This window comes from Salmo trutta, chromosome 19, assembly GCF_901001165.1.
Source record: "Salmo trutta chromosome 19, fSalTru1.1, whole genome shotgun sequence".
Classification (NCBI taxonomy): domain Eukaryota; kingdom Metazoa; phylum Chordata; class Actinopteri; order Salmoniformes; family Salmonidae; genus Salmo; species Salmo trutta.
The window spans coordinates 34,949,240-35,021,328 of record NC_042975.1 but is presented as its reverse complement, the minus strand read 5'-3'; the positions used below and the strand labels follow the sequence as shown (position 1 = coordinate 35,021,328).

General features: G+C 43.9%; 2 protein-coding genes across 5 annotated transcripts; one reads left to right on the top strand and one right to left on the bottom strand.

The window, feature by feature from the left end:
* Positions 1-5,309: 5,309 nt before the first annotated feature.
* LOC115154431 (diacylglycerol O-acyltransferase 2) lies at positions 5,310-10,455 on the bottom strand. Of its 4 annotated transcripts, none has more exons than XM_029700630.1 (9): positions 9,824-10,148; positions 9,709-9,759; positions 9,212-9,302; positions 8,734-8,841; positions 8,496-8,566; positions 8,169-8,373; positions 7,756-7,930; positions 7,387-7,571; positions 5,310-7,015 (listed from the first exon to the last, which is right to left on the bottom strand). In XM_029700630.1, the coding sequence occupies exons 2-9, from the start codon at positions 9,718-9,720 to the stop codon at positions 6,861-6,863; spliced, it is 1,002 nt and encodes a 333-aa protein (XP_029556490.1). In that variant the 5' UTR covers positions 9,721-9,759; positions 9,824-10,148; the 3' UTR covers positions 5,310-6,860. The 4 variants fall into 4 exon arrangements, with proteins under 4 accessions (XP_029556490.1, XP_029556488.1, XP_029556491.1 ...); XM_029700628.1 differs by having other exon boundaries at positions 9,709-9,768; positions 9,833-10,148; XM_029700631.1 differs by lacking the exons at positions 9,709-9,759; positions 9,824-10,148 and adding an exon at positions 10,355-10,455.
* Positions 10,456-23,704: 13,249 nt separating this feature from the next.
* Positions 23,705-67,492, top strand: LOC115153746 (neuronal tyrosine-phosphorylated phosphoinositide-3-kinase adapter 1). Its single transcript, XM_029699331.1, has 8 exons — positions 23,705-24,244; positions 57,658-57,908; positions 60,845-61,227; positions 61,354-62,595; positions 62,884-63,150; positions 63,335-63,580; positions 64,013-64,119; positions 67,067-67,492. The coding sequence occupies exons 2-8, from the start codon at positions 57,718-57,720 to the stop codon at positions 67,490-67,492; spliced, it is 2,862 nt and encodes a 953-aa protein (XP_029555191.1). The 5' UTR covers positions 23,705-24,244; positions 57,658-57,717.
* Positions 67,493-72,089: the final 4,597 nt, after the last annotated feature.

Genomic DNA, 72,089 nt, shown 5'->3' with positions numbered 1-72,089 from the left:
TTTACACCACTTATGTACGTCTACGTGAGGATGTGCATATTTTATATTAGTATTATTATTTATATTGTTACTTCATCAGATCTCTAGTAACCCATTATAAAAATATTATGTTACTTTATCTCTAGTAACCCATTATACATTTGTGCTACATCACAAATTCCTCCTCTACACTCGTGTTCTATTTAACATGATATTCTGAAATATATTCTGCATATTCTCCTTTCATATCTCCATACAGAATCATTTTATAACGTTATAGGGCTTCTCCTGTCTGTGCTCACTACCTGTAGATCGATGGGCAGTGGTGGACAGAACCCCATGATAACGTTATAGATCTGAAAACTCAGCTCACACAGAATCAGTAATCCTCTTTCCCAGTGGAGCTAGTCCCCTGACAGCGCTCATTCACTCTGCACAGTCAGCTTAATATCCACATTTCAATCAGCTTATTATCCACATTTCAATCAATCATCTTATTATCCACATTTCAATCAGCTTAACATCCAAATTTCAATCAATCATCTTATTATCCAAATTCCAATCAGCTTAACACCCAAATTTCAATCAATCAGCTTATTATCCAAATTTCAATCAGCTTAACACGTCCTTTCCTCACTAACACAACCACACACAACTTTCACATCCACATTCACTTAGTACAATTCCCAAACACACTCTGTAATCTCCCTTATTTCTCCATGAGCATCTTCAACGATTCTCTGTCGTTATCTCCTATGCACCATATGTATCTTCACTATACATATAAAATAGCACAGAGTGCACCTTATGCTACTCTCTACCAGTGGCTGCAGACCACGTGCGCATTTCTCTTATAAATGCCTACAGACAGCTGTCAGCGGAGCGTGATACCGTTACTTGCCCTTGCTCTAGTCTTCTCTCTAGGACTAGGTCTAGCCTTCTTCCATGTCATATGTATCTTCTGCAGTTCCTCTATAGTCTCTACAGTCACCATAGTCTCTACAGTATCCATGGTCCCTGAGCATCTATAGTCCCTCAGCATCTACAGTCCCTCAGCATCCATTGTGTCAATAGTTGATATAGTCATAAATTGCTATGGTCTCTATAGGTTCTATAGTCTTGCCACTTCCCATACATGTAAATAACACCTGGTATTCAAAAACATATTGTGTTATCTTGTAGGTTAGTGGTACCATCCTTCTACATCTTTATGTTTAGTTTCATTGGTTTTATAATTTAAATGTAATTTTTATACAAATTCCTTTAAATTGACTTACTGAAATCAGTTGCCATCCCTCAATTGTTTGCAGATGATGTGTCTCCTCCTGCGCAGCTCACAGTAAGGGTCTGATCTGGGCGGGTTCTTGTCCTCTTTTGGTCAGATGGGAATTTCCCTCACGCTTCATAAAATGCGCAACCGGTTTTCCTCGCAGACCCCTACTGGGAAAACTCCGCAGGTAGAATCAACTATGTTGTTTGTGACGCCAAATTGTCGTGGAAGTTCACTACCATGTTGTGGAAATTACCACCAGAGACACTCAAAGTCAATCTTAAATGAATCATCCTTTATTATCAGCACGCTGGAGAGGTTCCAAACAACTCAAAGCACCATAGTACACTTGTCAATCAGGAGCTCTGCTGGGGCAGTCCCAGCAGTTGTCTTAAATAGGGCTATACGCAGACAAGTTATATTTCCATGATTTAGCATAATTAATTAATCATTACCGTTTTGTTTCATTCATGTGACTGACCAATACTGGCTCATAACATGTGACAGACCAATACCTCACGAGGCTTCTTCACTCTCAGCTGAGATCTTGAAACAGATATCTTTCATTCTCAAAACAAAGGTTTGGATGTACTGTCAAAATGCAGCTACTGATTTGTTCAGTCAGTCACTTGCATGAACACAGAAAACAGTTATTAGAAAAGCACAAACATTAAAAAAATTCCAGTACAATTCTAAATACATTTTCAAGACTGGCCACCTCTAATTACATGGCACCATCTGCACCTTTGTTTAAGAAATTCAATATGTTGTCTATTTACGACATGAATGTATGCCAATTATGCACTTCTATCTACAAATATTTATACAGCCCAGACAGTTTACTTAAACCCTTCAATGGATTCTTCCATATTAATTCTGAAATCCATCTATATAACACAAGACCTCTCATTGCCAGGTCACTGTCAGATATGGAGGTACCATACCCTGGAATTCTTATCTTCACATTGCCAAAACATCATCATCCCTCAGTAACTTCAAGCAAAGACTTGGGGTCAGCCTGATGAACCAAACTACTCTGTAATCTCCTCCATATGCTGTCAATACTCTCACATGTACACACCCATTTAAAAAAAACATTTTTTTTTTCATGATTACAATTGATTTATACATTTATAATTATTAAGTTTTGTTATCTGTTTTATCTTTTTTGTTTTTGTACTTACAGTGGGGGGGGGAAAGTATTTGATCCCCTGCTGATTTTGTACGTTTGCCCACTTACAAAGAAATGATCAGTCTATCATTTTAATAGTAGGTTCATTTGAACAGTGAGAGACAGAATAACAACAAAAAAATCCAGAAAAACACATGTCAAAAATGTTATAAAACAATTTGCATTTTAATGAGGGAAATAAGTATTTGACCCCTCTGCAAAACATGACTTAGTACTTGGTGGCAAAACCCTTGTTGGCAATCACAGAGGTCAGACGTTTCTTGTAGTTGGCCACCAGGTTTGCACACATCTCAGGAGGGATTTTGTCCCACTCCTCTTTGCAGATCTTCTCCAAGTCATTAAGGTTTCGAGGCTGATGTTTGGCAACTCGAACCTTCAACTCCCTCCACAGATTTTCAATGGGATTAAGGTCTGGAGACTGGCTAGGCCACTCCAGGACCTTAATGTGCTTCTTCTTGAGCAACTCCTTTGTTGCCTTGGCAGTGTGGAATACCCATCCACGACCCATTTTCAATGCCCTGGCTGAGGGAAGGAGGTTCTCACCCAAGATTTGACAGTACATGGCCCCGTCAAATGATGCGGTGAAGTTGTCCTGTCCCCTTAGCAGAAAAACACCCCCAAAGCATAATGTTTCCACCTCCATGTTTGACGGTGGAGATGGTGTTCTTGGAGTCATAGGCAGCATTCCTCCTCCTCCAAACACGGCGAGTTGAGTTGATGTCAAAGAGCTCCATTTTGGTCTCATCTGAACACAACACTTTCACTAGTTGTCCTCTGAGTCATTCAGATGTTCATTGGCAAACTTCAGATGAGCATGTATATGTATTCTTGAGCAGGGGGACCTTGCGGGTGCTGCAGGATTTCAGTCCTTCTCGGCGTAGTGTGTTACCAATTGTTTTCTTGGTGACTATGGTCCCAGCTGCCTTGAGATCATTGACAAGATCCTCCCGTGTAGTTCTGGGCTGATTCCTCACCGTTCTCATGATCATTGCAACTCCACGAGATGAGATCTTGCATGGAGCCCCAGGCCGAGAGATATTGACAGTTCTTTTGTGTTTCTTCCATTTGCGAATAATCACACCAAATGTTGTCACCTTCTCACCAAGCTGCTTGGCGATGGTCTTGTAGCCCATTCCAGCCTTGTGTAGGTCTACAATCTTGTCCCTGACATCCTTGGAGAGCTCTTTGGTCTTGGCCATGGTGGAGAGTTTGGAATCTGATTGATTGATTGCTTCTGTGGACAGGTGTCTTTTATACAGGTAACAAGCTGAGATTAGGAGCACTCCCTTTAAGAGTGTGCTCCTAATCTCAGCTCGTTACCTGTATAAAAGACACCTGGGAGCCAGAAATCTTTCTGATTGAGAGGGGGTCAAATACTTATTTCCCTCATTAAAATGCAAATCAATTCATAACATTTTTGACATGCGTTTTTCTGGATTTTTTTGTTGTTATTCTGTCTCTCACTGTTCAAATACACCTACCATTAAAATTATAGACTGATCCTTTTTTTGTCAGTGGGCAAACGTACATAATCAGCAGGGGATCAAATACTTTTTTCCTCCACTGTATGTATATATTTTTTTTGTGGTGACGTTTTCATATAACCCCTTGTGGTTCCAACCAGACATGTACAGTTTTTTGTTGTTGTTTTAATTTGTTTTTATCTGTATTGTCATCTATCACTTAGTTTTCCTTGTTGCAAATAACTTAAGTAATATTCAAAAAATAAGTGAGTATGTGTTTATACAGGAAGTACCGCCCCCATGGGACCAAATACCTAACTTCTTACTACTTTAATACACATAAGTGAACTTGTCCCAATACTTTTGTTCCCCTAAAATGGGGGGACTATGTACCAAAAGTGCTGTAATTTCTATACGGTTCACCCAATATGGATGAAGATAATTAAAGTTGATTTCAATTCCAAACTTTTGGAGTATAGAGTCAAAAGAAGACAAAATGCTTCAACCAATCATGTCAATGTGAAGCTATACGGAGCCCGCCGCATTGTTACAACATTTGAGAGGTGCATGGAGCTTGATTTGGCCTCTGCATGCTTCCAGAGGCTCCACAATGCGCCAGAACCTCCATACGAAGCCTCCGACCACATTTTCGGATCAAGCATAAATTGGCTTTTAACCAGACAGCTAAAGACACTTGGAAAAGGACAATTGATGATCCTCATTCCAGCCTAAACCAGCTGACCAAGAGGCTCCCCCAGTTCGAGGACAGTCATGAGTCTAAAGCAAACATAATCAGATACCTAATACACAAGTTTTGCAATGACTGATCTGTCCATTCCTGGCTCACTCCACTTATGTCCTCAGGCAAGAATAGGAAGACACGAGGAGAGCATTTCAAATTGAGATTTCAGAAAAATGTCCTGGCTCTACTGGAGGAAGAGGTGAGGTCCAAAAGTCTGGCCCTGCGGCTCTGCTTTCCTCCCCTCTCTTTAATCATCTGCTCATTCTCTTCACAATCCTTCTGTTTCCTTTCATCTCCAGCTGCTCGCTATAGGAACTGAGTCGGAATGAGGGACCCGACTGCCTGTGCAGAGCCCTCCAAACTGCCCCAGCATCACTTTTGTGCCATGTGTGGCTTCCGGTCTCCCTGCACCTGCAATTCATGTGGGGCGCGCTACTGTGTCCGCTGCCTGGGAACGCAACATGAAACCAGGTTCACCACTGGCACTGCAGAGGGTGTACCTGGTCTCTTCTCTTTTGGTTGAATGTTGTTAGTGTTGTGATGGGTAGAACTTGTGAGTTTCTCCACTCATAATTTAACAATGACTCCCTCTCTCACAGGTGTCTGATATTTATGTCTCTAACTTTCTCCCTCATCATTATTCACGATTCATTCAGGACTACCTGTAATCATGGTAGCATCCACATTCATGTAGAAGTGTATGCACAGTATTTCCTTATAAATCCTAAATCACACAATCAATCTCTGTTATGCAATGGAGAGTATCTTAAAGGCGTCAGCATGCTTCCCTGCCGAAACTGTTCAGTGGAGTTCGTGCATTAATTACGACAACATTTTGTGACGTTTTTGTTCGTTATGGACTTCGGTGAGGTTTTTTTTCGGCTGTTCGGGAACACAAATGTTTTTCTGGAGGCGAGCCGAAGTTCGGAGCAGAAGTCTACGCCCCTTCGTCGGTGATTGGTCAACAGTAGGGATTCTTTAATGTCTATGTTGGCATTTAATGAGAGACGACTCATTTTCATGCACATTTTTTCATTAACTAAGATGTTTGGTGCATTCTTTTTCAGATGTAAAATTGTGTGACTAAGATCCCTCTGGCAAAAACGTCAACATTAATGGAAGAATTCTTCAGTTATCTTAGATGAATTCGGACTATGATAAAGTGTATACTGGCTACGGCGTCTCAAAATGGACAAACAGTACTATTGCCACTTTTTCTCATTTTTCAAACAATGGAGTATGCGAGCACACTCGTTCAGTTCGGCTAGCTGCCACCCAAACTGAAGCATAATGACGCCTTTAGAGGGCACCATGCTGTCAGGCTTATGGAGGTTAAACTCAGCCTTGGGTGACTCAACTCCTGCAGGGCATTCCACTCGTCCATACATCTCCATGGCAACCTGTACCTGTACCTGTACCACCACCTCCTCCTCTGATGGTCTGTGATGGATAGGATGGATATATAATACACACATTACAACTACTAAAAATATAATTATCTACCTGTTGCACTGCGCATCTTGCCAGTATCAATCAATATTATTATCCCCAAAAGTTGTTGAGTTGTGGTGTGTGTTGTACTTAACAGCTTTTGGGGGTAATAACATTGAGATGTGGGATGTTGGACAAGTGGAAGGCGTCAGTATGCTTCAGTTCGGCTGGTTGGCTAGCCAAAGTCGTAGCCAGTATACACTTTCTCAAAATAGTCAGAATTAATATAAGATGACTCAAGAAATTTGTCATTAATTTTGACGTTTTTGCCGAGGAGATCTTACATTTAAGATGTTTGGTGCAGTATTTCGCAATTAAAAAATGTGCATGAAAATGAGTCGCCTCTTGCTGAATGACAACAAAGATTTGACTGAAGAATTCTACGGTTGACTACCGACAAAGGGGCTACCGACTTCGGCTTGCCTCAAGAATTTTTTTTGTGTACCTGAACAACTGAAAAAACCCTTACCAAATTGGTTAAATTATTGGTACATTAAAGCACATGCACTGTTCCCTTACAGTAAATACAGTCAAAAGTTATTAGCCAGGCAGCTTAGTGGATCCAGGGATCAATGATTGGAACATCGCTGGATCCTGAGTTGGAATATGTTCATTCAAGTAGTCTCACTGTGGAGATCGGTTGGCTACAGTATCTGACAGAAAGACACCATGACAAATCACGTCATTCACATAGTCCTTGTGGGAGCAGTCTAAATGATTGGCCTATATGATACGCAGCTCGTGGCTGTCTGAGAGTCCACAGCTGGCCTTGTGTCCATGGAAGAGCTTGGCCAGGGCCTCCATGTAGAGGCTATGGTAGTGATCCACTTCCTCCTGAGTGGGGGAAGGCCGCTTTGGCACTGGGATAGGACTACCCACTGGAGAGGAATACACAAAAATGGGTGGAGCAGAGTGAGATACTTAACACTATGTTGCTGTGCATACCGTATCACAAAGAGAGAGAGCATTTGTTCAAAGCTACACAAGCTGCGTTCTATAATCAGAGTCACTCAAAGTGGTTTTCTAATCTAGTGAATTACTAAAGTGACTTTAAAACTCACTAAAAGTTACTAAAACACTTCTGAAGCCACTACTTTTGCAAACTACTGTGTAACAGAAAAAAGCTATACCTCAGTAACAAATGGCGACTCTGGAAGAGATTGTAGATCATAAGACAACGCTGTGCATTTTCAAAATGACAAGTTAATCAGTAAATTAAGCAAGGCATTTCGTTGACATAGTGACTGACCGACAGTGGTGACAGGGCAGTGGTAAGGCATCCAGAACCAGCATTCACCCACGAACAGACAGGGGGCAAAGCCCATGAGCTTCTTAAAGAGTTGCTGCAACCTCCAGCCCACACTGTCCTCTGTGAAGATCACCTGGCGGAAGATATTGTTCTCCCCATACGAGTAGACGGGCACGAGGTCAGCCCTGAGGAACAATGAGAGAGATGAGAACTGACCCACTGGGTTGTTATCTAATAAATGTACAACAAAGTCATTCTTAAACACAGCCAAAAGCAGTTAGCCAGTCAGTTCAGTGGATCCAGGGATCAATGATGTAGCTATGTGATGTATGGTTGTATTTTTTTATAACTACAAGATAGATAACTCACCCAAACTCCAGGGCCACCCGGACGAAGCCTTTCCTCTGCTTCATATACACAGTATTGACCCCAGGCAGACTCAGCAGAGACTCAGCAGCGCCCCCTATCACAATCACTACCGCATTGCCTTTCCCACTTTTAGACAGAAGGTGCTCTAGACTGGGCTTGCTGACTGGATAACAACCTGATGAGAGGAATAACAGACAGACAGACAGAGAGACAGAGAGACAGACAGAGTAATTTATTGAACAGAGGCGAGTAGAAGGATATTGTGTTACATTAAGGGGGGAATTCATGGTGATTGATTGGCAACAACACAACATCCCTTTTCCTCACAGAAAACATTTACATCTCCTTACAATATCCACTACTACAGTTTCCAGAGAGCTGTAGTAGTAAACTTCCCTGGAAGCCATATATACCTGTGGCCATGGCATATTCCCTGTAGAGGGGGACCTTGAAGATGCCACCTAGTATGCAGAGGCAGGAGCGCACCCCAGGGAAGAGGTCCATAAAGCCACAGGCCTCAGTGCTGAAAGAGGTAAAGGCTCCCATACTCATGACACCATGAGGATGACACCCTAAGATGTAGTTCTTGTTTGGGTTCAACTCCGCTGTCTTCACCAACTGAACAAAGGCAGGGAGAGAGATACAGATTGGGGGAAAGAAGCAGGGAGTTTAAAATGATTAAGACAAAAAATAAAAAAATAATTCCGGTCAATTTACAAAGCTTGTCATCATCAACATACCTTCATTGGGAAGTAGTCCCTTACGTGTTTCCACATTTTCCAGTTTCTCACAAATGCAGTTCTCCTGCCCCCTGGTGGTGACAGAGCAGAACTTTCACACAAACAAATTAAGTTGCACACATTCAGGAATTCAATTTTTTGTTTACTTGAGAGTTAAAAGAGACCTTAAAAGAGATTAGTATCACTTGAAAAATGCACAACATTGAAGAATTCAGGGCAACATTCAGTATGCCAGTACCTCTTTCAGGTGTGTGCCAGTCCTTCAACTGCCATATGAAGTAGAGAGTAGGCAGTGGCCACAGAGAGGTAAACATAAGGTACACCATCAACCCAATACAAGCCAGACCTGAGGAATAGGGAATGGTGAGCGGGTCCACAGGGAGGGATGCAAAATATGACACATACATTTTGCTCAATGCCAGTCAGCATAAGGGCTCCCGAGTGGCGCAGTGGCCTAAGGCACTGCATCTCAGTGCTAGAGGCGTCACTACAGACCCGGGTTGATTCCAGGCTGTATCACATCCGGCCGTGATTCGTGATTGGGAGTCCATAGGGCGGTGCACAATTGTTAGGGTTTGGCCGGTGTAGGCAGTCATTGTAAATAAGAATGTGTTCTTAACTGACTTGCCTAGTTAAATAAAAGGTTAAATACATTTTATTAAAAAGCATGTTTCTCTCTCAGACAAGCACAGATACATGCAAATATGGGGTCTCACCTAATAAGAGGAAGGTCAGTATCCATTGCAGTACACTGATATTCTCTAGGAAATCCTTCAATTTAGTCTTTTTCTGCTTCATCCCTTCAACCTAAAGAGCAAAAAGAGATATAGTTCAATATGATCAGGCATTCCCATCTCTGTCAGCAATTTGTGTTTCAAATTAGGTTGTTTTTGGGACGTGTAGGCCTTTAGGCTAGGCTACTACACTTGTTGGAGACTTGAGATGACAAATCAAATGCAGTGGTATTGTCTACATCACTAATCTAAATTAAATTTTACTTGTGACCTTAGCATTGGCGATAGCACTAATGTCTGTGCATCAATATATCATTATGTCTAGCCTATGGAATATCAATCAAAAGATCAGGGCAATGTTTTAAATGTAAAATCGATAATCCACCAAAAAGTTTACTTGACAATCTAGACAAACTAGAATGCATTTAGGCAAACTGGTTAAATTACATTTAATCGGAAAAGGATTTGATTTTTGTTACCTTTTCTGTCATTTCCCCTAAATTGTTCACAGAGCAACTGTCCGGAGAAGCCTAGCAGACCTAACGTTATACCCTGCATGGACGAAGAATACTTCGATCGACTGTCGGGAGTAGCCTAGCAGACCTAACGTTATACCCTGCATGGACGAAGAATACTTCGATCGACTGTCGGGAGTAGCCTAGCAGACCTAACGTTATACCCTGCATGGACGAGCCTACTTCGATCACAGTTCAAGTTGCATATATGGCAAATAACGATCACTTCCACTCCCCCAACACTTTGACACACTAACGAGCTATTGTTAGTGTGTCTAATATGTTGAACCATTGACAGTAGAACAAGTTACTATATTAACAATACTATTATCTTTAATAGTAACTCAAGATCATCAATGTACTAGAACAAATCTCGGAGCGGAAGAGTACGTCCTCGGTGAGTTTCCGGATCAACAGTCAACCCGCTTGTCTAGAACAATGAGACGATATTCCACTGGATGTATAAATATGAAGCATCCGCTTGGCGTTTCTACTCATTATCAAATATGGTAGTGATGACGTTAAATTGATTGTGTCCAACATTCTGCAGAATCTTTCCAAACACTATATTCTGCTACGAACAGAGCGAACAAAGTTTTTTAGACTTTACCTTTTGTCAAAGATTTAAAAAATTGCGTTGTTTAGAAGGAGTGCAAAGGCGAATTGGGTTATTGCACCCGCGCACTTCACGGAGCAGGCGTTCCCTAACGGAAATGTGCAAATATCTGTTAGAACGCGCCAATAGGACCTCGCTAGCTCGTGTTTGGCTCTGCCCACCTCCTTGCTTGTTCTGCCCACTATGATTCATTTGTTCCCAATAGAAACGACGGGCTGTGGTCTATCTTGGTTTAGCTATAAAAAAGATTTGGTCAAACGATAGACCGCAGCCTGGCTTCTTCTTCATCTTCTTCTTCTTCTTCTTCTTCTGTGTGGTTTAACGGCGTTTGGCGTTCCATATGTTGCATTACCGCCCCCAATTGGAATATAGTATAATTCCATTATACTTTGTGATACAAAATGGCAAAAAAGGAAAATAAAAAAACACCCAACTAACCCTAACGCTACCCCTTTCCACTACTTTGACCCTATCTGCTCCTGCACCATGCCAACGGCCTGGGAGGACAGAACACCACCACTCAACACACCCTGTATCTCTTACACTCAAGTGCGTCTCTGCAGCTGCCACCACAACATCTATTTTCTGTGATTTTAAGTTCCATTTCAGCGGTACGGTTGATAACCATTGCTATGATTGATAAGAAGCCAACCTTACTGAAGCATATATCTGCTCCTTTTATTTTATTTGTCCCCAACGCACTAGACGACCAGTTCTTATAGCCTTTAGCCGTACCCTTCCCGACTCCTCCTCTGTTCCACTGGTGATGTAGAGGTTAACCCAGGGCCTGTAGCCCCTAGTTCCACTCCTATTCCCCAGGTGCTATCCTTTGTTGACTTCTGTAACTGCAAAAGCCTTGGTTCATGCATGTTAACATCAGAAGCCTCCTCCCTAAGTTTGTTTTACTCACTGCTTTAGCACACTCTGCCAACCCTGATGTCCTAGCCGTGTCTGAATCCTGGTTTAGGAAGGCCACCAAAAATTCAGAAATTTCCATCCCCAACTACAACATTTTCCGTCAAGATAGAACTGCCAAAGGGGGTGGAGTTGCAATCAACTGCATAGTTAGCCTGCAGAGTTCTGTCATGCTATCCAGGTCTGTACCCAAACAGTTCGAGCTTCTACTTTTAAAAATCCACTTTCCAGAAATAAGTCTCTCACTGTTGCCACTTGTCATAGACCCCCCTCAGCCCCCAGTTGTGCCCTGGACACCATATTTGAATTAATTGCCCCCATTTATCTTCAGAGTTTGTACTTTTAGGTGACCTAAACCGGGATATGCTTAACACCCCGACCGTCCTACAATCTAAGCTAGATGCCCTCAATCTCACACAAATTATCATGGAACCCACTAGATACAACCCTAAATCTGTAAACACGGGCACCCTCATAGATATCATCCTGACCAATCTGCCCTTTAAATACACATCTGCTGTCTTCAACCAGGATCTCAGCGATCACTGCCTCGTTGCCTGCATCCGTAATGGGTCCGCGGTCAAACGACCACCACTCATCACTGTCAAACGCTCCCTGAAACACTTCAGCGAGCAGGCCTTTATAATCGACCTGCCCCGGGTATCCTGGAAGGATATTGACCTCATTCCGTAAGAAGAGGATGCCTGGTTATTCTTTAAAAATGCTTTCCTCACCATCTTAAATAACCATGCCCCATTCAAAAAATGTAGAACCAGGAACAGATATAGCCCTTGGTTCACTCCAGACCTGACTGCCCTTGACCAGCACAAAAACATCCTGTGGCGTACCGCATTAGCATCGAATAGCCCCCGCGATATGCCACTTTCAGGGAAGTTAGGAACCAATATACACAGGCAGTTAGGAAAGCTAAGGCTAGCTTTTTCAAACAGAAATTTGCATCCTGTAGCACTAATTCCAAAAAGTTCTGGGACACTGTAAAGTCCATGGAGAATAAGAGTACCTCCTCCCAGCTGCCCACTGCACTGAGGCTAGGAAACACTGTCACCACCAATAAATCTACAATAATCAAGAATTTCAATAAGCATTTTTTTTTACGGCTGGTCATGCTTTCCACCTGGCTACCCCTACCCCGGTCAACAGCTTTGCATCCCCCCACAGCAACTTGCCCAAGCCTCCCCATTTCTCCTTCACCCAAATCCAGATAGCTGATGTTCTGAAAGAGCTTCAAAATATGGTCCCCTACAAATCAGCTGGGCTAGACAATCTGGACCCTCTCTTACTAAAATGATCTGCCGAAATTGTTGCAACCCCTGTTACTAGCCTGTTCAACCTCTCTTTCATATCGTCTGAGATCTCTAAAGATTGGAAAGCTGCCGCAGTCATCCCCCTCTTCAAAGGGGGTGACATTCTAGAGCCAAACTGCTACAGACCTATATCTATCCTACCCTGCCTTTCTAAAGTCTTCGAAAGCCAAGTTAACAAACAGATCACGACCATTTCGAATCCCACTGTACCTTCTCCGCTATGCAATCTGGTTTCAGAGATAGTCATCGGTGCACCTCAGCCACGCTCAAGGTCCTAAACGATATCATAACCGCCATCGATAAAAGACAATAGTGTGCAGCTGTATTCATCGACCTGGCCAAGGCTTTCGACTCAATCACCGCATTCTTATTGGCAGACACAAAAGCCTTGGTTTTTCAAATGACTGCCTCGCCTGGTTCACCAACTACTTCTCAGATAGAGTTTAGTGTGTCAAATTGGAGGATATGTTGTCTGGACCTCTGGCAGTCTCTATGGGACTGCCACAGGGTTCAATTCGGGGGCCGACTCTTTTCTCTGTATACATCAATGATGCCGCTCTTGTTGCTGGTGATTCTCTGATCCACCTCTACGCAGACGAGACCATTCTGTATACTTCTGGCCCATCTTTGGACACTGTGTTAACAAACCTCCAGACGAGCTTCAATGCCATACAACACTCCTTCCGTGGCCTCCAACTGCTCTTAAATGCAAGCAAAACTAAATGCATGCACCCACCCGCCCGTCCAGCATCACTACTCTGGATGGTTCTGACTTAGAATATGTGGACAACTACAAATACCTAGGTGTCTGGCTAGACTGTAAACTCTCCTTCCAGACTCACATTAAGCATCTCCAATCCAAAATTAAATCTAGAATTGGCTTCCTATTTTGCAACAAGCATCCTTCACTCATGCTGCCAAACATACCCTCGTAAAACTGACTATACTACCGATCCTTGACTTCGGCGATGTAATTTACAAAATAGCCTCCAACACTCTACTCAGCAAATTGGATGTCGTCTATCACAGTGCCATCCATTTTGTCACCAAAGCCCCATATACTACCTACCACTGCAACCTGTATGCTCTCATTGGCTGGCCCTCGCTTCATATTCGTTGCCAAACCCACTGGCTCCAGGTCATCCATAAGTCTTTGCTCGGTAAAGCCCCGCCTTATCTCAGCTCACTGGTCACCATAGCAGCACCCACCCGTAGCACGCACTCCAGCAGGTATATTTCACTGGTCACCCCCAAAGCCAACTCCTCCTTTGGCTGCCTTTGCTTCCAGTTCTCTGCTGCCAATGACTGGAACGAATTACAAAAATTACTGAAGCTGGAGACTTATATCTCCCTCACTAACTTTAAGCATCAGCTGTCAGAGCAGCTTACCGATCATTGCACCTGTACATAGCCCATTTGTAAACAGCCCACGAACTACCTCATCCCCGTGTTGTTATTTTTTTTCTTCTCCTCTGCACCCCAGTATCTCTACTTGCACATTCATCTTCTGCACATCTACCACTCCAGTGTTTAATTGCTAATATGTAATTATTTCGCCACTATGGCCTATTTATTGCCTTACCTCCTTAATCTTACTACATTTGCACACACTGTATATAGACTTTTCTATTGTGTTATTGACTGTACGTTTGTTTATCCCATGTGTAACTCTGTGTTGTTTGTGTCGCACTGCTTTGCTCTATCTTGGCCAGGTCGCAGTTGTAAATGAGAACTTGTCTCAACTGGCCTACCTGGTTAAATAAAGGTGAAATAAAATAATAAATAAATAAATATATCACTCGTTTGCCTATCCCTCGGTGCTGGCACAGATCTACTACTCACAGGGATCCTCTCAGGATTCCTCACTCTTGACCCATCCTCCTCTACTTTCTTCACTGCCTCAGCATTAGACACCTTCTGCACTACTCTGACTCTGGCCACCTCAACCTGCCTCTCTCGCAGGTTCCCAGCAACTCTTCTGATCCCCAGCAACATAGGCAGCCCTACAGTTGACACAGACAACTCTTTCCACCAAAACAACATAATCCTCTGTACCATGTGCTCCTGCACACTTCCCACATCTTGGAATCTCCCTACTACACACTGCTGCGACATGACCATAAGCATTGCACCTAAAACACCACAGTGGATTCGGCACAAAAGCTCTAACAGGATTACTGATATATCATAACATGACTTTGATTCAAAACGCAAAAGGACAGACTGTGACAACTCTGCTTCACCACACTCCCCACTGGGTCTGCGTCGCACCAAACGACGGGCGTCACAAACACCAGGGATGTTCAACTTCAATTGCTCCACCTCCACACTAAACGGTACCCCAGAAATAAATTATTTCAATGGTGCCCTGTTCCTAAGAGCAAATTAAGAAACGGTACTTGACCCGAGTTGCGTGGCACTGAGTGCCCGTTCCCTTTTGGCAGAAGAAACACAGACAAACATTACAAGTCCACTTTGGGTTACCTTCACTGATTTAACAGTACTCAACATCTTTTCCACCCAACCTGATACCACATATGGATCAGCCAAAAGGCCTGAATCTCACTCCCACTGGGCCAAACTCAACTTTATTATAACCATGTCCATCGATGCAAGACTCACCGCGCCTTTCATCTCACTTAAATCTCCCTCATTCACTTCCATTTCACCTCCAGAACTCAGTCTGGCAGACATCTCACTCTGTTTGTACTTGACCCCAGTCTTCTTCGACAGACCATCTCCCTTTTAATCGCTATCTTCATCAAATTCAGATTTAACCTCAGCTTTCCTCATTCCCTTTGACCTCTTCTTTCTCTTTTCCCTCCTTCATTCCTCCTCCGAAATCCACCTTTCCGTGTTCCTGTCCCAATATTCCTCTTCTCCCGGCTTTGCTAGCGGCCTGGTGGCATCCCGACATAACTCCATCTCTTGATCATCCTGCTCACCTCTGAAACGTGTATTCTCCGGGTGCCAACATTTTGAGCGCATAAGAAGGGTCACAACTCCTTCATCCACCAACCTCAGTCAACGACAGCCCCAAAACCAGAGCCTGTCATTTTCAATGAGAGCAAAATAATCATAGTGGGCAGAACAAGCAAGGAGGTGGGCAGAGCCATGCATGAGCTAGCAAGATCCTATTGGTGTGTTTGAGCATTTATTTGTATATTTCCATTAGGGAATGCCTACTTCGGGAAGTGCACGTTTGCAATAACTCAATTCGCCCTTGCACTCCTTCTAATTTTCAGAAACTTTGGCAAACGGTAAAATCTACAAAACTTAGTCCACTCTGTTCGTAACAGATTCTAGTTTTAGGAACAGAAAACTATATTGAGATCAAAGGTTTCATCAATGAGAAAATTAGCAGAATATTGGCCGAAATCCATCTCACTCAATCTTCTCCCACTGCCGGCCACTGGGCTTTCTCTCATCACCATATTTGGCTCAGATGTATACATCTGGTGAAACATCTGGCTCATTGTTCTATCTGTGTCTATACTACTCGGTCTAAACTCTAGAGTCTAGACCACAGGTGTCAGACTCATTCCACGGAGGGCCGAGTGTGGGTTTTCACTCTCCCCTTGTACATGATTAATAAATTAAGGTCACTAATTAGTAAGGAATTCCCCACACCTGGTTGTCTAGGGCTTAATTGAAAGGAAAAACCAAAAACCTGCAGACAATAGGTCCACCGTGGAATGAGTTTGACACCCCTGGTCTAGACTGTCAAATGACAGCAAAGTTGGTGGGTAACTAAAGATAGTTCACTCAGGCCATTTACCATTGGAAAAAATGATAAGTTCCAGTCTACTTAACTGGGTGTCTCCCATAGACACCAATGCAATAGCAGGTCAGCCTGGTCTTCTTGTTTCATTGACTTTCATTGAACCAGAAAACAAAACAAAAAAACAGCGAGTGGCACTTCCTCTTCCATCTCTGATGACAGCCATTGGTGTCAGCTCATAACAGGCAGACAATGCATGGAGTGCTTGGAAAGTTTCGGGAAATCATGTCAATCGCAATGTACCAGCTTGGACGCACATTTACATCTTACATGAATGCATGCATTCTAGATACACATTCTGTGCAAGCCTGCTCATATTAGAAGATAATTATATGATATTCATGTGGTTCATGAGATATAAAAGCTTATCCAGGCATTGAAAGCAGTGGGGGCTGCTGAGAGGACGGCTCATAACAATGGTTGGAACGGCGCGAATGGAATGGCATGATGTATTTGATACCATTCCACTGATTCCGCTCCAGCCATTACCATGAGCCCATCCTCCCTAACTAAAGTGCCTCCAACCTCCTGTGTTGAAAAGATCCGATGTTCTACGCACGCCTGCCCAGAATTTGTGTATCTGATACGCTCCTTATATGTCTTCTGACTATGGCTGTGTTCGAAGAGGATCAAAACTGTAATGTATCATGGGTAAATTGTGACTGACTGATCTACAAAAAGTAATGAGTAGTTATTTATGATGCAATGTTCTTTGTAGATCAGTCAGTCTGTAGTTGCCTGCACTGTTGGCTGCAATGTCAAACAAGCCCATTGTCTTTTGACTTCCGAGACCGTGGGAGGAGGCCTGTAGGTCTACATACTGTAGAGATGGAAGGGCCCTTCCGAAAGTGTGTGTTGATTACCACATCTGGCTATTCAGGGGCTGTGAAATATGAAAAGCAAGGTGTGGACTTGTCTCCAAATATTAATAAATATTTAAAGGGACTCACCATAAGCTACATTATCTTGGATATGAGTCTTATTAAGTTCATTATTCATTATATCTCTGGCACATTTCTTAAGTAGGCTACACTCTCAGAAAAAAATATGTTATCTAGAACCTAAAATGGGACTTTCCCCATCAGAGGACCCTTTGAAGAACCTGTTTTGGTTCTAGATAGAACCCTTTTGATTCAAGGTATAACCATTTAGGGTTCCAAGAAGAACCCTTTCCACAGAGTGTTCTACATGGAATCCAAAAGGTTTCTACCTAGAACCAAAAAGGGTTGTACCTCTAAGCAAAAATATTTATCCTATTGGGACAGACGAAGAACCCTTTTGGAACACTTTTTTCTAAAAGTGTAGATCTACTGGTGCTCAACATGCCTAGCGTCACCTGTTTCCCTTCAAAGGCCACAAACTGTCATGGTCCAAACACTCCAAGGCAGTTGTGAAGAAGGCATGACAACACCTTTTCCCCCTCAGGAGACTGAAAAGATTTGGCATGAGTCCCAAGATCCTCAAAAGGTTCTACAGCTGCACCATCGAGAGCATCCTGACCGGTTGCATTACCACCTGGTATGGCAACTGCTTGGAATTTGACAGTAAAGGCGCTACAAAGGGTAATGCATATGGCCCAGTACATCACAGGGGCCAAGCATCCTGACATCTAGGACCTAAACTCAGGAAAAAAAGAAATGTCCCTTTTTCAGGACCCTGTCTTTCAAAGATAATTCGTAAAAATCTAAATAACTTCACAGATCTTCATTGTAAAGGGTTTAAACCCTTTTTCCCATGCTTGTTTAATGAACCATAAACAATTAATGAACATGCACCTGTTGAACGGTCATTAAGACACTAACAGCTTATAGACGGTAGGCAACTAAGGTCACAGTTATGAAAACTTAGGACACGAAAGAGGCCTTTCTATTGACTCTGAAAAACACCAAAAGAAAGATGCCCAGGGTCCCTGCTCATCTGTGTGAACGTGCCTTAGGCATGCTGCAAGGAGGCATGAGAACTGCAGATGTGGCCAGGGCAATAAATTGCAATGTCTGTACCGTGAGACGCCTAAAACAGCGCTACAGGGAGACAGGATGGAAAGCTGATTGTCCTCTCAGTGCCAGACCACGTGTAACACCACCTGCACAGGATCAGTACATCCGAACATCACACCTGCGGGACAGGTACAGGATGGCAACAACAACTGCCCAAGTTACATCAGGAAAGCATAATCCCTCCATCACTGCTCAGACTGTCACCAATAGGCTGAGAGAGACTGGACTGAGGGCTTGTAGGCCTGTTGTAAGGCAGGTCCTCACCAGACATCACCGGTAACAACGTTGCCTATGGGCACAAACCCACCGTCGCTGGGCCAGACAGGACTGGCAAAAAGTGCTCTTCACTGACGAGTCGTGGTTTTGTCTCACCAGGGATGATGGTCGGATTTGTGTTTATCGTCAAAGGAATGAGCGTTACACTGAGACCTGTACTCTGGAGCGGGATCGATTTGGAGGTGGAGGGTCCATCATGGTCTGGGGCGGTGTGTCACAGCATCATCAGACTGAGCTTGTTGTCATTGCAGGCAATCTCAACGCTGTGTGTTACAGGGAAGACATCCTCCTCCCTCATGTGGTACCCTTCCTGCAGGCTCATCCTGAGATGACCCTCCAGCATGACAATGCCACCAGCCATACTGCTTGTTCTGTGTGTGATTTCCTGCAAGACAGGAATGTCAGTGTTCTGCCATGGCCAGCAAAGAGCCCGGATCTCAATCCCATTGAGCACGTCTGGGACCTGTTGGATCGGAGGGTGAGGGCTAGGGCCATTCCCCCCAGAAATGTCCTGGAACTTGCAGGTGCCTGGTGGAAGAGTGGGGTAACATCTCACAGCAAGAACTGGCAAATCTGGTGCAGTTCATGAGGAGGAGATGCACTGCAGTACTTAATGCAGCTGGTGGCCACACCAGATACTGACTGTTACTTTTGATTTTGACCCCCCCCCCCTTTGTTCAGGGACACATTATTTCATTTCTGTTAGTCACATGTCTCAGTTGTTGAATCTTGTTATGTTCATACAAATATTTACACATGTTAAGTTTGCTGAAAATAAACGTAGTTGACAGTGAGAGGACGTTTCTTTTTTTTTTGATGAGTTTATGTACTAGGTGGTGTCAGAGGAAGGCCCCAAAAATTGTCAAAGACTCAAGTCACCCAATTCATAGACTGTTGTCTCTGCTACTGCATGGCAAGTGGTACCAGAGCACCAAGTCTAGGACCAAAAGGCTCCTTAACAGCTTCTACCCCCAAGCCATAAGACTGTTGAAAAATTAATCAAATGGCCACAGGGACTATTTACATTGTCCCCCACCCCCCCCCCCCCCCCCCCCTTTTTTTTACAGTGCTGCTACATGCTGTTTATTATCTATGAATAGTCACTTGACAAATTACCTCGACTAACCTGTACCACGCACATTGACTTAATATTGGTACCCCCTGTATATAGCCTCGTTATTGTTATGTAATTTTGTTGTGTTACTTATTTGTATTTGTAATTTTTTTTTTTTACTTTATTTAGTAAATATTTTCTTGACTCTATTTCTTGAACTGCATTGTTGGTTAACGCTTGTAAGTAAGCATTTCATGGTAAGGTGCTGTTGTATTCAGCCCATGTGATGAATATCATTTGATTTTATTTGATTTGAAAGGGTATAAAGCACAAAAGTAGGCCTTTAACTAATGGTAAAATTAAGTTAAGAGTATGAGTCGAATAGAGACTACATAAAAAATGTCAGTTATTTATCTAGAAAGGGTATTACACATATGCCCTCAGCTATTTTCGATTAAGGCAGCACCCCGCATCTCTCTGATTCAGAGGGGTTGGGTTAAATGCCTAAGACACATTTCAGTTGAAGGAATTCAGTTGTACAACTGACTAGGTATCCCCCTTTCCCTTTATTTTCTCTCATTTCTTCCATCTCCCTGGTTTGGAGCTTAGGCCTACACAGTAGCCTAATGGATATGATTCTTTCTACTGTAGCGATATTTGCATACAGTTGAATTCGGAAGTTTACATACACCTTAACCAAATACATTTAAACTCAGTTTTTTTGCAATTCCTGACATTTAATCCTAGTAAAAATTCCCTGTCTTAGTTCAGTTAGGATCCCCACTTTATTTTAAGAATGTGAAATGTCAGAATAATAGTAGAGAGAATGATTTATTTCAGCTTTTATTTCTTTCATCACATTCCCAGTGGGTCAGAAGTTTATATACACTCAATTAGTATTTGTAGCATTGCCTTTAAATTGTTTAACTTGGGTCAAATGTTTCAGGTAGCCTTCCACAAGCTTCCCACAATAAGATGTGTGAATTTTGGCCCATTCCTCCTGACAGAGCTGGTGTAACTGAATCAGGTTTGTAGGCCTCCTTGCTCGCACATGCTTTTTCAGTTCTGCCCACAAATTTTCTGTGGGATTGAGGTCAGGGCTTTGTGATGGCCACTCCAATACTTTGACTTTGTTGTCCTTAAGCCATTTTGCCACAACTTTGGAAGTATGCTTGGGGTGATTGTCCATTTGGAAGACCCATTTGCGACCAAGCTTTAACTTCCTGACTGATGTCTTGAGATGTTGTTTCAATAAATCCACATAATTTTCATTCCTTATGATGCCATCTATTTTATGAAGTGCACCACTCCCTCCTGCAGCAAAGCACCCCCACAACATGATGCTGCCACCCCGTGCTTCACGGTTGGGATGGTGTTCTTCGGCTTGCAAGCTCCCCCTTTTTCCTCCAAACATAACGATGGTCATTATGGCCAAACACTTTTATTTTTGTTTCATCAGACCAGAGGACATTTCTCCAAAAAGTATGATTTTTGTCTACATGTGCAGTTGCAAACCGTAGTCTGTCTTTTTTTATGGCGGTTTTGGAGCAGTGGCTTCTTCCTTGCTGAGCGGCCTTTCAGGTTATGTCGATATAGGATTCGTTTTACTGTGGATATAGATACTTTTGTACCTGTTTCCTCCAGCATCTTCACAAGGTCCTTTGCTGTTGTTCTGGGATTGATTCGCACCAAAGTACGTTCATCTCTAGGAGACAGAATGCGTCTCCTTCCTGAGCGGTATGACAGCTGCGTGGCCCCATGATGTTTATACTTGCGTACTATTGTTTGTACAGATGAACGTGGTACCTTCAGGCGTTTGGAAATTGCTCCCTAGGATGAACCAGACTTGTGGAGGTCTACACATTTTTTCTGAGGTCTTGGCTGATTTCTTTTGATTTTCCCATGATGCCAAGCAAAGAGGCACTGAGTTTGAAGGTAGGTCTTGAAATACATCCACAGGTACACCTCCAATTGACTCAAATGATGTCAATTAGCCTATCGGAAGCTTCTAAAGCCATGACATAATTTTCTGGAATTTTCCAAGCTGTTTAAAGGCACAGTCAACTTAGTGTATGTAAACCTCTGACCCAATGCAATTGTGATACAGTGAATTATAAGTGAAATAATCTGTAAACAATTGTTGGAAAAATTACTTGTGTCATGCACAAAGTAGATGTCCTAACCGACTTGCCAAAACTTTAGCTTTAACAAAAAATTTGTGGAGTGGTTGAAAAACGAGTTTTAATGACTCCAACCTAAGTGTATGTAAACTTCCGACTTTAACTGTATAATCACGGAGAGCTTATGGCTACATACAGGCAATGAATACACTTATACGAACACTTCTCAGGAGGAACCAGGTAATGTACACATTTTTAAACTACCTGTAACAAAGCATGTAATGGACTGTTGACTGCATGACTGAGACCCCAAGCATTGGACCCCTCCCTGCGTTGTAACTGACATTGTAGAAGCCGCAAGTACAATGAAAATATCTCTAGCCTGCAGGAATCCATTGATATGCCTCATCGCCTCACAAACATTCAGCAACATGGGCAGTTACGAGTTCAGCTCAAAGTAAATAGAAACGTTAGCACCACTGTTCAACTGAACAGCAATGCGCTCAGGCCCACACACATTTTAGCACCGTGGACAGTACCGCGACCAGCATGAAGTAGGCTAGCCTAAACAGAAGACTGACAGCTGATTCAGCACCACGGCCACTGAACAGCGCTGCGCCCATGAGCACCTTAGTTCAGCACCATGGACAATACCGGGAAGGCGAAAAGCGAAGTGAAGAGAAAACCATCTAGATTCAGCACCACAGCCGCTGAACAGCGCCGCACCCAGGCAGCTCATATCCTGAGTGAACATTCCAAACACCTCTAATTGCAGGCGGAAAGCCTGCGGACAGATTACATACTTTGCTATAGTTTCCATCCCCCCTTTCCAGTCCCCCTGAATTTTAGAATTGCGAACTTGTAGGAAATAAATAAAACATAATTGCAAAACTGCTCTCAGACTCTTTGGTATCCCGTTACACCCTGACAGTGTTCAGCTTCTGAGAATAAATCTGCTACATATTTCCTTTCTTCACATGCCAACCTGTCATATAAGACAGTGATGATGGTGCAGCCATTTTCAAAGGTGCTTCTATTTATAGATTAAGAGGAGAGTGATGGGATGGAGAGGAGAAACTAGGCGGGATTGAAGGAATACCAACATGAAAGTAAGCCTTAGAGAACTTTAGGCTAAATAGGCAACTGTTATAGAGTGCTAATTGAATAGACTGGCTATCTGTTTAAAAAAGATCATAGTGGAATGTAAAACAGTTTTGGGACACTTCCACCGCCGACAAAATCCCAATTTAACTCAATCCCAATTCAGTTTGCAGTTCACAATATTGAAAATACAGACCTCAAGATGGGAAATAGGACTAGCCTAACGAAGTGACAGGGTTAATACCTGTAATAAACTGTTCATAACTGGCTAGTCGACAAAGTTGATACAAGTCCTGAAATAGTTTAATGTATTTCTGAAGATTTTTTTTTGACCCTGTCTGTTGAAGTTCAATGAGTTTGGTGTGAATGTGTGTCATGTCAACCGGTGCACAATGTGCTTTTCGCAAGCCGTGTGTTATTTTATGTGTGAATGTAATGTTGTAGCCTATGTCTGTCCGTTTCTAAGGTGAAGACGGGCTGCTATAGGGGATGTGCGTTTAGGAATGCACACGCTGTCAGTCTGCTTACGTCTGCAACGAGTCCGCAGACGAAATTGTAAATAGCCTACTGGAGCCGAGTCAGTTGATAGAGGTGGAGAAAAGGGCAGACATATAAATGTAGAAAAAAAACGACGTATAGAAAATTCGGAGGCTACTCGGTCAGGCGGGCAGATATGTTGACTCGACCATCGAAAAAAACGACGTCACATCGGGTTGAACGAGACGCGCATTATATAATCTTCATAAACCTGCCTCGTTGCATCCGTTTTTTTTTATCAACCAATGGCCTCTTCTGGACAACTATGCATATGAATATAAATGCAAATATATGGTAGCGCACTGCTTGAACCGAAATGTCTGTGTTTATTTGTGCTGTTGTTATTTTTAGCCTAAGCCATCCATGTTTCATCGGATGGTTCCGAAAAGGCGCATAATTTAATAGCATTACATTATTTTATTTGTGAATGGGGTTTATCCCTCTGTTTTTTGGAGACGAACATTTTATAACGTCGCAATGAACTGCACCATGGATTTCAATCAGATTTCTTAGGGTATAGTGCCGGTTTAATCGGTGGAAAGAGGGAAACGCTGTTCATGTAAACAAGAGCCGACAATCCTCTCAGATCCGCCCCATTTATTTATTATATCTTTCAGTATTTCTTGACACATCTGGAAAAGTGTTTTTTTCTACCGTTCTTCCACGAAGACGGCAATGTCATCATCAACATCCCGGCGTGGTTTTGTTGTTGTGTGATTTTACTACTGGATCTCGGCAGTTACCCCTGCGCCAAGCCATACATCAGCATTTCTATAAGGTAATGCCTTTACCTTCATTTCCCATAACATGTTATAGGAACAGCAAATGTTGCCCCAAACACCATAGATGAAATCAGATCCCTTAAATATCTTATTGCATATAGCCTACCTTACTGTAATATTGCATGTGAAGTCAATGTAAATAGGAGCTAGAGGTCGGTGTAAGGTGTTTTTCCACAATAATTGACATGTATGCAATTTCTGCTGTAGCACAAGTAGGCCTAGTAGATGATACATCGTGTGTTTGTATGCTATGCCATTTCCCACAGAAACTCTAGTCAGCATGTCTGCTTTATTTGCGAAAGAACTATAAAGATAACGTATCCCAGGTTTTAGTACTGTGCGTTTAACTTCAGTCGTGACGTGACTAGTGCTCGTAAATATTTCACAGAAAAACAAAAAGTCGATCAGCTGACTTGTGATGATGGAGCTCATGCACTGTATCTTTCTAATCATATTTTAACGGATGGCTTTGTCAGAAAACCTCTTATCAGACTTGGTCATCGCGTAAACATACCGACAGTGTCGTTGGAATTCATAATAATGACATTGTTTCTGTTGTTTATGTGAATAAATGTGTAGACATTAGGCCTACGCACCGCGTCTGTGCGCGTTGTCAGGTGAATGGGTTTATCATGCGCGCGTCTTTGGGGTGTTGGGGTTGGGGATGTGCTCGTCTGGCTGGGATGATCATTTGTTTTGAGTTCATGAAGCTATTTCGATATCAGTGCTTTAGCTAATATAATTTCATCTGAAACACATTTAATGACAGCGTGAGGATGCATATGCCCCATGTACAGAATGCCTCTATCAAGCTGCCTCTACCATGGTCGTTAAATTGGACAAACAGAGGCGTGGGGGCGTGGCGTGTGTAACATTTTAGTGCTGGATACGCTGAGACGTGACGAGTACTCACTCAGATTCACCTTTCAGGCTAAAATATTTGTATTGCAGACTGACAAATGAACACAGAATGTAGGCCTACCAAATTACACTAGGGAGGCTGGTGGGGTGGGGGATTCCAATATACACTATCTGTAAGTTATTTGTGTGACTGTGACTGCAGCCATTTGTCTCCACCCTTGCAGAGCCATGTGGAGCTTTTCTATACACGCATATTCTATGCCAATAATTATAATCAATTTCATTTGAATACCAGGGTGTAGTGAGGAGTTTTAGCTTGGGGAAGGAAGCTTTGATAAAAATGAAAAGATAAGAAGCTCCACATGATAAGAAACCCCACATGTACAATGATGTCCACACATGTCTGGAGGCTAACAATTTATGTGACACAATCCAATTCCATGTCCTGTCACAAGTTTCGACTGTATGTACAGTTGAAGTCGGAAGTTTACATACACTTAGGTTGGAGTCATTAAAACTCGTTTTTCAACCACTCCACACATTTCTTGTTAACTTTGTGCACGATACAAGTAATTTTTCCAACAATTGTTTACAGACAGATTACTTCACTTATAATTCACTATCACAATTCCAGTGGGGCAGAAGTTTACATACACTAAGTTGACTGTGCCTTTAAACAGCTTGGAAAATTCCAGAAAATGATGTCATGGCTTTAGAAGCTTCTGATAGGCTAATTGACATCATTTGAGTCCATTGGAGGTGTACCTGCGGATGTATTTCAAGGCCTACCTTCAAACTCAGTGCCTCTTTGCTTGACATCATGGGAAAATGAAAAGAAATCAGCCAAGACCTCAGAAAAAAATTGTAGACCTTCACAAGTCTGGTTCATCCTTGGGAGCAATTTCCAAACGCCTGAAGGCACCACGTTGATCTGTACAAACAATAGTACGCAAGTATAAACACCATGGAACCACGCAGCTGTCATACCGCTCAGGAAGGAGACGCGTTCTGTCTCCTAGAGATTAATGTACTTTGGTGCGAAAAGTGCAAATCAATCCCAGAACAACAGCAAAGGACCTTGTGAAGATGCTGGAGGAAGCAGGTACAAAAGTATCTATATCCACAGTAAAACGAGTCCTACATAACCTGAAAGGCCGCTCAGCAAGGAAGAAGCCACTGCTCCAAAACCGCCATAAAAAAGCCAGACTACGGTTTGCAACTGCACATAGGGACAAAGATCGTACTTTTTGGAGAAATGTCCTCTGGTCTGATGAAACAAAAATAAAACTGTTTGGCCCCAATGACCATCGTTATGTTTGGAGGAAAAAGGGGGAGGCTTGCAAGCCGAAGAACACCATCCCAACCGTGAAGCACGGGGGTGGCAGCATCATGTTGTGGGGGTGCTTTGCTGCAGGAAGGACTGGTGCACTTCACAAAATAGAGGGCCTCATGAGGAAGGAAAGTCATGTGGATATATTGAAGCAACATCTCAAGACATCAGTCAGGATGTTAAAGCTTGGTTGCAAATGGGTCTTCCAAATATTTGTACCATTTGCTCTAGCTTGCCTAGAGTGCCAGGTTTTAGTTTTTTTAGTTTTGTGATGATTCTATTGTTCCATGATGTCAGACAAGCTCAATCAAGCACAGATAAAGTATATGTAATATCTATTTTTAACTTGCATACTTCCAAAGTTGTGGCAAAATGGCTTAAGGACAACAACGTCAAGGTATTGGAGTGACCATCACAAAGCCCTGACCTCAATCCCATAGAACATTTGTGGGCAGAACTGAAAAAGTGTGTGTGAGCAAGGGGGCCTACAAACCTGACTCAGTTACACCAGCTCTGTCAGGAGGAATAGGCCAAAAATCACCAAACTTATTGTGGGAAGCTTGTGGAAGGCTACCCGAAACGTTTGACCCAAGTTAAAGGCAATGCTACCAAATACAAATTGAGTTTTTGTAAACTTCTGACCCACTGGGAATGTGATGAAAGAAATAAAAGCTGAAATAAATAATTCTCTCTACTATTATTCTGACATTTCACATTCTTAAAATAAAGTGGTGATCCTAACTGACCTAAGACAGGGAATTTTTACTAAGATTAAATGTCAGGAATTGTGAAAAACGGAGTTTAAATGTATTTGGCTAAGGTGTATGTAAACTTCCAACTTCAACTGTATGTTCCTATGAGTGTACATGTGCAGTAATATGTGTCTGATTTGTGGTCATTTTCATTTAATTTCTGGTCAGTTGAATTTAACATCAACTTCCAGTGCAATACCTGAATTGACTGGCATCAAGATGGCAAACTGCTTCTTACTCGCGTGTGTGTTTGTTTGACGATTTTCTGCTATCGTGAAAGTTTACATACATATTGGTATTATACTATAAATGTGCATGCATATGTCGGGATTTGATCATATTTATATATGAAAATCAATATTTATGTGCGTGTGTCTCTGTGTGTGTCTGTGTTATTAGAGGGTGCTTTAGGTACCAATGTATCCTAAAATATTGTTGAAAACAAAACTTCAAAGCATTAACTATCCTAGTGGTTAGAGCATTGGGCCAGTAACCGAAAGGTTGCTAGATCAAATCCCTGAGCTGACAAGGTAAAACTCTGTTTTTCTGCCCCTGAACAAGGCAGTTAACCTACTGTTCCTAGGTTGTCATTGTAAATAATAATTTGTTCTTAACTGACTTTCCAAGTTAAATAAAGGTAAAATGGAAGAAAAAAGTAGCATCATCCTTACCCAAAGTCCCTAAACTCCTCCAATGTTCAGTGATTATAGCAGCAAGATAATCTATAGCAACTCCTAGTGGTTGTGGATTAGAACACACAGCCTAAATCTTTCTCTTCCTACTAAGTTGGCCAATGCATTAGTAAAGTACACATTCCACCTTTCCCACCTCCCACACATTCCCACCTTTCTCCCTGAATGTCACAGAATTCTGTTTTTTCTTTGCTAATGCTACCATCCACCTAAGAAAGGACAGTTACAGTGGAGTCGATTGACCCAATGAACCCTCTCTATATTGAGCAGCTTCTGACTGAAAATACATGAATGAAAAACACATGTTTCAGCAGCATTGTAGGAACCCTCTCATTCATTTTGACATCCATTTCAAGATATCGATGAGCAGGATGCAAACAGCGACACAGGCGTGGATAGTGTTGTGCCTTCAGAAAGTTTTCATACTCCTTGACTTATTCCACATTTTGTGGTGTCACAGCCTAATTTCAAAATTGATTAAATATATTTTTTCTCACCTATTTACACACAATACCCCATCATGACAAAGAGAAAACATGTTTTTAAAATCTTCTGCAAATGTATTGAAAATGAAATGCATTAATATCTCATTTACAAGTATTCTCTCCAGTATTCTCTCATTTACAAGCACACTCTCTAAAGGCTTTCCACACTTGGATTGTAGCAACATTTGCCCATTTTTCTTTTAAAAATTCTTCAAGATCTATCAAATTGGTTGTTGATCATTGCTAGACAACCAATTTAAGTCCGTGCCATATATTTTCAAGTAGATTTAAGTCAAAACTTTAACTTGGCCATTCAGGAACATTCACTGTCTTCTTGTTAAGCAACTCCAGTGTAGATCTGGCCTCGTGTTTTAGGTTATTGTCCTGCTGAAAGGTAAATTCATTTTTTACATTTAGCAGACACTCTTATCCAGAGCGACTTACAGTAGTGAATGCATTCATTTCATCCAATGCATTTTTTTTTGTACTGGCCCCCCATGGGAATCAAACCCACAACCCTGGCGTTGCAAACACCATGCTCTACCAACTGAGCCACAGGGAAGGCTTATCTACCAGTGTCTGGTGGAAAGCAGACTGAGCCAGGTTTTCCTCTAGGATTTTGCCTGTACTTAGCTCCATTCCATTTCTTTTTGATCCTGAAAAACTGCCCAGTCCTTAACGATTACAAGCATACCCATAACGTGATGCAGCCACCACTATGCTTTAAAATATGGAAAGTGATACTCAGTAATATGTTGTATTGGATTTCCCCCAAACACAACACTTTGTATTCAGGACAGAAAGTGAATTGCTTTGAAATATTTTGTTACAGTATTATTTTAGTGCCTTGTTGCAAACTAGATGCATGTTTTTGGAAAAATAAATTCTGTACTTCCTTCTTTTCCCTCCGTCAATTAGGTTAGTATCATGGACTAACTACAATGTTGTTGATCCATCCTCAGTTTTCTCCTATCACAATCATTAAACTCTTTAACTGTTTTATGGATGCCTGTATCTTTGTAGTGACTGGGTAAATTGATACACCATTCAAAGTGTAATGAATAACTTTACCATTCTGAAAGGGATATTCAATGTCTGCTTTTTTAAACCCATCTACCAATAGGTGCTGTTCTTTGCGAGGCATTGCAAAGCCTCTCTGGTCTTTGTGGTTGAATCTGTGTTTGAAATTCACTGCTCGACTGAGGGACCTGACAGATAATTGTAAATGTGGGGTTCAGAGATGAGGTAGTAATTCAAAAATCATGTTAAACACTATAATTGCACACAGAGTAAGTCCATGCAACTTATTATGTGACTTGTTAAGCAAATGTTTACTCCTGAGCTTGCCATAACAAAGGGGCTGAATACTTATTGACTCAAGACATTTTAGCTTTTCATTTTTTCTTAATTTGTAAACATTTCAAAAAACATAATTCCACTTTGACATTATGGGGTATTGTGTGTAGGCCAGTGACAAAAAATATTTAATCCATTTTAAATTCAGGCTATAATAAAACAAATTGTGGAAAAACTCAAGGGATGTGAATACTTTCTGAAGGCACTGTAGGTGTAAAACTGGTGATGATGACTAAAAGAGGGAAAACGAAAGGGTTCACTGCAATGAACGAGAGGGAAAGAGAGAGAGCCCACTATCTGGCCATTTACCCGAGGAGGGCTAAGACGTTCCATCAGACACAGACATGCAGTGGGATTCCAGAGATGTTGAGGGATTGAAAGATGGAGGGATACTCAAATGAGCCTGACAGACAGGGGGCAAGAAAAGGCTCACAGAGGGAAATACGGAAGAGAGACAAAGACAGAGAGGACAGAGAGAGAGAGAGAGCACAGAGAGAGAGAGATAGAGAGAGGACAGAGAGAGAGAGAGAGAGAGAGAGAGCACAGAGAGAGAGAGCTAGAGAGAGGACAGAGAGAGAGAGGACAAAGAGAGAGAGAGGAGAGAGAGAGGACAGAGAGAGAGAGACAGAGAGAGGACAGAGAGAGAGAGGCCAAAGAGAGAGAGAGAGAGGACAGAGAGAGAGAGAGAGAGGACAGAGAGAGAGGACAGAGAGAGAGAGGACAGAGAGAGAGAGGACAGAGAGAGAGGAGGACAGAGAGAGAGAGAGAGAGGACAGAGAGAGAGGACAGAGAGAGAGAGAGAGAGAGAGGACAGAGAGAGAGAGAGAGGACAGAGAGAGAGAGCAGAGAGAGAGAGAGAGAGAGGACAGAGAGAGAGAGAGAGGACAGAGAGAGGACAGAGAGAGAGAGAGCGCGAGAGAGATGAAGGGAGGAACTGACTAGTGTCAGACAGACATGGCAGATGCTCACATTTAAAGCTCATTTCTCCACTAGAGTTCCGCACTGCCGGGCTCCTGATCTGGCTGATCCGCGATGAATCTTTTACTGCAGATGTCCTGGAAGCGCCAAATTTAATTTGACTGGACCAGAGTGTGAGCAGTATGATTATATACAGTATGATTCAGAGCCCTGTTTGTGGGGAGGGAGGGAGAGAAAGAGAGAGCGGGAGAGAGTGGTAGAGAGAGAGAGAGAGAGAGAGAGAGAGGGGATAGAGAGAGAGAGAGAGTCTGTGAGTGTGGGTAAAGGAACCAGAGCAGGTGTAGTAATAGAACAGACTGTAGTGTGACTGTGGAGTCCAGCTGTAGTCCTCTCTAAAGCTGAGGACGGATGGGAGGAGGAGTGGGGTGCTCACGGGATCAAGATAATTCCCAGATTTGTTAGTAGATTAAGTTAAGGAATAAGAGGAACAAGATGGCGGACTGAACACAGCAGTGCAGTTCACCTCAATATAAAAACATAATATTCAATATCTGTAAGTTAGACTAAATATTAACACTTCACATACTGGTGGGTAATAACCTGGATAACAACACAAAACAAATCATAAGGCTAGAGAAATGTATCGACAAATATTACAAAAACAAGCAACACCCAAACATGATGGAGAACCAATCTCCAAAAGAAAACGTGACTCCTTGACGGACACAGACGATTTAAGCTTTTCACCAACAGGAATGGTAAGGGTGGAAAACCGATGTGTTAACATTGATAAATCACAAACTGGGCATACGGTACTTGAATCAGATGGTAAAGATATAAAAGAGTTAAAGGCGAGTGAAGAAAAAGCTGTGACAATGGAGAAAGAAACAAACAAGCTAAAAGGGACAGTCAATAAGATTGAAACGGACGTTAATGAACTTAAAAAGGAAACATCTTTCTGAGAGAAGCCTTAATTGACATACAGACTAGATCTAGGAGAGAACATCTGGTACTTACTGGTATCCAAGAGAAAGAAGGAGAAGTTCCTGAGGGTGTAGTTAGAGAGTTCCTCCTTACAGCGTTTCAGATCCCACGCGAAGCTGTCGACAAAATCACACTAGAATGTGTACACTGTTTTGGACAGAGAGGACTGAGATATGAACGCCCAATCGTTGCCAAATTTGCTATTTAAAGATAAAATAATGGTTAAAAGCCTAGGTAAAAGACTTGCTAACACAAAAATAGGCATGAATGATTAGTTCCTGAAGGAAATTGAAGAATGGCGCAAAGTTTTGTACCCAATCTTCAAGGAGAATAGATTAAAAGGGAAACGTGAAGCTCTCATAGTCAATAAACTGTATATTGATACAAATGTTCCGAGACACAAAGATGACTCAATGGCTATTCTAAATATTACAAAGTTCCCATAGAGGAGTCGAATAATGGAAACACCAATACTAGCCATGTTAGGGATTGTAATAAAAAACAATTGTTAAAGAAATAAACAACTACACTATACCATTCTAGATAGGGATGTTGTAAAATAATTAGTATTCGACTTTCCATTTATAGTATTTCATAAATTGATAAGACAGCATTAGAAGAAAGGATAATTAACAAAATAATACATCTTCAAATATAAGGAACTGGAACACAAAAGCACTCAATCAACATGGTAGAGATAAACACAGAGGACATAGAAGGCTCAGTATGTGGGTATGTACAGATGTATTGTGATGGAAGGTGGGGTGTGTGTTTTTGTGTTTGGAAAAGTGTGGAGTTAAGTGAGTGAAAAAGGATAATGGTTGCAAATCCCAGAGCCCATGTGTTTGTGAGCAGGGGTTGTGAGCGAGAGCTTTTTTTGTGCAGATATGGGATATACATTTGAAAATAAATGATAAATATAGTTTATTTATTTATTGTCCTATCATGATGGAACGGTCCCCAACCCTATACCCTAGACACCCACCTGAGCAACCCACACATTAAGGAGAAGTCCTTATCTGTTTTATGGGCCTACTGTAAGTAGCCTATATGCAGCCAAATCAGAAAGATGAATGTGGTCAGAGACCTTCTAGAGCAGCACCGCCCCGTCAAGATTCTGAGCCTGCCTGGCAGGGTTGGTCCTGCAAAGCCAGAGCCCCTGATGGGAGAGCATAATATAAGGAAATTCTCAAAGCTGCTAATGAGAACCTTGATGACCTTGTACCTAGCCGGGGGGGATTCCGGTAGGGTGCCCCCACCCAGGCAGTGGCAGTGCTGGCAACACTAGCTGCAGTAACCCATGGGCAGGGGGTCACTCAGACATTCAGAGGGGGCATATTATTGTGGCCATGGTGGCACAAAATCAAAGGTCTGACTGCACAGAGATGCTTGGGAATATGGTCACAACGGGGGACCATGTGTGGGTGTTTCAGGGGAACGGGATATATCTGACCTCTATCATCTAGGACGTGACAATGGTTAATCAAATCTCCCCATTTTTGCCTACTTTTTGCTCAGATTTGCCTGCCTTCTCAAACAGCTGCAACTGTATATGCATTCGTAAATCAAGACCTTTCTTGAGTTGGGCTCTGGGATGGGCAACTGTTGAGAATCTGAGACTATGGTTGGTTGTGTGTGTGTGTGTGGGTGGTGTGGGTGTGTGCCACAACTGTTGCGAGGGAGTAAAAGATGTTAGGGACAATATAGAATGAATCACAATAATTGTTTGCTAAAATAATAATTGCTTGCTAAAAATGTAATTTTTTTAATGGCAATCCTGCATGAACCACCTACATTATTACGAATATTATTAGTTAATTATGGAAAATAAGATAAGCAGGATTTTTAATATATATTTTATTAGCTATACTGTATATAATGCAAATTGAGGTGAGGGCGATGGAAATGCTTTTGGCTGTTGATCTGCTTCACTATGGTACTTTTTAATGATGAGTTTACAAACATATATTATGATAAATAGATTTGAAACTTGTGTCTCATTATGGTAAATGGTGAAATAAGTATAGCCAGTTATAATTGTAATGGCTTAGCAGATAATAAGAAAAGACTATCAGTATTTACCTGGCTAAAAGAGAAGGAATATAATATCTATTTTTTACAGGAAACTCATTCAGCAATTTTAGATGACGTTTTGTGGAAAAAGAACTGGGGGGAATATACTTCTCCCATGGGCAAAGAAATTTAAAAGGGGTGATGGTTTTAATTAACAGTAATTTTGATCCAAATGTGCAAATTGTCCAAACAGATCCTCAAGGTAGATGGATGAGTTTAAATATGTTATTAGAACATAAACAGATATGGCTTATTAACCTATACGGTCCAAATAATGATGATCCAAGCTTCTTTGAAAATATACAGTACCAGTCAAAAGTTTGGACACACCTATTCATTCAATGGGTTTTTCTTTATTTGTACTATTTTCTACATTGTAGAATAATAGCGAAGACATCAAAACTATGGAATAACACATATGGAATCATATAGTAATCAATACATATATTTATATTATATTTAAAGATACTCATATTTTATATTTGAGATTCTTCAAAGTAGCCTCCCTTTGCCTTGATGACAGCTTTGCGCACTCTTGGCGTTCTCTCAACCAGCTTCATGAGGTAGTCACCTGGAATGCATTTCAATTAACAGGTGTACCTTGTTAAAATTTCATTTGCGTAATTTCTTTCCTTCTTAATGCGTTTAAGCCAACCAGTTGTATTGTCAAATCAAATCAAATCAAATGTAATTGGTCACATACACGTGATTAACAGATGTTATTGTGAGTGTAGTGAAATGCTTGTGCTTCTAGTTATGACAGTGCAGCAATATCTAACAAGTAATATCTAACAATTCCACAACAGACACCCAATACACACAAATCTAAGTAAAGGAATGGAATAGGAACAAATGAATATATGGATGAGCAATGTCAGAGCGGCATAGGCAAGATGTAGTAGATAGTATAGAATACAGTATATACATGACAAGGTAGGGGTGGTATACAGAAGATAGCTCTATTTGGTAAAAGACTAAGTTCATATTTTGGCAAGAACAGCTCAAATAAGCAAAGAGAAACAACAGTCCATTATTACTTTAAGGCATGAAGGTCAGTCAATTCAGAAAATTTTCAAGAACTTTGAAAGTTTCTTCAAGTGCAGTCGCAAAACCCATCAAGCGCTATGATGAAACTGGCTCTCATGAGGACCGCCACAGGAAAGGAAGACCCAGAGTTACCTCTGCTGCAGAGGATAAGTTCATTAGAGTTAACTGCACCTTAGATTGCAGCCCAAATAAATGCTTCACAGAGTTAAAGTAACAGACACATCTCAACATCAACTGTTCAGAGGGGAATTAGGCTTTCATGGTCTAATTGCTGCAAAGAAACCACTACTAAAGGACACCAATAAGAAGAAGAGACTTGCTTGGGCCAAGAAACACAAGCAAGGAAAAGCAGCCAACAACTGCTCAGCATATGTGGGAACTCCTTCAAGACTGTTGGAAAAGCATTCCAGGTGAAGCTGGTTGAGAGAATGCCAAGAGTGTGCAAAGTTGTTATCAAGGCAAAGGGTGGCTACTTTGAAAAATCTAAAATCTATTTTGATTTGTTTAACACTTTTTGGTTACTACATGTTTCCAAATGTGTTATTTTGTACATTTGCGTTACATTTGCGTCATTTAGCAGACGCTCTTATCCAGAGCGACTTACAAATTGGTGCATTCACCTTATGATATCCAGTGGAACAACCACTTTACAATTGTACATCTATATCTTTTTTGGGGGGGGGGGGGGGTTGGAAGGATTACTTAATCCTATCCCAGGTATTCCTTAAAGAGGTGGGGTTTCAGGTGTCTCCGGAAGGTGGTGATTGACTCCGCTGTCCTGGCGTCGTGAGGGAGCTTGTTCCACCATTGGGGTGCCAGAGCAGCGAACAGTTTTGACTGGGCTGAGCGGGAACTGTGCTTCCTCAGAGGTAGGGAGGCGAGCAGGCCAGAGGTGGATGAACGCAGTGCCCTTCTTTGAGTGTAGGGACTGATCAGAGCCTGAAGGTACGGAGGTGCCGTTCCCCTCACAGCTCCGTAGGCAAGCACCATGGTCTTGTAGCAGATGCGAGCTTCAACTGGAAGCCAGTGGAGTGTGCGGAGGAGCGGGGTGACGTGAGAGAACTTGGGAAGGTTGAACACCAGACGGGCTGCAGCGTTCTGGATGAGTTGTAGGGGTTTGATGGCACAGGCAGGGAGCCCCGCCAACAGCGAGTTGCAGTAATCCAGACGGGAGATGACAAGTGCCTGGATTAGGACCTGCACCGCTTCCTGTGTGAGGCAGGGTCGTACTCTGCGAATGTTGAAGAGCATGAACCTACAGGATCGGGTCACCGCCTTGATGTTAGCGGAGAACGACAGGGTGTTGTCCAGGGTCACGCCAAGGCTCTTAGCACTCTGGGAGGAGGACACAATGGAGTTGTCAACCGTGATGGCGAGATCATGGAACGGGCAGTCCTTCCCCGGGAGGAAGAGCAGCTCCGTCTTGCCGAGGTTCAGCTTGAGGTGGTGATCCGTCATCCACACTGATATGTCTGCCAGACATGCAGAGATGCGATTCGCCACCTGGTTATCAGAAGGGGGAAAGGAGAAGATTCATTGTGTGTCGTCTGCGTAGCAATGATAGGAGAGACCATGTGAGGATATGACAGAGCCAAGTGACTTGGTGTATAGCGAGAATAGGAGAGGGCCTAGAACTGAGCCCTGGGGGACACCAGTGGTGAGAGCACGTGGTGCGGAGACGGATTCTCGCCATGCCACCTGGTAGGAGCGACCTGTCAGGTAGGACGCAATCCAAGAGTGAGCCGCGCCGGAGATGCCCAACTCGGAGAGGGTGGAGAGGAGGATCTGATGGTTCACAGTATCAAAGGCAGCAGATAGGTCTAGAAGGATGAGAGCAGAGGAGAGACAGTTAGCTTTAGCAGTGTGTTTTGATGTCTTCACTATTATTCTATGTCCAGCTTTTGACTGGTATTGTATATATATGTGGGGCGGCAGGGGCGGCAGGTAGCCTTGACATTTTCAAAATGTTGTTATGTTACAGCGTATTCTAAATTGGATTAAAATATGTTTTCCCTCATCAATCTACACATAATGACAAAGAAAAAACATGGAAATATCACTTTTACATAGGTATTCAGACCCTTTACTCAGTACTTTGTTGAAGCACCTTTGGCAGCAATTATAGCCTCGAGTCTTCTTGCGTATGACGCTACAAGCTTGGCACACCTGTCTTTGGGGAGTTTCTCCCATTCTTCTCTGCAGATCCTCTCAAGCTCTGTCAGGTTGGATGGGGAGCATTGCTGCAGAGCTATTTTCAGGTCTCTCCAGAGATGTTCGATCGGGTTCATGTTCGAGCTCTGGCTGGGCCACTCAAGGACATTCAGAGACTTGTCCCAAAGCCACTTGTGCATTGTCTTGGCTGTGTGCTTAGGGTTGTTGTCCTGTTGGAAGGTGAACCTTCACCCCAGTCTGAGATCCTGAGCGCTCTGGAGCAGGTTTTCATCAAGGATCTCGCTGTACTTTGCTCCGTTCATTTTTCCTTGATCCTGACTAGTCTCCCAGTCCCTGTCGCTGAAAAACATCCCCACAGCATGATGCTGCCACCACCATGCTTCACCATAGGGATGATGCCAGGTTTCCTCCTGACGTGACACTTGGCATTCAGGCCAAAGAGGTCAATCTTGGTTTCATCAGTCCAGAGAATCTGTTTCTCATGGCCTGAGAGTCTTTAGGTGCCTTTTGGCAAACTCCAAGCAGGCTGTCATGTTCCTTTTACTGAGGAGTGGCTTCCATCTGGCCACTCTACCATAAAGGCCTAATTGGTGGAGTGCTGCAGAGATGGTTGCCCTTCTGGAATGTTCTCCCATCTCCACAGAGGAACTCTGTTGCTCTGTCAGAGTGACAATCGGGTTCTTGGTAACCTCCCTGACCAAGGCCCTTCTCCCCCAATTGCTCAGTTTGGCTGGGCGGCCAGCTCTAGGAAAAGTGTTGGTGGTTCCAAACTTCTTCCATTTAAGAATGATGGAGGCCACTGTGTTCTTGGGGACCTTCAATGCTGCAGAAATGTTTTGGTACCCTTCCCCAGATCTTTATCTAAACACAATCCTGTCTCAAAGGTCAACGGACAATTCCTTCGACCTCATGGCTTGGTTGTACTGATATGCACTGTCAACCGTGGGACCTTATATAGACAGGTGTGTGCCTTTCCAAATTATGTCCAATCAATTTCATTTACCACAGATGGGCTCCAATAAAGTTGTAGAAACCTCTCAAGGATGATCCATGGAAACAGGATGTCAAAGGGTCTGAATGCTTATTTAAATAAGGTATTTCTATTTTTAATAAAGTTGTTAACATTTCTAAAAACCTGTTTTCGCTTTGTCATTATGGGATATATATATATACAATATATATGGGGGATTGGAAATTATGCAGAAAATTACAATCTATCTGCAATATTAAAGCTGATCTAACCCCTAAAAACATATAAATTAAAATAAAATAAAAGTTCCCCTACACAGAATCTTCCCAGATGATGTAAGGTTCTGAGTCACATGGAAGTCTAGATCAATCATAATAACTGTCTTTATAAGGCAATAAACTTGACAGAGATGAGGGTTTCAATGAGATACTGTGATGTGTATGTCTCTCGTAACAACAGCCCCCACCTCTCCTCTTCTCTCCTCTCCTCTTTGAGAACTCAGCCTGTGTGGATGAGCTCCTCTCCGTCTGATCGAAACCCAGACATTAATTTATTAAAAACTATATTTTTCTGCGCAGACATTAGTCCAACATTAGTATCTTCCAACATCAGTCGCTGAATCATAAGTCTGGCAGCGAGACGAGTCCAACATCTATTTGTGATTTGGTCGAATTGACCTTCCAAATTGGATGCACAGTACAACATGCCTTACAGTAGAATACTGGTTGAAATGACCATAATGTGATTAGTGTTAGTGTTGTGTTGATTAAGCCCATTTTGTTGGAGCCAGCAGTAAAAGCCATTCACCCACTGAACTGCACAAAGCTGACATACAGCATAAATGAAGATAAATGAAGGGGAAAGGGTTAAATGACTATTTAGACTGTAGTGAACAAGAGAGGGAGGGAGAGAGAGGAGAGAGTTAGATGTAGAATATGATTCCTGCTCAGCAACAGTGCAGAATTTTTTTTGGGGGAAAAGAGGCAGTTGAAAGGAACAAAAGAGGGCAGCGATAGGAGAAAAACAAATAAACCACATAAATGTTTCAAAGAAGTGGTTTATTGGAACATGAATCATACACAACAGCGAGGGAGCGAAACAGGCATGGAAGGCAGTGCAGAGCAGCAGACCTCCTTCCAGAAGCCTCCTTCCAGTAGCATCCTTTTCTCCTCTCTTTCGCTGGCAGGCCCAGAAACAGGTAAACATTACAGAAACACTGCTCCTTGCTGCTCGCTCCACTTCAGAAGAGGTCAGAAGAGGGTACACACCCCCAGGGGTAGGGCTCTATCTTCTCCAAATACTGTGTTAATTGTCATGGATCTCATCTCATCTGGGTTTGCTACACAGTATGTAAATATATTTAACTCAGAAATAGACCTCAACTACAGTAGACAGACAGACACACTCTTAGACATTGGTGTCTTCTCAGACAGAATATGATGACAATTTTGGGAGATGGTATAAATGAAAGGGGTTGGTACATGACTTTGGATCATGTTGTATGTATTTCACATAGTCCTGATTCATTGCCTCATGATGCTACTACATGTTTTATGATGTCAGAGGCATTGTAGGTTTGCCTAAAAACAAATTTGCATCCATGTTTTTCAATGTTTCATATATTTTCATAATTGTTTGATTGGTCACAAAACAAACACATGCTCTGAATTATACAAAAGATTTCAGAGTACCAAGGAGGGCGCAGGGCAATGTTGCAGGGAAATTGGCATCAGACGATAGGATAGTCAGATCCTGTTTCAGAAAGGATGCTGGCTTAGTGTTCAGGAGTGTGTGTGTCTTTAGGCTTCAGCAGAACGGGGCGCCCCGTCCTCCCTGAGGAACTGAATTTTTACCATTTTCATTACTGATACCAATCCTCTCTCTCTCTTTCTCACTACTCTCTCTCTTTCGTTCTCTCTCCCTCTCTCTCTCTCTCTCTCCCTCTCTCTCTCTCTTTCATATGCGCGTGCGTGCGCACGTGCGTACACACACACACACACACACACACACACACACACACACACACACACACACACACACACACACACACACACACACACACACACACACACACTACTTTCCACACTCGCATGCCTTCTCTATACTTTAGCTACCCAGAGGGGAGGGATGAACCCAGTAGCACAGACAGCACATGACAGGAAGTAGTCACAGGAAGTACCCTCATCCAGCCAAGATGCACCCCAGAGATTTAGAGGTGGGAGGGATATTAGTGTGTGTTTGTTTGCGTGACGTGCTGTTTTTTTGTTTGTGCATGCATGAGTGCAAGTAAGTGAGTGTTTATGTGTGTTCCTGTCTGTGTGTGTATGACATGATGGTGGATACCAAATTGCCCATGGCAACGCAGGACACCAGCAGCAGGTCAAGCTGGCCTGGTCATTTGGAGTGTGTGAATTTCGCTCACAGAGGCAGCTGAGGCAGAGTGTGTCTGTGTCTCAAGGGCAAGCTATCCTGTTGTATGAGAGACTCAGCAGCAACCCATTGGTGTCACTGAGGAGTGTGATGTGCTGTTGTGCCAAGCCTCTCATCATGCACATACTGTACCACACATGCTGAGCTTTCAGTGGCGGTATATACTCTGTCTCTTCCTCTCTCTTCCTCTCCCCCCTTCTCTGTCATTCTCTTTTCCTCTCTTCTTCTCTGCCCCCTCTCTTTCTCTATCTCTCAACTTTCTTTCTCTATCTCTCTCTCGCTTCCTCTCTCTTCGTCCCCCCTTCTCTCTCTCTTGCTTTGTCTTTCTCTCTCTGTCTCTCTTCCTCCCCCCTCTCTATCTCTCGCTCTCTGTCTTTCTCTCTCTCGCTCTCTCTCTCCCTCTCTCCCCCCTCTCTCTCTTCCCCTCTCTCTCTCTCTCTCTCTCACAGAGCAGCTCTAAGGTATTGTCTGAGACAGTAGAGGTGGTTGTGTGTGTCTGGAGCTCTGGGGTTGTTGTAGCTTCTCTTCCATTTGGAATTTTCTTGAGCACAGTGTGTGTGTGTGTGTGTGTGTGTGTGTGTGTGTGTGTGTGTGTGTGTGTGTGTGTGTGTGTGTGTGTGTGTGTCTGGGTGTGTCTGGGTGTGTGTGTGTCTGGGTGTCTGTGTGTGTGCGTGTGTGTGTGGCCAGTGAATGTTCATGTGTGCTGAGTGCACTGAGTCACCTTGGTTACACTGCAGATACCAGCCAGAGATGATGAAGCCAACGGCAGGATGGGGTAGGGAATGGAGGGTAGGAGGGAGGGGTAGAGGGAGGTCATTGAGTGCCTTTGTATGTTGACTACACCATGGAGGGAGAGCGAGAGAGAGAGAGGGAGAGAGAAAGAGAGAGCACGACTAGTTTGCTGTAATTTTAATTTGATATTAAAAATAGGAAAGAATCATAAGGTAATATACAATATGGTTTCGGCCTTAAACACATACTCAAAAAAAAGTTACACTACAACTTGGAATTAAAATAGATTTTTGGGGGGTTTGTATCATTTCATTTACACAACATGCCTACCACTTTGAAGATGCAAAATATTTTTTTTGGTGAAACAAACAAGAAATAAGACAAAAAAAACAGAAAACTTGAGCGTGCATAACTATTCACCCATGTTGCTATAGCACTATGCTTAGGGTCATTGTCCTGCTGGAAGGTGAACCTCCGTCCCAGTCTCAAATCTCTGGAAGACTGAAACAGGTTTCCCTCAATAATTTCCCTGTATTTAGCGCCACCCATCATTCCTTCAATTCTGACCAGTTTCCCAGTCCCTGCCGATGAAAAACATCCCCACAGCATGATGCTGCAGCCACCAGGCTTCACTGTGGGGATGGCGTTCTCAGGGTGATGAGAGGTGTTGGGTTTGCGCCAGACATAGTTTTTTCCTTGATGGCCAAAAAGCAACATTTTTAGTCTCATCTGACCAGAGTACCTTCTTCTATATGTTTGAGGAGTCTCCCACATGCCTTTTGGCGAACACCAAACGTGTTTGCTTATTTTTGTCTGTAAGCAATGGCTTTTTTCTGGCCACTCTTCCGTAAAGCCCAGCTCTGTGGGGTGTATGGCTTAAAGTGGTCTTATGGATAGATACTCCAATCTCGGCTGTGGAGCTTTGCAGCTCCTTTAGGGTTATCTTTGGTCTCTTTGTTTCTTTCCCCTCCTTGCCTGGTTCGTGAGTTTTGGTGGGCGGCCTTCTCTTGGCAGATTTGTTGTGGTGCCATATTCTTTCCATTTTTTAATAATGGATTTAATGGTGCTCCGTTGGGATGTTCAAAGTTTCTGATATTTTTTTATAACCCAACCCTGATCTGTACTTCTCCACAACTTTGTCCCTGACCTGTTTGGAGAGCTCCTTGGTCTTCATGGTGCCGCTTGCTTGGTGGTGCCCCTTGCTTAGTGGTGTTGCAGACTCTGGGGCCTTTCAGAACAGGTGTATATATACTGAGATGATGTGACAGATCATGTGATACTTAGATTGCACACAGGTGGACTTTATTTAACTAATTATGTGACTTCTGAAGGTAATTAGTTGCACCCGATCTTATTTAGGGGCTTCGTACATGAAATCCAAATAAAAATAAATTTAAATTACAGGTTAAATTACAGGCACTGTACGCACGCACGCGCACGCACACACACACACACACACACACACACACACACACACACACACACACACACACACACACACACACACACACACACACACACACACACACACACACACACACACACACACACACACACACACACACAGCTCTACTATTGGCTTTTCTTCACATAATGCAATGAAACAGAAATATATGTGAGGACGGAGGAAGGTATTTTGAGTATATCTTTGGTTCCAACTCACTGAAAGATTCATCGGTCACTCCGTTTGTACAATGCAGAGGAAGAGGAGCAGCCGTTGACTGGGCTGGCTGGAGCAGCCAATGCAGGGATGGAAGACGGATATGCCAACCAAGGAGGGTGTAGTGTGTTTATATACAGTGTGTTTGTGCGTGTGTGTGTGTGTGTATGCGGTGTGCGTGCATGCGCGTGTGTTTGTGTTTGTTTTTGCATGTGTGTGTACGAGTCTGTATGTTCTTTGAACTAGGTGACTATACACAGTGCACTTTGTTAGGGTCAGCATCCAATGTTTTTATTTAAAAGATGCAGATAGTGAATCACTTTAGTGTACTCTCTCAGTTTCATTTGTTTCAGTGTCTTTCTCTTTCTATTCTTATTTTATTGATCTGGTAAAATTGAGTCTGTCATAATTATCACACAGAAATGGAAGATTATACTGCCTACCATATCAGTTTTAGTCAGCTTAGTCAATTGTATTTTTAAGTCCTCATGCATTTTAACAGTACATTTTCATTGATCCTCCTCCCCCAGTATTCTCGGGAATACCTCTGTGGAATGCCAGAGGATCTATTCTTTTTTTTTGGGGGGGGGGGACTCAATCGGGGTCTCAACTTCCTGTTGAGAGTTAGAATAGTAGAATAAACAAGGTGACATTTCTAAATGTGGTTGTGCATCAGCAGTTTCTCTCCTGCTATGTCAGTCACTGACAGTCACTCAATTAGGTCATGTCAGCTTACATTTTGCAGATTGGTAAATTAGTCTAGCCACCTATCTAAACTTGTATTAATCATGGTCGAATTACAGAACGGGGTGCCCCCAATGATTTTGTTAGTCAATATAACTCAGATATCATGTTAAAAACTGCAACAAAATTTCACTTAGGGTCCCCAAATGTCTAGGGCCGACTCTGACTACATGTGTGGGTATGGATGTGGGTAAGCAGACTCTTGAGCCAATGCGACCCCTCATGGTGAGTTCAGATTTTTTTGTGGTCCCCACCCCATCTAAATTGCCCATCACTGACCTTCAGAATTGTATTGTACTTGTCTTGTACTCAATCTCTAGTCCATACATTGCATTATTCAATTATCTTCATTCTGAAGTGCTGCCAGTCACATGCAGTCATTTGACACCCAATACTGCTCTATTTCTCATGCATTGTATGAATGAAGGTGTTTGTATTCATTTGTTTTAGTGTGAGCAGCCCAGTGGTTGGCAGTAATCCCATGGAGTGTCCCAGTGGGGTTCCTCTCTGACCAAACATCACATCACAGTGACTCAACACACTGTGTTCTCTTAACTACTACAACGATATACAGCAAATACAGTGTGATAACATCATCACACCATTGGAAAGGTTGCGTCCAATTTCATTTCATAGTAGGCATATATGGATTTTCGTAATACATACATGTGGAATTGACTGGTAACCTTAGAGATGACTGTGTATCATTTGGAGAATATATGAAAATGGCACTCTCTACACAGCATATGGTATCTATATTATAGATATACTATGGAAATGAAGACACAATGTAGGTGTACACAGAAAGACTAATTAAGCGGGGTAGAATTGGATCCCTAGCATGTTAACTTTCCCATTCAGATAATCATGAACGAGAGCGCTAACATCCCCCTTTGTGAATATTTAGCGGTTGGAGAGAGACAAGTAGCAGACAGTGTTGCTAGGAGACCACACACGCAGTGACTGGTGTGAAAGACTTGTTGGTTTCACATGCAGCCCTCCCCCATTCTTACAGTCCAGCTCCTTCTCTCTTTCACTGTTTATCTATTGCCTCCTTTTTTCTCCATTTACTCATCCCCTCGCTCTCTTTCTCCATTTACTCATCCCCTCGCTCTCTTTCTCCATCTCACTATTTCTCTCTATCAATCTGTCCCCATTTTGTTTTCTTGTTTATCTCTACCGTGATCTCTCTCTCTGTCTCTATTTATCGGCTTCCCTCATCCTTCCCCATACCTCCTCTCCTCTCTTCCCCATACCTCCTCTCCTCTCTTCCACATGCCTCCTCTGCTCTCTTCCCCATACCTCCTCTCCTCTCTTCCCCATGCCTCCTCTGTTCTCTTCCCCATACCTCCTCTCCTCTCTTCCCCATACCTCCTCTCCTTTCTTCCCCATACCTCCTCTCCTCTCTTCCCCATGCCTCCTCTGTTCTCTTCCCCATACCTCCTCTCCTCTCTTCCCCATACCTCCTCTCCTTTCTTCCCCATACCTCCTCTCCTCTCTTCCCCATACCTCCTCTCCTCTCTTCCCCATGCCTCCTCTGCTCTCTTCCCCATACCTCCTCTGCTCTCTTCCCCATACCTCCTCTCCTCTCTTCCCCATACCTCCTCTCCTCTCTCCCCATACCTCCTCTCCTCTCTCCCTCAAGCTCCTGCCTGAGCTGTCTTCCTCCCTCCCTATCCCTTCCTCTCCCTTCCTCTTCTTTTCTCTCTCCTTGTCTATGCATCTCTACCCATCCTACTCTAGAGGACCATTTATCTCTCCCCTCCTCCCCACTCCTCCCCTGTCTCTCTCTCTCTCGCTCTCCCTCACCCACTCCTCCCCTCTCTACCTCTCCCTCTCCCTTTTCACTCTCTTTCTCACTCTCTGTATCTCTTTCAATACCTATCTCTCTCCCTTCCTCTCGGTCCTTCTCTTCCTGACTGATTGGCTGCAGTGTGTTGGACTGCCATGGCGTACAGCCGGGCGTGTCAGAGTGTGGTGATAGTGACATTGTGAATGCGTGCGGCACAACACGGCCACAGGGGTCAGGCCATAATAACACGCCATGTGGTTCTGTGCTGTATGCTGTGACGGTGTGGCGGTGTGGTGGAGCCCTGTAACAGGCCAGCAATGTGGAGTGACAGACAGCAGCCCCACGGCCCAATAGAGCAGACGGCCTGACAGCTAGGGGCTCTCTCTGCCACCACTGGGAGGCAGGATGGGGGAGGAGGGAGACAGACAGAGAGGCAGGGAGAGAGGAAGGGACGAGGGGAGACATGGGAGACGGGTGGGGAGACAGAAATGAGGGAGACAGGAGGAGGGAGAGAAGGGGTTGAGGATGTAGGGCTCACTGTCTCGGGAGCACTGTCTCCCACAAACAATCCAGATGGCAGGGAATGCAAAGCCTGCATCCAGAAGTCATCCAAGGTTGAGTTTAAATAGGAAATGTAGAAACAGCCACAGTCCTTTGACACCACAGATCCTCAATATACTGTAGGCCTATAATGGTTAGCCACTCCCTTTTTTTTACAACCAGAGATACTTCTCACAGTAATTATTGTTTGATTAGTTTAAATTGTGGACATCTCATTTTCACATCTTTTCCCAAATCATTTACTGTGGCAAGCGTCTACATTCTAATACTGTGGCAAGCCTCTACATTCTAATACTGTGGCAAGCGTCTACATTCTAATACTGTGGCAAGCCTCTACATTCTAATACTGTGGAAAGCCTCTTCATATAAATACTGTGGCAAGCCTCTACATTCTAATACTGTGGCAAGCCTCTACATTCTAATACCGTGGCAAGCCTCTACATTCTAATACCGTGGCAAGCCTCTACATTCTAATACTGTGGCAAGCCTCTACATTCTAATACCATGGCAAGCCTCTACATTCTAATACCATGGCAAGCCTCTACATTCTAATACTGTGGCAAGCCTCTACATTCTAATACCGTGGCAAGCCTCTACATTCTAATACTGTGGCAAGCCTCTACATTCCAATACTGTGGCAAGTCTCTACATTCTAATTCTGTGGCAAGCCTCTACATTTCAATACTGTGGCAAGCCTCTACATTCTAATTCTGTGGCAAGCCTCTACATTCCAATACAGTGGCAAGCCTCTACATTCTAATACTGTGGCAAGCCTCTACATTCTAATACTGTGGCAAGCCTCTACATTCTAATACTGTGGCAAGCCTCTACATTCTAATACCGTGACAAGACTCTACATTCAAATACTGTGGCAAGCCTCTACATTCAAATACTGTGGCAAGCCTCTACATTCTAAAACCGTGGCAAGCCTCTACATTCCAATACTGTGGCAAGCCTCTACATTCTAATTCTGTGGCAAGCCTCTACATTCCAATACTGTGGCAAGCATCTATATTCTAATACCGTGGCAAGCCTCTACATTCCAATACCGTGGCAAGCCTCTTCATTCAAATACTGTGGCAAGCCTCTACATTCTAATACTGTGGCAAGCCTCTACATTCTAATACCGTGGCAAGCCTCTACATTCTAATACCGTGGCAAGCCTCTACATTCCAATACTGTGGCAAGCCTCTACATTCTAATTCTGTGGCAAGCCTCTACATTCCAATACTGTGGCAAGCATCTACATTCTAATACTGTGGCAAGACTTTACATTCTAATATCGTGGCAAGCCTCTACATTCTAATGTTGTGTTGTGTCCATGTGTCACAGTGTGATTTGTTTGTGTCTATGTGTCACAGTGTGTGTGTGTGTTTGTGTCCATGTGTCACAGTGTGTGTTGTGTCTGTGTCACAGTGTGTGTGTTTGTGTCTATGTGTTACAGTGTGTTTTTGTGTTCATGTGTTACAGTGTGAGTTGTGTCTGTGTCCATGTGTCACAGTGTGTTTTTGTGTCCATGTGTCACAGTGTGTTGTGTCTGTGTCTATGTGTCACAGTGTGTTTTTGTGTCCATGTGTCACAGTGTGTGTTGTGTCTGTGTCCATGTGTCACAGTGTGTCTGTGTCTATGTGTCACAGTCTGTTGTGTCTGTGTCTATGTGTCACAGTGTGTTGTGTCTGTGTCTATGTGTCACAGTGTGTTTTTGTGACCATGTGTCACAGTGTGTGTGTGTTTTGTTTGTTGTCCATGTGTCACAGTGTGTGTGTATGTATTGTTTGTTGTCCATGTGTCACAGTGTGTGTGTGTGTGTGTGTGTGTGTTTTGTTTGTTGTCCATGTGTCACAGTGTGTGTGTGTTGTGTTTGTTTGAATGGCTAAATTTTCTGCAGCCTTGCATGCAGATCCAGTAATGTGAATCACGCCTCCGTCTGCCTCCGTCTGCCTCCTAGCTCTAACGAGGTGGATTTGAATGACTTCTGACCCTGTAAATGCCTCTTAAGCTGCTTTTACAATCCCTGAATTGCTGATTTAATGTGTCAGTGTGGGGGCTTTGGTTGTATATCTACATTGTGGGCTGCATATACAGTATAGCCTATGTTTACATTTTTACATTTTTAGTCATTTAGCAGACACTCTTATCCAGAGCGACTTACAGTAGTGTATGCATACATTTCATAATTTTTTTCCCCCCGTACTGGTCCCCCGTGGGAATCGAACCCACAACCCTGGCGTTGCAAACACCATGCTCTACCAACTGAGCCACACAGGACTATGTAGTGTGTGTGTGTGTGTGTGTGTGTGTGTGTGTGTGTGTGTGTGTGTGTGTGTGTGTGTGTGTGCATGTGTATGCTTATAGCACATGTAAGACCTGATTAAAACTGGGACGTCTATGTGAGCGATGCTGTTGCCTCCATATTCATTTAGGCTCTGTTAAGGACATACAGTAGCTGCGGAATTTGTTTTGAGTTGTGAGTGCTGGAGGGTGGGGGTAGAAAGATTCCCCTTTATAATAAAGCCTTGCATGCATCTATAACGCATACAGCTGAGCAGACATGTTTTTAGTTGCCTTTTATAAAGCATTTCATGCAATTCTACATAATTGATATGCTAGAAGACATTAGTAGAATATTTTGTAATACCACACAAATGGCCAAATGCAGGCTACTGTGCAACTCACTATTCAGGTAGGATGCAATGTTTTTACTTTATTTATTTTTCATATTTGTTCTATCATTATTATTTTAAATCATTGTTATTTTTGTAGGCCTATTTATTCATCTTAAACCAGTTGTTTAAATATGCTAAATGTGTTTTGTTTCATTCTGTTGAGACAGTTTTGTTGGCTAATGTCACGCCCTGACCAGGTGAACTCTTCTATTTTGGTCAGAGTGTGGCATTTCTATAGTTTATTTTCTATGTTTTTGGTATAGCCTTGCTTTGGGGCGTATTTCTATGTTTGGTTCTGTCGATTCCCAATCAGAGACAGCTGTCGCTAGTTGCCTCTGATTGGGGAATCATATTTAAGTTCCTTTTCCCCCCACGATGTTTGTGGGTTGTTGTCTCTTTTTGTTTGAGCAGTAGCGATACGTTTATTCTCTGTTTTGACCGTGTTATTTCAGTCTGTAATAAATAACATGTGTTCGCTCCCAGCTGCGCCTTGGTCCACTTCTTCCTTCCTGCACGACGATCGTTACAGCTAAATGAAGTTTGATCTGTATTTTTAATTGTATGTTCCTTATTTGGTTTAAGATAAGTTATAAGTAGGCCTTTCAATATCATTAGCCTATTGCTGTCATTTGTTGGGTACAGCAGGCACTAGCCTTTCTTGGTAATTTCAGCAATATAGCCTGTTCAAAACTTTTGTGAAGTTTTAAACCACTTAGCAAGTGTTTTGTTTAATTCTGTTGAGCCATTTTCTTTGGCCAAATGAAGTTTCCAACTATAATGTTGTGTTTGCCATGATATAATATCCTGCTGGTATTTTCCCTATAAACAATGTGTCACGTTCCTCGTATTCTCCCTCATCGGAAGATATGTCGAAATCACTCGATGACCCAACCCCCAACCCCCTATATTGGAGGTGGCTCCGGTTCTGGCCTACTGTCCTCCAGACCGTAGACAGACCTGTTGGGCTTAGGACAGTAGGCAGACTTCTTTGGTTCTGGGTCGTGGGCCGACTCCTTCGGTCCCAGGCTGTAAGCAGACTCCTTCGGTTCTGGGTTGTAGGCAGAATCATCACAGTCATAGTTAATCAACTTTACTTTAGAATTGTGACCAGACTCACCCGGTTCTGGGTCACAGGCAGCTCCCCTCAGTCCCGGGTCGCAAGCTGTTGTCGGATACTCTGGTCCGCACACCGGTGTCGGATCATCTGGGTTGCACCCCAGTGTCCCTGGCGGGTCCGGCGAGGCGGGCCACTCTGGCGGGTCCGGCGAGGCGTTCCACTCTGGCGGGTCCGGCCTCTCTGGCGAGGCGGGCCACTCTGGCGACGCGGGCCACTCTGGCGAGGCGGGCCACTCTGGCGGGTCCGGCGAGGCGGGCCACTCTGGCGGGTCCGGCCACTCTGGCGGGTCCGGCGAGGCGGCGGGTCCGGCGAGGCGGCGGGTCCGGCGAGGCGGGCCACTCTGGCGGGTCCGGCGAGGCGGTGGGTCCGGCGAGGCGGCGGGTCCGGCGAGGCGGGCCACTCTGGCGGGTCCAGCGAGGCGGGCCACTCTGGCGGGTCCGGCGAGGCGGGCCACTCTGGCGGGTCCGGCGAGGCGGGCCACTCATGCGTCGGATCCTCTGGGCTGCACACTGTGGGATCCTCTGGACGGGGCCCAGTCTCCGTACTCTCGAGGCTGGACTGACGCGCTGGAAGCTTGGTGCATGGAGCTGGTACAGGTCGTGCCAGACTGGAGGCACGCACTTCCGGGTCAGCACGAGAGGCGGGAACTGGCAAGACTGGGCCATGGAGACGCACAGGTGGTCTTGATCGCACCGCCTGAACAACCCGTCCTGGCTGGATGGAACTAGTAGCCCTGTACGATCGGGGTGCTGGTACAGGGCGAACTGGGCTGTGCAGGGGCTCGACAGTTACCGTGCGTAGAGCGGGCGTAGGGTAGCCTGGTCCTAGGAGGCGTACCGGCGGCCAGACGCGTTGCGCAGGCATCCTCCTACCAGGCGGGATGCCCACTCTAGCACGGCATCTGCGCGGGGCTGGAATAGCTCGCACGGGACTGTGCAAGCGTATGGGCGAGATTGTGCGCACTTCTGCAAACTTCGGCGCCCTCAACTCCATACTTCTCTCCATGTAAGCACGGGTAGTTGGCTTCTGGCTTTTCCTTGCCCTAGCCAATCTACCCGTGTGCCCCCCCCAAAAAAAAATATTGGGGGTGCCTCTCGTGCTCCTCCACCAGCGCGTTCATGGCCTCAAAACGCCTCCTCCCCGCCTTGGCTGCCTCAATCTCCGCCGGAGGGAGACGGTATTCCCCAGCCTGATGCCAGGGTCCGGCCCCGTCCAGAATCTCCTCCCAAGTCCATCTCTCACCCTAATCCATATACTCAGTGTGCAGCTCCTTCCCCCGCTGCTTGGTCTTGGTTTGGTGGGTAATTCTGTCACGTTCCTCGTATTCTCCCTCATCGGAAGATATGTCGAAATCACTCGATGACCAATACGCAGCGGGTTGACTGTTCCACATCATATTTATTATAGATAGAAACGACAAAACAAAATAAACACGCAAAGGAGAAAGTTTCACAGGTGAACCGAAACACAGTGCAAAATACAATTACCCACAAACACACAGACAAACACACCCTACTAATATAGGACTCCCAATCAAAGGCAATTCAACACACCTGCCTTCAATTGAGAGTCCAGCACCCAACCTACACATAGAAAACCTAACCTAGAACCTAAACCAATACTCACAACCCCACTATACCATAACCAAACATAACTCTGCCACGTCCTGACCAAATATAATACAAAAATACCTAAGTATATGGTCAGGACGTGACACAATGGCTTGACTTGGCGCTCCAGCTGACTCCTACAGTTGAACTTGAGGTGAGGATTAATGTTTTAGCCTACCAGAGTTACTCCTATAATCTAACAATATAATGCTTATCTTTATAAAAAAATATTCTGATCGAAAAAAAATTAAATTAACCTTCTTCTGTATGCCTATATCTTTATAGCAGACAGCAGTAGCCTATCCGACAACGATAAAGCATATCTCTCACTCTCTCTTTCTCTGTGTCTAGGCCGAGGCTTCTCTTCCTTTACATTTTAAATATTCATCTCAGTGGAAGCCTAGGCCTATAAGCCTATATGCATGCAATACCCTGATGCATTTAGTGAAGACATGATGATGAAATAACACATATGGAATCATGTAGTAACCAAAAAAGTGTTAAACAAATAAAAATATGTTTGAGATTCTTCAAAGTATCCACCATTTGCCTTGATAACAGCTTTGCACACTCTTGGCATTCTCTCAACCAGCTTCACGAGGTAGTCACCTGGAATGCATTTCAATTAACAGGTGTGCCTTATAAAAAAAGTTAATTTGGGAAATGTATTTCCTTCTTAATGCATTTGAGCCAGTCGATTGTGTTGTGACAAAGTAGGGGTGGTATATAGAAGATAGCCCTATTTGGTAAAAGACCATGTCCATATTATGGCAAGAACAGCTCAAGTAAGAAAATAGAAACGACAGTCCACCATTACTTTAAGACATTAAGGTCAGTCAATATGGAAGAATTTCAAGAACTTTGGAAGTTTCTTCAAGTGCAGTTGCAAAAACCATCAAGCGCTATGATGAAACTGGCTCTCCTGAGAACCGCCACAGGAAAGGAAGACCCAGAGTTACCTCTGCTGCAGAGGATAAGATCATTAGAGTTACCAGCCTCAGAAATTGCAGCCCAAATAAAGACTTCACAGAGTCCAATAACAGACACATCTAAACATCAACTGCTCAGAAGAGACTGCGTGAATCAGGCCTTCATGGTCGAATTGCTGCAAAGAAAGAAATACGAGCAATGGCTATTAGACGAGTGGAAATCTGTCCTTTGGTCTGATGAGTCCAAATTTGAGATTTTTGGTTCCAACCGCCGTGTCTTTGTGAATGGATTATCTCCACATGTGTGGTTACCACCGTGAAGTATGGAGGAGGAGGTGTGATGGTGTGGGGGTGCTTTACTGGTGACACTGTCAGTGATTTATTTAGAATTCAAGGCACACTTAACCAGCATGGCTACCACAGCATTCTGCAGCAATACACCATCTGGTTTGCGCATCATTTGTTTTTCAACAGGACAATGACCCAAAACACACCTCCAGGATGTGTACAGGCTATTTGACCAAGAAAGAGAGTGATGGAGTGCTGCATCAGCTGACCTGGCCTCGACAATCACCCAACCACAACCAAATTGAGATGGTTTGGGATTAGTTGGACCACAGAGTGTTGGAAAAGCAGCTAACAAGTGCTCAGCATATGTGGGAACTCCTTCAAGACTGTTGGAAAAGCATTCCTCATGTAGCTGGTTGAGAGAATTCCAAGAATGTGCAAATCTGTCATCAAGGCAAAGGGTGGCTACATTGAAGAATCTAAAATCTCAAATATATTTTGACTTGTTTAACACTTTTTTGGTTACTACATGATTCCATATGTGTTATTTCATAGTTTTGATGTCTTCACTATTATTCTACAATGTATAAAATAGTAAAAACAAACAAAACACTTGAATGAGTAGGTATGTCCAAACTTTTGACTGGTACTGTGTGTGTATATATATATATATATTATTTATTTTATTTCACCTTTATTTAACCAGGTAGGCTAGTTGAGAACAAGTTCTCATTTGCAACTGCGACCTGGCCAAGATAAAGCATAGCAATTTGACACATACAACAACACGGAGTTACACATGGAATAAACAAACATACAGTCAATAATACAGTAGAACAAATTTTAAAAAAGTCTATATACAGTGAGTGCAAATGAGGAAAGTTAAGGCAATAAATAGGCCATGGTGGCGAAGTAATTACAATATAGTAATTAAACACTGGAATGGTAGATGTGCAGAAGATGAATGTGCAAGTAGAGATACTGGGGTGCAAAGGAGCAAGATAAATAAATAAATGCAGTATGGGGATGAGGTAGGTAGATAGATGGGCTGTTTACAGATGGGCTATGTACAGGTGCAGTGATCTGTGAGCTGCTCTGACAGCTGGTGCTTAAAGCTAGTGAGCGAGATATGAGTCTCCAGCTTCAGAGATTTTTGCAGTTCGTTCCAGTCATTGGCAGCAGAGAACTGGAAGGAAAGACGACCAAAGGAGGAATTGGCTTTGGGGGTGACCAGTGAGATATACCTGCTGGAGTGCGTGCTACGAGTGGGTGCTGCTATGGTGACCAGTGAGCTGAGATAAAGCGGGGCTTTACCTAGCAGAGACTTGTAGATAACGTGTGGGTTTGGCGACGAGTGGGTTTGGCGACGAGTATGAAGTGAGGGCCAACCAACGAGAGCGTACAGGTCACAATGGTGGGTAGTGTATGGGGCTTTGGTGCCAAAACGGATGGCACTGTGATAGACTGCATCCAGTTTGTTGAGTAGAGTGTTGGAGGCTATTTTATAGATGACATCACTGAAGTCGAGGATTGGTAGGATGGTCAGTTTTACGAGGGTGTGTTTAGCAGCATGAGTGAAGGATGCTTTGTTGCGATATAGGAAGCCGATTCTAGATTTCATTTTGGATTGGAGATGCTTAATGTGAGTCTGGAAGGAGAGTTTACAGTCTAACCAGACACCCAGGTATTTGTAGTTGTCCACGTATTCTAAGTCAGAGCCGTCCAGAGTAGTGATGCTGGACGGGCGAGCAGGTGCAGGCAGTGATCGATTGAATAGCATGTTTTTAGTTTTACCTGCATTTAAGAGCAGGGCCACGGAAGGAGAGTTGTATGGCATTGAAGCTCGTCTGGAGGTTAGTTAACACAGTGTCCAAAGAGGGGCCAGAAGTATACAGAATGGTGTCGTCTGCGTAGAGGTGGATCAGAGAATCACCAGCAGCAAGAGCAACATCATTGATGTATACAGAGAAGAGAGTCGGCCCGAGAATTGAGCCCTGTGGCACACCCATAGAGACTGCCAGAGGTTCGGACAACAGGCCCTTCCGATTTGACACACTGAACTCTATCAGAGAAGTAGTTGGTAAACCAGGCGAGGCAATCATTTGAGAAACCAAGGCTGTTGAGTCTGCCAATAAGAATGTGGTGATTGACAGAGTCGAAAGCCTTGGCCAGGTCGATGAATACGGCTGCACAGTAATGTCTCTTATCGATGGCGGTTATGACCTTGAGCGTCGCTGAGATGCACCCATGACCAGCTCTGAAACCAGATTGCATAGCGGAGAAGGTACGGTGGGATTCGAAATGTACGGTAATCTGTTTGTTAACTTGGATTTCGAAGACCTTAGAAAGACAGGGTAGGATAGATATAGGTCTGTAGCAGTTTGGGTCTAGAGTGTCACCCCCTTTGAAGAGGAGGATGACCGCGGCAGCTTTCCAATCTTTGGGAATCTCAGACGATATGAAAGAGAGGTTGAACAGGCTAGTAATAGGGGTTGCAACAATTTCAGCAGATAATTTTAGAAAGAGAGGGTCCATATTGTCTAGCCCGGCTGATTTGTATGGGTCCAGATTTTGCAGCTCTTTCAGAACATCAGCTATCTGGATTTGGGTGAAGGAGAAATGGTGGGGGCTTTGGCGGGTTGCTGTTGAGGGTGCCGGGCAGTTGACCGGGGTAGGGGTAGCCAGGTGGAAAGCATGGCCAGCCGTAGAGAAATGCTTATTGAAATTCTCAATTATAGTGGATTTATCGGTGGTAACAGTGTTTCCTAGCCTCAGTGCAGTGGGCAGTTGGGAGGAGGTGCTCTTATTCTCAATGTACTTTACAGTGTCCCAGAACTTTTTTGAGTTGGTACTACAGGATGCAAATTTCTGTATATATATACTGTGTGGCCAGTGACACTGACTCACCCAATGGTGAAGATGAAGCATAGGCTACTCATCGGTGATAAGTTACTTTGAAAAACAATGCCGTTCACTCAGAATCCCTCAACAGTTGTTGATAAAACAATAGTTTTCTTCTACAGACAGATTAGTCTTCTATTTTCAGCAGTAGGCATTTGCTTTCCAAAACGGTAGGCCTACGTTTTCTCGCTGATCTCTATGGCCACAATGCTACAAGCTGTTCTATATTTGGCACATGTGCTGCCCAAATTGCGACTTGTAATAAAACTTAATCCACAGCTATTTGTTGAAGCTATTGATCCTCTGTAGCTAAATGATGCTCTCTGGTGTAGTATTTTGAATGATTTTATTTATGTCTGTTCAGACAGGAGTAATATCATTTTGGGGGAAAATATGTTGTATGGCCCACGGCTATGGATAATACATGCTCTAGGAGTAGAGGAAGTGTGCTGTATAGTGGATTAGTGAACTTGACGAACCATCTCCCAAGCAGTGTCCTTTTCCTCAGCAGCCTGCGTAATTGCACACTTCCCAACAGCTGTAATGCGACAATTGTAGGGCTGCCTGCTCAGCTGCCAGGTCCTGGAAGCCCAAATCAGCGGCCCTGTTAACAGAAGCCCAACCTACACAGTCTCAACTCCCTAACCTAATTAACACTGAGTCATACAACACGCCACCCCACGCCATGCCACGCAGGGCAGCCAGGCCGCAGCAATGCAGCAGGGCATTGTGTGTAGGGAGGCCAGGGCACTGGACAATAGGAATAGCGGGAGCTACGATGGCACACAGGGTGACACACAGGGCCATGTCAGAACCATGATGGGATGACACTGCTCTCTGTATGATGTCATCTCTCACTGTAGAGAACCCTGTGTTCTCAGAGCCATATTGTTTATGACTCTGCAGCCTGCACTCTTCCACTGGAATCGGATTAAGGTTTACATTTGTATTATTATAGACATTAAATTGGTCTCTTATTTATAGAATGCCAATCGGTAAAAATAGATAGTTCAACAGAACAACAAAGTACAGAGACAATAATTGATGTGTAACCTAATGGAGACAGCTTTGAGAATTCCCTGTGCTGTTGGAGAAGGGTTAATAAAGTTATGTATGGGTGGGTTCATTGAGTGCTTACTTGAATGTGTAGTAGCAGTAGACCTCTAAATGGATTTGTCTACATTGTATGTTGGTGTGCGTTTCATCCAGTGTTTGCACGATGATGTTCAAACCAAAACCAATTGCAAGGAGAGAGTGTCCCATGCTGTATAAGTAAACCACCAAAAGCACTTGAACACTCACACTCCATTTTTTTACATTTAAGATGGAAAAATACTGGGAACCCTCGCACACCAGCTGACAGCTGCGCTTTTCTTAGCCAATCGCAGCGCCGTGCTCGCATACATACTCCAACGCACACAACACTGTTAGGCCCTCAAATATCTGCCCCACAACAAGCCTGACTCTTCATGGGGTGAATAGCGTGTGCAGGAAGCCCTGCGTGCGCTACATATGACAAACCACATTACTGCCTGGATAGCAAACAGCCCTAGTTAGGCCACCCCAAGGCCCCCGGCCAGAGAGAAACACTGCAGCTGAGTTACATGCTTACTCAGATAGTCATAATTGGATAATGAAAATATAAATAGTGTTTTCATGTGATCCACTGTAGGTTGGGCGTTGGGGTAAACAACACAGTGGGCTGGGTAAACATACAATACCTTGCTACCTCACTACCTGGCTACATGGCTCCCTGGCTACCTGGCTGCCTGTCTACCTGGCTGCTTGGCTACATGGCTCCCTGGCTACCTGGCTGCCTGTCTACCTGGCTGCTTGGCTACATGGCTCCCTGGCTACCTGGCTGCCTGTCTACCTGGCTGCTTGGCTACATGGCTCCCTGGCTACCTGGCTGCATGTCTACCTGGCTGCCTGGTCCAATGCCCAGTTTGTTTTAGCCTGGAGGAAAGGATGTCCATGACACACGGAGCCTTATTAGTTACGTTTCCTTCCTGTCCGTTTATTTGGATGTTTTCACATATTTTGGTCAGATATTTTGTCAGACACGCGGCCTCTCTGGTTTTTAACTTTCACTCCTGGTAAGTCCTACCCTGTCTCTGGGCACCTCATTATGTCTGGAGGAATCCCTCCTGCCCTGGGTACCTGTATGGAAGAGAAGGAGCCAGGTACCATAACCATGTTGTAATTGCTACTGCCCTACATACAGCATGTCGACATGAGAGCTGTATAAGAGGACAACTGGACAGGGCTCTGCCATGTCAGCTCAACATATAGTAGATGACTATTAACAATGACAATGTCCCCATCTTCTCCATGTCTAGGTGACTCAAGCTTGGTCTGCAGTGACATCCATCATCTTCACCCTATTGGTCTTCTATACCATGAGCTCTGGCTCCGCCCAGGATGTGGCGGTGGAGCATTTCTTGCGTGACATAGAGAGGAGGGGCAAGCGGCTACATTGCGCTGTGATTGGCTGCGAGGAGGAGCAGTGTCCCCGCGGCGACATGAACCTGCTGTATCGTAAGAGCCGGCTGGACTGGAGGCACAAGGACCAGGAAGGCAATAAGAAGAGGTGAGGAGAGGTGAACTGATCTCAACTCACAGCTGCATGCCACACTGGAGAGATGGAATGAAGATTATTCAGTTCAGTTCAATTGTACATTTCTGAACTGAAGTGGAAGAGTTTTATTGTTCATATTTTATGTGCAACCTCTTAATTGTCATCCTAAGGGGAGTGGGGGCATGTAGAAAGGAAGATAAGAAACAAGATGAGAGGAACAGAAGATGGGAAGAGAGGAGCTTTATGGCCTTCATTACAGGGCCAATGTGGCCCATTGGTGTCTATCTAGATTATGGCATGCACACACACTTCCACACCCGTAGGCGCACACACACACATATACACACAGGCACACTTAAAGACACACACACACATATACACACAGGCACACTTAAAGACACACACACACACATATACACACAGGCACACTTAAAGACACACACATACACACACAGAGAGCTCTGCTCTTGGCTTTTCTTCACATAATGCAATGAGACAGAAAACAGTTGCATCTCTGTTCTCCATGATGAACATGCTCAGTGCTGTTTCCGCTCCCTGCGCTAGCTTCCCTCCTCTCAAAAGGAAGGTGCAAGCTCACATTGTCTCCCTGCTGCTTCACCGCTTCATAAGGAATGATGGCAGAATTAAGGCTCATCAGTAGTACAAGACTACACATTGTGACCTAAAAACAAGGCCTACATTTGGATGTGTAGTTTGTTATGTTTTATCACTCTTGCTCTACCTCTCACCTCTACCTCAAACAAACAAGGCAACATGCACTCAAGGTTCACTCACATGCGATAACCTCCTAAATGAGGCCTTTGATTGCATGCTCGGAAGCTCAACATCTCTTCCTCCTCTTCTCACACACGTAGAGACCCAGTTACCTAGGCTCTCTCTCTCTCTCTCTCTCTCTCTCTCTCTCTCTCTCTCTCTCTCTCTCTCTCTCTCTCTCTCTCTCTCTCTCTCTCTCTCTTTCTTTCTCACACACACCAGACACACACACATGTGTGCACCCACGCACTCAGCCCCCACTCGTTCCCTGCAGGGAAACAAAAAGGCGGTCGTTGTCCCCGGCACCATTCTACCAGCACCATTCCTCCAGCACCATTCCACCAGCACCATTTCTCCAGCACCTTTCCTTCAGCACCAATCCTCCAGCACCATTCCACCAGCACCATTCCTCCAGCACCTTTCCTTCAGCACCATTCCTCCAGCACTATTCCTCCAGCACCATTTTACCAGCACCATTCCTCCAGCACCATTCAACCAGCACCATTCCTCCAGCACCTTTCCTTCAGCACCATTCCTCCAGCACCATTCCTTCAGCACCAAATCCTCCAGCACCATTCCATCAGCACCATTCCTCCAGCACCTTCCCTCCAGCACCATTCCTCCAGCACCATATCCTCCAGCACCATTCCTCCAGCACCATTCTACCAGCACCATTCCTCCAGCACCATTCCTCCAGCACCATTCCTTCAGCACCTTTCCTTCAGCACCATTCCTCCGGTCCTGCTAGAGAAGTCAGATCCCACCCATTCATCCCCTCTTTCCTTCCTTACAATGGCTACCTCTCCTCTCGTCGCCACGGTGGAACAGGACCAATAGAATCGGAGAAACCGGTTGAAAAGGACACGAGCCATAGCTGACACTCAGTAGAGGCTTTTTATGTCCTGTATCAGACAGCCAATCATTTCCTTCTAGATGGTTGTAGAGGTGTCATTTCAGCTCTTTTCATGGTAATTGTTGTGCACAGTGTTTTTCTAATGACTTCAGCAGCTGTTGTTACGGCTGAGTCACCTTTATAAAGGTTCATTTATGGACCTATACTGTATATTTTATATGTAATAACTCCAGATTTGGACCATATCAGCTGCAACTCCCCGTCCCATGTTGTTGCTCATCAAGGTACGGATGTATGGATTCTGCTCCAATTTAATCAATCAGTAGCTTGATTGTAGAGATATAGATTTTGGTTTCACCTGTTAGGAAACCAAAGATGTTCTGAATCTGTGGCGTTCCTGCATGATGGTAGTTTGGATGCGGTCATGATGACCTTCAAAAGACCTTCAGGGATTATCCATATGACGTTCTTGAAAGTAAATTTGGCTTTAGAGAGCAAATAAGAATTGAGTAATCTGTTTAATCAAAGGAACAGCACAGTACTTTATACATTCAACTCCAATATATGTTATTGAAGAAAACTCCAGTTTGAATTGTTATGCTGCACTGCCACACCTTTTTTCAGGCAATAAATAGCCACAAAAAATTGCAGTTCCTTTGTGTGCTTGTTTGCAGTATGTTTAGTACTGTACATTGGCAAGCAATACCATGTGAAATTGGTGGGTTTTAAGACAAACCACTAAACCAATAAACAGGCAAGCCAGTTGCCATGGAAACAGATCAAATGCTTGGCAGAGGTCATGATGAGTGTAGTGAAGAGACAACGTAATAAAACAGATAAAGAATTAGTTAGAGATACCCAGTGACACAGTGATGTACATACAGGGAGATTACACTCAGAGAGGAGTAGCTAGATTTTGGGGAGTTCGATTTTAGGGGAAGTAATTTCCTAATTGAATGTGTTTGTGAGCTAGGGGAGCAGATGTGGAGGGATATGGAAGGATGGAAGAGTCCCCCCCACACACAATACTGGCATGCACAGCTGCTGCACTGCCTCGCCCAATCTCTCATCACTCACTCTTCAACGGGAAGCTAGTCTCCCTGTGCCATCCATGTATGAGCAGCAGTGTGTGTGTGACAGACAGAGGGAGAGGAAGAGTAAAGGACTGAAGCTATTTAAAGAACGTTTCTGAAGAGAAAAAGAAAAAGGGAGCGAGGCAGAAAAGGGGAGGGGCAACACAATGGGGAAATAAATGAAGGTCCTTGACTGAGACGTGATTAACTGCTGAATGACGGAATGCTGTGCTTCCTGTGTTCTCCAGCTCCAGCCAGAAGGACCCCTCCTCCGCCACGGTGGGCAAGGTCCGTGACCTGGCGTCCTTCCGACGCCACTTCCGCATGGGCTTCATGACCATGCCTGCCTCCCAGGATCTGTCCCCTCACTCCTGTGCCTCTGCCATGGCCCCCCGCTCCCAGTCCTGCCATGCCGTGGGCGCTAGAGACACAGGTCTGGAGAACGGGGAGGATTACTCTGACACCCAGTCACAGCACGGCGGGCGCTGCCCCCCTACCAAACCCAAACGACACCCCAGCACCCGCCTCAGCTCCTCCTCCTCAGACCCCAGAGCACCTCACGTCCTCCCGGACACCCCTCCACCGCCCCTACCCACTCACTCGCAGGCCAAACACTCTGAGAAGAAGAATGGTAGGCTATTGCAACAGTAATGAGGGTAGTGGAGTTGGGAAATTAGGAAATGTGGGTTATTATTATTGTCCCTGTTGTGATGATTGAAATATCTCTAGTTCATTGCTCTGTCTCTTTCGCCTCCAGCAATGAAGAAGTCGGACTCAGGGGACATGTCCAAGAAGGTGCCACCTCTGAAGCCCAAACGAAGTCCCAGCACTCAGCTCTCGTTTGACCCCCCACCGGCCCGCGTGCCCCCTCCTGCCACGCCCCTGCCTTTTCAGGGGGGTGAGGGTAAGCCCCAGGGTGAGGAGGGGGATGATGAGCCTGTCTACATAGAGATGGTGGGCCAGGTGTTCACCAGGGAGAGCCAGACTGCCACCCCTCACCCTGTCACTCCCGTTGCCACCACACCCGACTCAGACTCAGACCAAAACGAGGCCATCTATGAGGAGATGAAGTACCCATTGCCAGAGGACAGAGAGGGACACAAACGTGTCCCTCTCAAACACGAGAGACTCAAATCCTCCAAACACCACTCCTCTGGCATCTCTGCCCCTCTACCTCGCCCCTCCTCCTCTTCCCCCTCCTGTTCCAAACCTAAAGCCACAGTGTCCATCTCCCACTCCTCGCCCCTCCCCTCCTCCACCTCCACCACCCCTGTCCCCCAGCCACTCTCCTCCAGCCCGCAACCCCCACGGGCCCCTACCCCCTATCTCCTCCAGGGAAACAAATCAGAGACAGAGTCCACCAGTAAGATCCCGGCCCCCTTCCCCAACCTGCTGCAGCACCGGCCTCCGCTGCTCGCCTTTCCCCAGCCAGCTGCTGCCTCCAGCGGGGTCGGGGTCCAACACAAAGCTGTTGCTGCCAAACTGGGAACCATCAGCATCCAGACCTCCTCCAGTATGACAACTCCATCCAGCACCTCCTCTGCCTCTACCACCCCCTCATCCAATCTCCCCATAATCCTGTCAGGCTGTAAGGAGTCTAAGGAAAGAGACAAGCAGAGCAGAGACAAAGACAGAGATAGAGACAGAGACAGAGACAGAGACAGCCAGCTAGACCCTGCACCGGGTCTAAGGGCCAGGAGCCACTCCACACCGCTGCCCCCTTCCTCCAAGTCCACCTCCCCTTACTCCCACCAGCACCACCACCCCCACCACCGCCCCTCACACTACCACCACTACCGCAAGCCAGATAGAGGAGACTCTCCCAACCCCAACACCAACAACAAGAATGGCTCAGAAACCTCCTCCAAGTCCACTGCCCAGACCCAGACCCAGGGCTCTGGCAAGGAGGGCAAGTCTGTGAGCTTCTGCTTGAAGTCAGACAAAGGAGACAGGGACAGGGACAGAGAGAGGGACAGGGACAGAGAGAGGGAAAGAGACGGTCACAGGGACAATCACAGAGACAGAGACAGGGACAGTGACAGAGAGAGACACAGGGAGAGAGACAGAGAGCGAGACCGTGACAGAGACAGAGACAGAGAAACAGGGTCCCACTCTCAGGCTGAGAGCACTCCCACCACCAACAGCCATTCATCCCAGACCAGCACCAGTTCAAACCCAACCCAGTCCTCCTCCTCCACCTCCTCCCACTCTCGCCCTCACTCACGTCCCCACCTCCAACGCTCCCACACCCCTCATGGCCTGCCTGCCTACAAGCCACCCTCCTCAGACAGCCCCCTGCTCTGGACCTACCCCTCGGTGGGCTTCCGGAGACCCCCGGCGTACGACAGCCTGCGAGGAGGGTCTCATCTGCCCTCCTTGCACCACCAGGGTCACGGGGATGTGGCCTCCAAAAGCAGCACGGTGCCTGGGCCCGTCCAGGGGAAGGCTGCGTTCATGCCCTGGGACAGCAGTGGCTTTGGAGACGACGGGTCCTACTGGCCCGTGCAGAGGAAACTCTCCTTCAGTCACAGCAGCCGAGAGACAGCAAGAGAAAGTAAGTTAACTGGGGGGCATAATGAGTTAAAATTAAATATTGAATTTTATCAGAAGTTCTTCTCATCCCTTGGAGGGATAATCAGACTATTAGACTGTAAGTTGAGTGTCATCTGTTACTATACTGTCAATAGACACTCATTGTATGTTTACTCAACAATTTCTATCTGTCATTCCCCTCTCAGAGGATGAAGGGCGTGCATGGAATGGTAGTGCCGATGCCCTCCTGAGGGTGGACAAGGAGGAGCTGGTCCCAGGGCATCGAGGAGGAGGAGGCCACTCTGGGATCCCAGTACGCTTCACTGGAGGGAGGGGGCTGGGCCACAGTGAGTCCCTGGCTGGGATGGAGGAGGGGTTCTTGGGGTTCCGAGCCCTGCCTAGAGGGGGTCTCCCTCTCCCCTGCCAAACCTTCCCAGCCTATCGCAATGGAGGTAAGCACCTAGACACCTAGAACAGAATCCTTCTAGCAGAATCTTTCCAAGGGAAAGTGCTCTAAAGTATGTCAAGGATTTCACTAGCACACAAAAAGTTCTTTAGAAAAGAGATGACATCAGCAGATGTCTCTGAAGATCCTATTAAGTGGATTTCTTCCATCCACAGTCACATGATCATGGTGTTATGGGTTAAGATCATCAGTGGCAGCATGTGTAGTACCAGAGCTATATATACACACATATACACATACTTATGCATACAATACCTCCCCCACATGTACCAGCGGTTGTGCATAGACACATGTAAGAATGCACTGCCTTCTATATGCACAGCTGTTCTCCCAGGCAACATGAACAGCACAATAACCATAATTGATTTGTGGTTATAGACAGGTGTATGAACAGTGCTTGTTTTTTTTTGTGTTCCAGAACTGGGTCGATTCGGCCGCTCATCATCCACTTCTGGGGTGAGGCAGGTGGGTGGATGCGACGTTCAGAGGCAGAGCAGCCTGCCTCATCGAGAGGCACTGAGTCAGGTGAATAATACCTATTATTATAATGACCATGATCTTTGGTGATCTTTGATTACTATAATTTGTACAAGTAGTAGTATTAGAATTATTCTGAAGAATATGGCCATTCTTATCATGCCCTGTGCTGATAGCAACAACCCTCCTCCTGAGCTATTTATAGTGTGGAGATATGTTCAGTGAGCAGAATAAGGATGTGGCCAGCAGCCTTAAAGAATAAGTCCAGGAGAGAGCAATGCTCTAACTGACGTATGCGGAGATGTAAGGAGTATGCTTCCCTACAGTGTTTTGGAGCAGTGAACCGATGTCCAATAGTGTTGCGTTTTGCCCAGTCACTTGGCTGCATTTCAAATGCTGACGCAGTTCAAGTGTGCTGTGCTGTGCTGCAGAGACTGTCTGCGTGTGCTGCCTGACCCTCCCTCGCACACCACGGGGAGCCACAGGCCCAAAGATGGTGTCACACTGTCCTCTAGTGGCAGCACATGTTGCAACACATTCTTATTGATGCTGTGGTGGTTGCTGGGCTTGGTCTTCAATGCTCAAATAAAATGGAATTGTATTTGTCACATGTTTGGGAAAAAACAGGTGTAGACTAACAGTGAAATGCTTATTTACGGGTCCTTTTCCAACAATGCAGAGTTAAAGATAAAGATAAAAGAAAAAAATAGAAATAGTGACACAAGGAATAAATACACAGTGAATAATGAATAACAATAATGAGTAAATATAACATGGATCTATACAAGGAGTACCAGTACCGAGTCGAAGTGCAGGGCAACGAGGTAATTGAGGTAGCTACAGTATATACAGTTGAAGTCGGAAGTTTACATACACCTTAGCCAACTACATTTAAACTCAGTTTTTCACAATTCCTGACATTTAATCCTAGTAAAAATTCCCTGTCTTAGGTCAGTTAGGATCACCACTTTATTTTAAGAATGTGAAATGTCAGAATAATAGTAGAGAAAAATATTTATTTCAGCTTTTACTTCTTTCATCACATTCCCAGTGGGTCAAAAGTTTACATACACTCAATTAGTATTTGGTAGCATTGCCTTCAAATTGTTTAACTTGGGTCAAATGTTTCAGGTAGCCTTCCACAAGCTTCCCACAATAAGTTGGGTGAATTTTGGCCCATTCCTCCTGACAGAGCTGGTGTAACTGAGTCAGGTTTGTAGCCCTCCTTGCTCGCACACACTTTTTCAGTTCTGCCCAAAAGTTTTATATAGGATTGAGGCCAGGGCTTTGTGATGGCCACTCCAATACCTTGACTTTGTTGTCCTTAAGCCATTTTGCCACAACTTTGGAAGTATACTTGGGGTCATTGTCCAGTTGGAAGACCCATTTGTGACCATGCTTTAACTTCCTGACTGATGTCTTGAGATGTTGCTTCAATATATCCACATAATTTTCATTCCTCATGAACCCATCTATTTTGTGAAGTGCACCAGTCTCTCCTGCAGCAAAGCACCCCCACAACATGATGCTGCCACCCCCGTGCTTCACGGTTGGGATGGTGTTCCTTGGCTTGCAAGCCTCCCCCTTTTTCCTCCAAACATAACGATGGTCATTATGGCCAAACAGTGCTATTTTTGTTTCATCAGACCAGAGGACATTTCTCCAAAAAGTACGATCTTTGTCCCCATGTGCAGTTGCAACCCGTAGTCTGGCTTTTTTATGGCGGTTTTGGAGCAGTGGCTTCTTCCTTGCTGAGCGGCCTTTCAGGTTATGTCGATATAGGACTCGTTTTACTGTGGATATAGATACTTTTGTACCTGTTTCCTCCAGCGTCTTCACAGGGTCCTTTGTTGTTGTTCTGGGATGGATTTGCACTTTTCGCACCAAAGTACGTTCATCTCAAGGATTCAGAACACGTCTCCTTCCTGAGCGGTATGACTGCTGTGTGGTCCCATGGTGTTTATACTTGCGTACTATTGTTTGTACAGATGAACGTGGTACCTTCAGGCATTTGGAAATTGCTCCCAAGGATGAACCAGACTTGTGGAGGTCTACAATTTTTTTCTGAGGTCTTGGCTGATTTATTTTGATTTTCCCATGATGTCAAGCAAAGAGGCACTGAGTTTGAAGGTAGGCCTTGAAATACATCCACAGGTACACCTCCAATTGACTCAAATGATGTCAATTAGCCTATCAGAAGCTTCTAAAGCTATGACATATTTTTTCTGGAATTTTCCAAGCTGTTTAAAGGCACAGTCAACTTAGTGTATGTAAACTTCTGACCCACTGGAATTGTGATACAGTGAATTATAAGTGAAATAATCTGTCTGAAAACAATTGTTGGAAAATTGACTTGTGTCATGTACAAAGTAGATGTCCTAACCGACTTGCCAAAACTATAGTTTGTTAACAAGAAATTTGTGGAGTGGTTGAAAAACAAGTTTTAATGACTCCAACCTAAGTGTATGTAAACTTCTGACTTCAACTTTACATATAGGTAAAGGTAAAGTGACCAGGCAACAGGATAGATAATAGACAATATTTTATTATTTTTTTATTTTTTAGATAATAGACAGTAGCAGCAGCGTATGTGGTGAGTGTGAAAGTGTGTGGGTGTGTGTGAGTGTGGCATTAGTATGCATGTGTACGCATGTTATGTGTGTGTGGGCGTATGTGTGTGTTGGGGTGTCGGTGTAAGTATGTGTGAGTGTGGGGGTAGTGTCCAGTGTGTGTGCATTAAGTCAGTGCAAGAGGGTCAATACAGGTAGTCCGGGTATTTAGCAGTCTTGTTTAGCAGTCTTATGGCTTGGGGATAGAAGCTGTTCAGGGATTCAGTGCTACAACAAATATTCAGTGTTTACAGGGATACAACATGGATGCAGTATTCATGCATACCCCAAGTTAAATTGAAGGTAATGTACTGATACAAAATCCCCAAATCATGCATCATCTTTTAACTCCCATTCTTTCTCCCTATCTGCCTCTCTCTGTCCAGTTGCATGGGCTGTCCCACTCCTCCCAGACACCCTGCAGTCCCAGTCTGTCTAGACAGCAGCAGCAGCTCCAACTCCATCAGCAGCAGCTGCAGTTACAGCAGCAGCTCCAGCAGCTGCAGCAGCAGCACCACCTCCAGCTACAGTTCCAGCACCTGGCTCAGCTAGCCCAGGGACAGCCTCCCAACACCGGGGGTGCCGCCGCATCCGCAGCCCAGACCCAGAGGGATGGCAAGCTGCTGGAGGTCATCGAGAGGAAGCGCTGCCTATGCAAAGAGATCAAGGCCCAGCGTCGCCCGGACAAGAGCCTGTGTAAGCAGGACAGCATGCCTATCCTGCCCAGCTGGAGACGGACCCCTGAACCCCGCAAGACGGGCACACCTCCCTGCCAGAGGCCCCAGGCTGTGGTGTGGGACACTGCCATCTGAGGGGGGGCGGGTGGGGCAGGAGAGGTACAGTAGAAAGATAGGGGCAAGTACTATGTACTAAATAAGTACTATTGGGCACTATTGTGGTGACACAAGAAGTTTACAAGTGGAGAGAGATGGTGGGAATCACTTTCTACAAAGGGTGGAGGACTGTTTTCTCTCTTAGGAGTGACAGTGTGATTACCGCCGACCACAGAAGAGAGAGAATATGCATGAGAGTAAGATGAGAGTTTTGTGCTCTCATATGGTAAGATAAACTTCATGTGGAGCTGATACAATGTCGTCAAGGTTACTGAGATGTTTAGAGGTGTGTGGGCCAGAGAAATAATGAACAACTGAAACATAAACATGATTTAAAGTATGACTTTGTAGAGATGGAAAAAGATGGGGAAGATTCAGTTGAGGGATATACCAATACAACATTAAACCAAGAAGAGACATACAATCAGTCAGTACTGTGTGATATTTTACACTTTAAATGTGATTTCTTACCCTTTAAATGTAGTATTCTAAAAGCCCTTCCTTGACTCTTTATTAATTTATTAAACTAGTCGACTCAGCCTTCGCTGATATAAAATAAAAGGGGAGTATTTATACTATAAGAGGGAGTATTTATACTATAAGAGGGAGTATTTATACTATAGGATGGAGTATTTATACTATAAGAGCAACACTGGTTCAATTCATTTGGCCTAATTTTCCCTGAATTAAAGTAACTGTCCAGTGTTTTCAGATTACTATGAAATATGACCTATAACTACTTACATTATGAGTGAAATAGTTTTCCTTCCAACATTTTATAATTAAGTATGTTAAAAATCAGCTTTTCTGTGTTGGAATGGTGTGGGCGTACCAGAACAACAGAATGGTGTGGGCGTACCAGAACAACAGAATGGTGTGGGCGTACCAGAACAACAGAATGGTGTGGGCGTACCAGAACAACAGAATGGTGTGGCGTACCAGAACAACAGAATGGTGTGAGCGTACCAGAACAACAGAATGGTGTGGCGTACCAGAACAACAGAAGGGTGTGGGCGTACCAGAAAAACAGAATGGTGTGAGCGTACCAGAACGACAGAAGGGTGTGGGCGTACCAGAACAACAGAAGGGTGTGGGCGTACCAGAACAACAGAATGGTGTGGCGTACCAGAACAACAGAAGGGTGTGGGCGTACCAGAACAACAGAATGGTGTGAGCGTACCAGAACAACAGAAGGGTGTGGGCGTACCAGAACAACAGAATGGTGTGAGCGTACCAGAACAACAGAAGGGTGTGGGCGTACCAGAACAACAGAATGGTGTGAGCGTACCAGAACAACAGAAGGGTGTGGGCGTACCAGAACAACAGAAGGGTGTGGGCGTACCAGAACGACAGAATGGTGTGGGCGTACCAGAACAACAGAAGGGTGTGGGCGTACCAGAACAACAGAAGCGTGTGGGCGTACCAGAACGACAGAATGGTGTGGGCGTACCAGAACAACAGAAGGGTGTGGGCGTACCAGAACAACAGAATGGTGTGGGCGTATACTGGTGATTAAAAATATGAATGTGAGTAGCCCACTCAGGAGTATGAGGAAATAGCATGCATTTTTGAAACCTCTGAGATACAAGTTTAAGTCGTTTTTTTTCTCCAATGTATACTTTGGCCACAAATACGAGTAAGGACAAGTCAACAACATTATTTGGTATGAGTTAACAGAATATGAACTTTTGATGTGAGATTTTCACTGAACAGTTACTTTAAGTACAGTTTACATCAACTCATGGTTGACATGAAAGCTCTCTTCCTCAAATGTCATGGACATTGGGAGGGAGAGTTTGAATGAGACTTATTAAGGTTGATCCTCAACAAGATACATTTTATACACACTTGTGTTCAAGCATATAGACATAAACTTGGTTTCCATCCAATTGACGACAGATTTACATGCGAATATTCTGCGAATATTCTCAAAAAAAAAGGCTGTGAGTGATGAATTAGTGCACATAAAATAAATGTTGCTGTTAAATTCCCATGTAATGCATAAAAAATACTTTTTCAAGTCTACTGGTGGTTTTCAAACAGAACATGTTGCTTTATATTTTTTACATTTAGCAGACACTCTTATCCAGAGCGACTTACAGTAGTGAATGCATACATTTCATTTCATGCATTTTTTTTGTACTTGTACTGGCCCCCCGTGGGAATTGAACCCACAACCCTGGCGTTGCAAACACCATGCTCTACCAACTGAGCCACATAGCGAGTGTGCACACTCCGATATTGATGAAAGATTATCATGGACAAAAGAGCAAGATTATGTGTATTTGTCAAACGGCAGCCAAGCATCGATGATCATGTCACCCGAATAAGACCATTCGATATTTATTGGAAAGGGGCATCAAGCTCATCACCGTGCACATTCACCACACAACTTCATCATCATTTATTTCATCTGTAGCCTTATAAACTGCATGCTTTCCCGACGAGTCCTAGTGGGAGGACCACACAACTTGCCATAGCGTGACTTCAAATTTACTTCGATATGATGGTTATAATATTACTATTTGCGCATAAAAGCATTTCCACCGATATGTCTCGCATAATTAATTTTACAGACACAAAAAGATCCCACCTTCTCTAGTATATATTTTTTTGTCGACGTTTGAAAAGTTTACCAAAAAATGTTCTGTTTCCATCAGGCTTGGCATTACATTTTTTGTACTTTACTCGCAAAAAAGTTTGGATGGAAACCTGGTTACAGACATTTAAAACACACTTCTCTCTAGCCTTTTCTAAAAATGAGATGGGATAAGGGATTCTTACTATTATAGAAACATTGAAACATGTTGAGTACATATGAGATGGATTGGTTTGCCTTGTTGTTTGGGTAGAAGTAGATTGTTATTGTGGAGATGAAGTAATCATGATTGAAGAGGGAAATACCACCTAACTGTTTGCATATTTATAATGTAAATATACAGACTTTCTCAAAGTTTCTGCAATTTTATAGCAATATGTTCCCAATGTGGGAGTAACGATGTTAAAGCGTGTCAGCCGGCCAAAACATATCTCAGACTTGAACTCAAAGTCACAGTTAACGTGTCATATCCTGCATGTCATTGATCAGACATACAGTACTGCTTAAAACCATATCAATTAATTGTGCGGAGATGGTCATGTGAGATGTTAACATTATTCTTGAAGATGCCATTATATAACTACATACAACTTGAAAAGTCCTGCTGAAATGTTAAATTGTGGTTGTTTAAAAAGATTAAAGTGTTGCTGGGGGAATCATTTAAAAATACATTATGACAGATGGCATATTCTGTACACTCAAATGCAATACAAAAGGACACAGATTAATTGTACAAAAACATCACCAGTAAAAAAACACCACTGGTCATGTGGACTCACTGTTGCATTTTTCTGATCAAAACAAAGCACGGACTCGCCTATCAACACAGACAGTAGAAGAAGCTGCAGATGATAGGGCAGTGTAACATCATCACACACATCACACTCTCAAACAGAATGCTGGAAGAACCTGCATAAAAACATAGCATACGCTTACGAGAAACAAAACCCCTATATACTACTGTAAATAGATGTACAACTGTATTGAAAATGTAGCAATTGTTTCCACTTTCATACTTGTAATCAATAAATATAATGTAGCATATAATGTATAAACGTACATTTGTTCAATTGTTTAAAAAAAAGAATTAGTTACTTTATCTGTTGCAATTGGTCTACACACACATTACTGTATGATTCCACCAATAAATGACAAGCCATCAAGACAAAGGCACTGTCTCTCAATTGTCGTATCATATTTGTGCAATATTCCCTTTATGCAGTACATACAGTTGTATTTATGCCCTTTTCTACATACATTGTATTTATGTACAGGTTTGAACAACTCAGTTTGATCATTGTTTGGACATTTTCTTAAATACTTTGCTGCTATCTCGAACTACTAATACTACTAATGTTGTTGTAAATCCAATTACAAATCCAGTTTCAGTATTCATGACCATATCTAACATGACTACTATTGTGGTTGTTACATACTTGTTTTTATTCACTGAAAAAACCATGTGAGATGAAGTTTGTACTTTGATGAGTCGATCCCTCTGTACTTGTATTCTAGCCCTTGAATGTCTCCTGGTTGATGTTGTTGTTTTAATAGTTAGCACCGACCTGTACATTTCCTGTTCCACCCCGTGAAAAAGTATCCAAAATGTTGAGGTGACATTGCACCAATGTTACTAAGTCACTGCTTCACTTTTTGCTACTTCACCAGTCAGTTTTGATGGTCCAGGTTAGTTTTCAGTCATCTGACTATAGTTTAAATCAAACAAACAGTGATGAAGACCATGTTGAGGGAGAGAAGGAACTGCAATGCATGCTTGAAAACATGTCAGAGTTTGGGTTCTATCCCAAATCCATTGAAAAGTGTGCCCAATTGTATTTCAGATATACCAAGTTATCATATTGTTTTTAATTCATCACAACAATTGATAACTTATGCATCATTTACTAACTAGTTTACAGAAGCTGTCAGCTTTGTGTGTTGACTAAAACAGTGGCCAATATATGAGTGCCATACTAT

Coding starts and splice junctions, on each gene's coding strand:
- LOC115154431 (XM_029700627.1), bottom strand. Junction 8,567..8,733: donor CTGGCACACACCTGAAAGAG/GTACTGGCATAC, acceptor TGTCACCACCAG/GGGGCAGGAGAACTGCATTT. Junction 8,374..8,495: donor GGGACTACTTCCCAATGAAG/GTATGTTGATGA, acceptor GCCTTTGTTCAG/TTGGTGAAGACAGCGGAGTT.
- LOC115153746 (XM_029699331.1), top strand. CDS start 57,718: ATGAGCTCTGGCTCCGCCCAGGATGTGGCGGTGGAGCATTTCTTGCGT. Junction 61,228..61,353: donor ACACTCTGAGAAGAAGAATG/GTAGGCTATTGC, acceptor TTTCGCCTCCAG/CAATGAAGAAGTCGGACTCA. Junction 64,120..67,066: donor ATCGAGAGGCACTGAGTCAG/GTGAATAATACC, acceptor CTCTCTGTCCAG/TTGCATGGGCTGTCCCACTC.